This window comes from Labeo rohita, chromosome 11, assembly GCF_022985175.1.
Source record: "Labeo rohita strain BAU-BD-2019 chromosome 11, IGBB_LRoh.1.0, whole genome shotgun sequence".
Lineage (NCBI taxonomy): Eukaryota > Metazoa > Chordata > Actinopteri > Cypriniformes > Cyprinidae > Labeo > Labeo rohita.
Window position 1 is genome coordinate 14,160,718 of NC_066879.1, and position 72,089 is coordinate 14,232,806.

At 31.0% G+C, this 72,089-nt stretch overlaps 4 protein-coding genes across 6 annotated transcripts in view; 3 read left to right on the plus strand and 1 right to left on the minus strand.

Annotated features, from left to right (window-relative positions):
* Positions 1-6,282: 6,282 nt before the first annotated feature.
* Positions 6,283-8,904, minus strand: foxg1b (forkhead box G1b). The gene has a single exon (XM_051123112.1). It carries the CDS (start codon positions 8,239-8,241, stop codon positions 7,234-7,236), a length of 1,008 nt encoding a protein of 335 aa, XP_050979069.1. The 5' UTR covers positions 8,242-8,904; the 3' UTR covers positions 6,283-7,233.
* Positions 8,905-18,436: 9,532 nt separating this feature from the next.
* On the plus strand, positions 18,437-30,255 carry acyp2 (acylphosphatase 2, muscle type). Its single transcript, XM_051123116.1, has 4 exons — positions 18,437-18,649; positions 18,900-18,916; positions 19,354-19,463; positions 29,841-30,255. Exons 1-4 carry the CDS (start codon positions 18,517-18,519, stop codon positions 29,953-29,955), a joined length of 375 nt encoding a protein of 124 aa, XP_050979073.1. The 5' UTR covers positions 18,437-18,516; the 3' UTR covers positions 29,956-30,255.
* Positions 30,256-32,005: 1,750 nt separating this feature from the next.
* LOC127173313 (uncharacterized protein C2orf73 homolog) lies at positions 32,006-41,815 on the plus strand. Of its 2 annotated transcripts, none has more exons than XM_051123114.1 (6): positions 32,006-32,450; positions 35,256-35,960; positions 36,057-36,270; positions 37,536-37,683; positions 37,766-37,864; positions 40,712-41,815. In XM_051123114.1, the coding sequence occupies exons 2-5, from the start codon at positions 35,890-35,892 to the stop codon at positions 37,825-37,827; spliced, it is 495 nt and encodes a 164-aa protein (XP_050979071.1). In that variant the 5' UTR covers positions 32,006-32,450; positions 35,256-35,889; the 3' UTR covers positions 37,828-37,864; positions 40,712-41,815. The 2 variants fall into 2 exon arrangements, with proteins under 2 accessions (XP_050979071.1, XP_050979072.1); XM_051123115.1 differs by lacking the exon at positions 32,006-32,450 and having other exon boundaries at positions 34,271-35,330; positions 35,783-35,960.
* A 3,513-nt stretch (positions 41,816-45,328) lies between these two features.
* sptbn1 (spectrin, beta, non-erythrocytic 1) overlaps positions 45,329-72,089 on the plus strand; it is a 101,602-nt gene continuing 74,841 nt past the window's right edge. Inside the window, exon 1 of one of the 2 annotated variants that reach the window (XM_051123109.1) lies at positions 45,329-45,476. The gene's annotated coding sequence lies outside the window, so the exon portion shown is untranslated. The remainder of the gene's footprint in view (positions 45,477-72,089) is intronic. The other variant, XM_051123110.1, reaches the window with a different exon arrangement.

Sequence of the window (72,089 nt, forward strand, 5' to 3'; positions counted from 1 at the left end):
GGGTTCGGAGAGACGTGTTTATAGATTGACACAGAGTTCAGTTTCACTGGGATGCAAATGCATTTTCAATTATATAGAAGGTTTTGTGTTTTTAGTTTGTTCAATGAGAACATTTAGAGCTACACACAAACACTGCTGAATGTGATATTTGTTAGTAAACTCATAAGTGGGGATTAATTTGATCTTTTTGGTCATGTAAAATTAATTTGTATTTTTTATAAAAAATTTTATTTATTTATATTTTATTTTTTTATTTATGTTTTTTATTTTATTTATTTTTTATATTTTATTGTTATTTATTTATGTATTTAGTTATTTTTTGTTCATGTACATTTAGCATAATATCACATTAAAAGAGAAGGGTAATGAAATAAATTATATTGTAAAATTAGTAATTAATGATGGATATTATAAAATTTCTATTATTTTTGGACTATATTTGATCATTTAACATATATACAGTATATATAAAAATGATACATTATTTTTTAAATGCATTTAAAATTACTCCATTATATACGCTATTATTTGTATTATTTTTATAGTTTTTAACCATAAATATTAACTATATATATTTTTGTGAAGACATTAATGAATATTTAAAGTTCAAATTAATTTATACATTTATATTTAGACATTTTTATAGTTATATATCATTATACATATTTAACAGTGTGTATTGTATATAAGATATTAGGCCTTTTTTTATTTTATTTTATTTATTTATTTATTTATTTATTTTTGTTAGTGTACATTTAGCATAATATTACATTAAAAGAGAAGGGTAATGAAATAAATTATATTGTAAAATTTGTCATTATTGATGGATATCATAAAATTTCTAACTAATTAGTAATGGCATTGCTGGTTATTTTTGGACTATATTTGATCATTTAACATATATAAAGCATATATAAAAATGACATATTATTTTTAAATGCATTTTTATTTTATAAAATTACTTCATTATATACTCTATTAATTTGTATTATTTCTGTAGTTTTTAACTATAAATATTAACTATATATATTATTAACTATATATATTTTTGTGAAGACATTAATGAATATTTGAAGTTCAAAATAATTTAGAAATTTATATTTAAACATTTTTTTAGTTATATATTATTATATATATTTAACAGTATAAAAACATATTGTAAAATGTAAAATGGAAGTTTTTTTATGCAACAGCTGTAGTTTATGTGCAAATCTGAAGGCTTAAAAATATCCATCTTTAACTGAAAGGACAAATAGAAAATAACAAATGATTTTAGGCATTTTGCAAATATTAATAAATATATAATGACTTTGAAGCATGAATAAATACGTTTTTGTGATGCAGAGTTTAATAAGCATTTATGTTGAAACAGAGATTTTTTGTCACAAATTTGTTCAGTGGCTTCATCAATGTAATTTCTTGAATTAATTTATATTTATGTAAAAAAATACACATAGATTCTTCTGAAAAAAATGCACAAGATATTTAATGCAGACCTGACTGCTTGCAAATCTTTACAATGTGTTTAAACATTTTTCTTTACTCAGAAATCCTTCATTTTTATTTATTTATTTTATTATATATATATATATATATATATATATATATATTTGTTTGTGTATTTTTTTTTCTAAAGTGAATAAAATAAAATAAACTGCAAAAAAAAAAAAAAACCTCCAACCACCTGTATGTTCGATTGATGAAAGCGTATCTTTATACGCATTAAACTAAAGTTATCCTGATAATTTACAAAGCAAAACTAAATGTCTATAATCTAACAAATTAGTGGTGAAAATCTGATGTTTAAATTTGGAAAAGTATCATTTAGTAGTCATTTTAATAAAACTGAAACAAATAATGATTCATGAAAGTTGAATATTCCAATAAAATAAATTAAATCAATTATAACTTTATTACCCAAGCTGACTTTTTGCAAAAAAAAAGTAAATAAATAAAACATAAAATATTTTTAAAAAATAAAGAAAGAAAGAAATGAAACATTTAAATGGTACTTAAATAATTACTTGAAATTATTTTTACCTTTTCGTGAGTCAGCAGTGGTTAGTCCAGCATGGGTTAATTCTCAGCTCTTAGTGGCTGTTTTTAGTGTCCTGTAGATTTGAGGGGTTTCACATTTGGGGAGAAACACCCTATCATACCTCATTTCCATCTGGGATGATGCCAGGATGGAGCAACTGTGATTTGGTAGGAAACAAGTCAAATTTACACTGTACTGAACGCTTTATATATTTGCATTGTAATGCGTTGTAATATTTGAAGCATTGTTTGTCATACATTCTACTTTCTAAATGTGTAACAATAAATGAATAAGTACTAATTATAATTATTCATGAGATGCATTGTAAGGTGCATTACAATGTGTAATTAATGCATTTAAATATCATGAAAACTGCTTAGTGTAGCTGATAGATGGTATGTCTAGCTTGGAAGGATCTAAAACTTAAAAAAAAGCAGAAATGTGGTACATTTTTACTAACGTAATAGAGGATTTGCTAGCGTGCAGAGGGAGCTGAGTTGTTCAGGGGAACAGGGGGTTTTCATGCAGACCTGTGACCTGCGGGCCGCTTTTTAGCGGGTGGGTAACAGAGCGTGGCCTGAATGTGTTGGAGTTAAATCAACTGACATCCAGAAAGACAAGCTCTCCGTCCTTTTCACCGGAGCACAATGTCGGGAGTCTCCACACGTCATGCTTGAATGACACACAAAATGGCTTCCACCAGGACTGATGGGAACCGAGGCGCTTTATATAGTAAATGGCGACTGTTTACGCCGCTCGGGATTGTATGTACTGTACACGTCATGTCGTAATGCCGGAGCTCCCTGGAAATGTGATTTTTATGCCTTGTTGCTTTGGCTAAAAAAGAGAAATCTCTCCATTTTGCAATTAAATTTTGCATGCTTTCAAGCAGAGGTAAACTCCATTAAATCTTTAATAATTGGGGGGTTTTTTTGTGTGTGCTGTAGTTATATTTAGCTTTTTTGTTTTGTTTTTTGTTTTTGTTGTGCAAGTTTCCTGTGTTGGTATTGATACATTCAATCCAGGTTGTTGTTTTTTTTTCAAATACTTTTTGCACATTTTACAGTTTTTTTATGCAGACATTGTTAAAGTACAAATCAATCTAACCTACAAATGTAAAATGTTTGTTGTAAATGTCATGACATTATTAACATGAATATATATTGTTCATATAGAAGCACCAATTTTTAATGAAAGTTTTTTTTTATTTGTTTTTATTTTACATTTTATTTATTTTACATATTCTTGATTAGTTTATTAATTCATTGTATATTTTTTCTATTTGTCCAAATGCCGTTTTCATTGGTAGCAAATTGGTATTTTTGTGATTTTTTTTTTTAAATAAAACATTATACATTATTAACCTTTATATATATATATAAATATATATATAATTTATTTTTTACTTACTAATTAATTTAATTTACTTTTTTTAAATTATTAAATTACTTTTTTTTTTCTTAGTGGAAACTTCTTTTTGTTCCTAATTTGACACAATTAGCCCAGGAAAAAGTTGAGTGTTGTCTGTTACTTTTCATTTGTTATTAAAAAACATATTTTTGTTATATTTTTTTTTGTAATATTTGTCTTTTTATGTCAAATACTGTTACTTTAAGACTTTTCAAATGAGATTTTTATATATTTAATAATAATTACAGCTCGTATTTGATGTTTCTACAGAGATTCTTAGCTTCTTCTGTGTTGTCTTGTTTTTATCATTTACACTGATGTCTATAAAAGCGTTTTGAACCAAATAAACTGAGATTGAGCTGATGTATTCCATCGGACATGTTTAGACAGCTGTTGTCTGTTTTATGAATATCATTTCTGTCTTCATTTCACTCTGATGGGAAAATCAGTGAAACTTCAGCTTATAGTGGATTCTGATGTTTATTTTCATACAAACTCCAGAATCTCACAAACTTTGCAATTATTCTACTGACTATTTATCATTAATTCTGTCACATTTTTGTGAGTGTTACAGCTAGCTGACAGTGTTTAAGACATTCAGCAGGTGTATTGATCCCTAAACACACTAATGCTTTTCTCTGGTGCTGAAAGACTTTTGCAAATTAAGAGCCGTTTTGTCTCCAGTGACCTGAAAAGCAGCCCGTAAGACCCTGCTTTTGTCAAATGGGCTCTTAGAAGGTTCTTACCTTCATACAGAGACACAGAAATACACTTCCACTTGAGCAGAGACACTTACAGACACTTGACAAAAGAGCAGGAAGAGCAGCAGATTATGAGAATAAGGCAAAACTTACATCACAGTCTGTCCTGGACTTTCTATGATCAAATCTTTAGTTGAAATGGGTTATGGATTGGAAAGAAGTATGTTTTATGTGGCATAAACTGTTGAAGATAGTTTCACCAGGAGCCAAGAATTAATTAGACTTATTCTTTTCTTTTATTTCTTACATCTGTTGTATAAACATCTATTTTTATAGAATAGATGTATAAACATCTACAAAGCAAATGTCGTAGGAGTTGAGTTGAATCTTGTTAAATTGTGGCATATGACATTACGAACTTCTTCTTTTTCTTTTTTTTTTTTAATTTATTTATCTTTTTCGACGCTGAAGAGTTCAAAACACTGAATAAATCGCAAATTTATTTAAGTATTTATTTATTTCGGAGTACTTTGATTCTTTATGGAAAACGAATTGGATCTTGTTTTGTCTTAAAGTAGACATTAAGTTGCATGCTGTTTTTTTTTATTTTTTTTTTTTTTATTTATAGTCCTATATATTTGTATTTATATTTTTACGGTTTGTATTTGAAAATGAAAGGCTCTGTTGCATTTAAGACCTAAATTTCTAAATGCAACGGGGTTTTATGTTTCGTCCTTAGTAACTGCCGTATTTTGATGGTCAGTTATTAATTTTATTATTTTATTGTTAAATCCTTATGTTTCAGATTAATGTGAAATAAATAAATACGTAAAGTAAGTATAAACAGGGTTTTTTTTTACTAAGTAAAACAGCACAAACAATCATTTGGCTCTAAATCAGAAGATTCGTAAAACATTTAATAATTAGCCTAACATTATGTATTTTTTGACGTTGCAAAATTCATTTGTTATATATGATACTAGCCTCACTTGGTTTCATAATAATGTAAAATAAATGAATAAATACCCAAATAAATACATAAATAGATAAATGTACTATAAACTGGGCCTTGAATGAATTTGAACACAAAAATAAAATCGGTAAACATTGGCAAAGCCTGATTCGGCTCTAAATCGGAAGATTCGCAAATCAAATTATTAATTTTTAATTATTCATTTAACACTTTGTCGTGTTAAAATTGATGGAGTAACACGTTTCTTCCTTTTAGGGGCAGCTGGTATATTTATTAGCCTTCTTATGCTTTAGCTTAATGTATAATAAATAAATGTTTAAATAAATAAATACACATTTGCTCTTTTGCAAGTTGCTGTAGGCGATCAAAGCCTCCTTTGACTCTAAATCAGAAATTTCGTAAAACTTTTATTTTTAAAAAAAAATTATTGTTTTTTTTTTTCTATACATATTAATTTGCATAGCATATAAAATATAAAGAAGTGGCAGGCATGCTTTCTAATTACATTTTTTTATTGACCATCTTTCTCCGTGAGTCCCTCCCTCTGAACGTCTGTCCGAGCACATTAATGTCGCTCCTACTCTTCTGAAGGTGTCTTTGAGTTTTCTTAGACTTCATATTGTCTGTGCCTCACCGAGACTTTCAGTTCTGCTTGATCCGGGACACGTGGAGCTGAGGTTTCAGGAACATCTGGACAGTAAGTTCAGCATTATTTCTATTGGAAATGGGTCAGAATGACGCCGTGAACCGATTTAGCTCAATGTTTGCGTAAAGGCTCAGTTATGTCAATATTAAGTATTTGTTTATTTAATTTTTATTAATTGGGCACGTGAAGACAATGCATTAGTTCGTGAATATTGTGATTTCTCCATTTGTCTGGGTTGCGCTGTAAATGTGCGCAATTTATAAATTAATTGTTATTGCAATCAGTGGCGCAATAATAAAAATTATTGCATAATCACTTGTACGACGGAAATATTCCATCATTAGGCTATATTTATCAGTTAGCATGCATGACATAAATTCATACTGCATGCACGTAAATGCATCTAAAATTAATCTGCATGCGTGAAGCTAAATGCATTAAATCCCTCGAGCTCTTTGTTCACAAAAAAGCGGATTTGTGTTGCATGGCTAGAAAGGACTCGTTTGCATTCATACAGAAATATTCCAATACTTTATTTCTTTGTTCTGAACTGAAGTTCAGCAAATATATACAGGAAAAAAGACAAACTAGTACAAATCTGCACATGAAATCACCTAGACAACTAAAGGTGCAAAACTATAAATCACACGTTGGTTAAAAGGGTAATAAACAGCTCTAGAAATCACGTTTCCGATTTGCACAGAGTTAAAATAATGGCTTCAGAATGTTATAATAGCAAACGAATGTGCAGGGATGTTATTAATGATCTGTCTTTGGTGCTGAATCACCTCCACGCGTAAAAACTGTATTAAAATACTGTTATGCGTGTAAACAAAATCTCGTGTCGTCACAGAACAGCATTTTATGTGCCAGTATGTACATGTATGAACTCATCCCACACATAGTTTATTTAAACCAGTGCTTTAATTCAGTATCTTAGCTTTAGTAAGTCATTACATGACCTCTCTAAACACAGGCCCACAGGCAAATTCATAAAACATTGCATATAGATTTATATTTGACCCTATTTCAGGTTTACACGGCTAATAATAATGTTTCATTGTCAGAACGCACACCTGAGACAGTCCAAACGCTCAACCCTGATTTAAGATATTAAGGCGCATTCACAGTTTGGGACATAAATAAAAAAGGAATTAGTTATACTAAACGAATAATATGTGCCGAACATCTAATCATAACAGTATCCCACAGTAACAAGGGATAAAAAACATTTCGAATAAATACAAAACCATCATTCACAAAGAAATACGTCTATAAATAATCCTTTTTTTTTTAAAAAAAAAGAAAGAAAAACAAACACGTACGGTTATTGCCTTTGGCATACCATCTATTACAAAATAATCTTAAATAGACAACAAAAAATCCAAACGTACAGTCCTCACACAAAAGGAAAGCACGTTTCGTGGCGAGGTTTTCTAGGAAAGTTTGGATATTCCTATTACGCTCAGCTTAGGAACGAACTGGGCGCGACGCGTTTGTGTTGAGACAGGAGTCCGCTAGAAAGTGGTGTCGTGAAGGACGGCAAACTAGTTCTTAGGGAATCCGACAGGAGAGGGGACGGAGAGCTGGAGATGCCGTAACCCGGCGCGCTCGGAAGCGGCTGCGGCTGCTGCGCGCCCGGTACGAAGTATCCATTGTGCCCTGAAAGTAATCCGGCGGCGGACGGCGGAGACACGCCGTACCCGTTGATACTCCCGCTAGAGGCTCCCAAAATGGGGCGAGACATATCCCCGTTCCCAAGCGGCTCGACGCCCGGGAGTAACGATCCGTACGCGTGTCCTTGGTTTAGAAATCCGTGCGTGGAGCCGTTATAGTGCGAGTGGTGGAGGGGTAAAAACGGAGACAGCTGCCAGTAAAGCGGGTTGCTCGGGCGTTCGCCCAGTCCGAGTCCGAGGGGCGCGAAGCGGAGGCCCCTTTTCATCACCAGCTTGCCCCGCGAGGTCGCCGAGCGCCGGCGGAGCTTCCCAGTGGTTCCGCCAATAAACACATCATCGCTGGAGGGATCCAACATCCAGTAGTTCCCTTTCCCAGGATCGTCGTAATGCCGCGGGACCTTCACGAAGCACTTATTCAAGCTTAAATTGTGTCTGATTGAGTTCTGCCAGCCTTGCTTGTGCTCACGGTAATACGGGAAGTTCTTCATGATGAACTCGTAGATGCCGTTGAGCGTGAGCCGCTTCTCAGGACTCTGTCTGATGGCCATCATGATGAGCGCGTTGTAGCTGAACGGAGGCTTGTCGAATTTCTTTCCCTTTTTAGACGGCTGCTCCTCCGCGTCTCGCTGCGCGGGGTCCATCTCGGACGTTTCTGGGGGTTTGTCCAAGTCCTGTACGGGTGCCGGGCTTCCGCTGCGCTCCGCGCCCTCATCGTCAAACTTGGATGGGAGTAACAGACTCTTGATGCTGAACGATGTCGACTTCTGCACCATGGTCGGCTCGCTGTGATCTCCCATGCCGGGCGGTGAACAAACAAAAGCCGTGGTTGAAAACGCAGGAGGTCAGGCGCGCAACCGCGGGGACGTTGCATGCATGACAGGAGGACGGAGACGCGACGCGCAGACTCGAGAAATTGGTGATTAACCAGCGCTCGGTCTTACCAACTACCTCATCGCAGGGGAGGGAGGAGGAGCTCTTCTAGTGCTGGAAGCTGGACAGTAGTCTCGGCTCACTCCATCATAATGCGCGGAGAGCCCAGTGCGCGCTAGAGTCTGGAGAGAGTCTCCTGTGCGTCACTGATCACGTAGCCTGAATAGGAGGGACGAATAATTGTGCACACATTGCCTGAAAAGCACTGATATAAAGTTTAAATGAGCCAAAACGAAGTTTTAACTGATTCTGAGAAGGACAGTTTTGCTTAAGACACTCTGAAAGTGTCTTAATAATACTTCGAAAGGATTCAAATTAGGGTTTTAAATAATACGATTCTAAAGAATCATAATATCCTGTCATAATATCCTGTCTGATCCAATACAACGTTGTGTGTTATGACCCGTTCGGACCGATTGATTAGTAGGCTTTCCAAGAATAATAATGCATAATGCTGTGCGTAAAAGCGCACAGGCTAAGCCAAGGGCGCCTCTAGTGTCAGCGCGGGTCACAAATCCACTGAGATCCTGTCAGAGGAGTGCAAAAGTTATGTTGGCACTCTGAAGGTCTAATTTATGTCATTCTTTTAGTCAGTGAAATATGCAAACCAATGTGATTCCAGTGCGCTGCACTCAGTCATTTAAAACAGCTTGTTTGCGCATTGTGAAGTGACCGGCGAACATCCTAACAGCCTATTTGCACTGTTGTTTGTTGCTTTTTATCAGTCAGTTAGTCTGATATTTTGCTCAAGTTGCATTAGAATAATTTTAATGACGCGTCTAATAGCCTTTTTTTAAATGTCGCATTTTGCATTCTGAATGCAAAGCTGTTTTTCCATTCACGCTTAGCCACTCTCATTTGAGATTAAATAAATATAATTGTTAGAAATCATAAATATCTTTGTTAAATATCATTAATATCTTTGGTAAATAAATGCATGGTTTCGAAACCAATAAAAATGTTTTATTATTAATTGCTTTCTTGTCTGAAGGCGGTTTGCATCTTTTGCTGCATGCATTGTTGCTTTGCCGAGTGTGAAATGATTTTTATTTGATTTGTAATGCATAAACTGTGTATTTTAATGATGCACAGACCAGTACAACACTTTATTTTATTTTATTAAGCGTTGTGTGTTCAGGCTATGAAACAAAAAAAGGTTAAAATAATTAATTCGTTTTTAAGAAATTAGTGAAATGGCTAAAATATGCAAAGCAAAATAATACAATTTTAAATGTATTTTTATTCAACAATAACAATTCTTGTTACATTAATTAATGTTTTTTATATGTGTACGTATATTTTAATTTTCTAACTAATGAAAATCATCACTACTGCGTTAGACGGCATTGTTCTCGCATTGCCGTAGCAATTTTGTATTAATAAAAACATATATTTGTTGCATTTATTAAAACTCTTTTGCAGCAAAACAACAAATCCTTTGTGTTGTTCTATAAGTAGCTTCTTACTGCCTAGTTTTAATTAATTTCTTAATAATCAAGCTTTATCCAGCTATAAACAGCTCACGTATATTCACGTAAATGAATGTCTTGTTATTTATCATAAATGAATACTATGAAAAAGACGGTGTTTTTCAGTAATACGGTTTTATGAAATTAGTTTATTTTGATTTCTTCTGATATTATCAACATAACTGAAACATTACTAAGAGACAAAATGATTTCCAGTTAGTTGTCGAGCTGTTTATAATTGTTATGGTTTTATTTTTCAGCCTTTATTTATTAAAACCTTTCCTTTCCAATAAACACAGGAAATGCTTAGGAAAAATATAGAAATGTTATGAATAAGAAAAAAATAGGAGCTATATGCACGATCTTGTTTTGATTCTCCAGTCTCGTATGAATTTGTCTGTTTTTTAACCTTTAGCACCTCAGATGTCAAAAAAAAAAAAAAAAATCGAATAGAATCCAAGCTGAATAATTATATGTGGTAAATGTAAAAAAAAAAAATATATATATATATATATATATATCCCACCATGTTTTTGGAAAAAAAAATATTTTTAACAATCAATTTGCAGCAGGAACTTCTGTTTTAAAGAGGTGCGCCCAAAAAAACATGTTTTTAACATTATTTTAATATCTGTACTGCAATGCAAATTGACTTATCAAAATAATATTACGTATTCGTTATCATTTGGGGTCATACACAAATAGGTCAGTCGTGCCAAAATGAGTAATTTGCCGTGACCGTTAATCGTTTCGGAGAGTTATGACCGACATTGTTCACGTACATGAAGGACACACACACACACACACACACAGTATGTACATGTTTGTTTACATCCACACAAGCGCTGCATGGCTTACCACTGGCCTCAAGGCTTCATTTGAAACCATTTGCCAAAACATTTCATGCCAAACAGCAAACACACACACACAAGAGCACATGAAAATGACGTGCAAGGTTCAGTAAAAGGTCACACTACACTTAAAGCACGGTGATGCTGGGGTTTGTCTTCAGGGTGAAGGGTCTCCACGGGCCTGTCCTGGATTTGAGTCGCTTCTTACTGTGGTGAACCAGCATCCACCAACAGGAGCTTCATGATTATGACTGTACAAAACACACTGACATCTCTGCTCTGACCTGAGACTGACCTTTTAGCTTCCTCCTTATAAACAACAGACCGAAACTGCTACGGTGCATGTGCCAAATTCTGTACAGACGCAAAACGTAAAGATGTGGCTTCAGAACCTTTTGAAATTTCTGTTTAACATTTGACATTCGTAAGATTCGAAACCTTGAATCTTTTGTTTCGAATCAGTGTTTCGCAGCGCTTATCGACCTGCCAAATTCACGTGATTTAAATAAATGAAGCATCGCAATGTTATAAATGTTTCGAAATTTAAGTTGTTGCATCCTATACGTTTTGCAAGGATTTACGTTTATTTATGTTTTTGTTTTGTGTGTGTGTGTGTGTGTGTGTGTGTGTGTGTGTGTGTGTGTATTGTGCAATTGACTATATGTTGCATATATAAGGGAGGGAGGGAGGGATATAGCAAACCAAAAAAAAAAAAAAAAAAGATTTTTTGTCTGTCTTCTTTCTCAAATTTAATTTATTATATAATATAAATTATATATAATCTTTTTTCAAGGTTCTTTGTGTATTGTTTATAATTTGGTTTGAGCTGTAAATGTGTGTATCTACCTTTATATATGTTAATATAATTTTAAAAATTACATTTAAGTTGTTCGCACTGATTTCCGGTCAGTTTTATAATGTAGAGGTTTAATAAATAAATAAATAAATAAATGAAAAAGATTACATTTAACACACATAACAGGGCATGTTGTCACAAACACATCATGCCATCTGCCTTAAAATATCTTATTGGCTCTTTTGAAGATTCGAAACCTTTGTGAATCTTTTGTTTCGAACCAGTGAACCGCGTACTGAACTACCAAATTCACGTGATTTCAGTAAACGGTGCTTCATAAATGATTCAAGGATAAGAATTTTCAGTTGTTCGGACTAAACTCGGATCCGTTTTTTTAAATACAGACAGGCTCTTTTTAATATATAAGGCTCTTATTGTTGTGATTAGCTAGTAAACCTTCTGTAAAACACTCAAGCAAGGTCTAAAAACAATAACGTAGACATATTATACACGCACTTCATTTTCAAAAAAACAAATGCGTTTCTAAAAGTGGTGTTTTGTGCAACATTTAGTCTGTGATTTACACCGTTTTGACCAGCAGGTGTCGTGTTTAGAGCGAATCATTTTTCGAATCAATTGGACTTGGAGATTCGAACATCCCTATTTCTCCCAGCACCTGTTTAATTATATTAGAGGTTGTTTAAATACTTTTTAGACATATTAAAGGGACATTAATTAGCAGATATCGTATTTTAAAATACAGCGTTCAAAACACTTGACAATTCACCTCGATTTGATTGTTTTAGTAAAACACAGACAGACCTCAACAATGTCGGCAATTAACAAATACATAATGAGGGATAAAAATCCCTCTAAGCATAAATGACACATAACAAACAATAGCAACAATAAACAGCAGTAGCGTGAATAAACCTTGTAAACAATGAATGCATAATTTATTCATGCTGAAGTGCATGAAGGGAATTCACAAACACAATCAGCAACATTGTTCAATATAAAGCACTTTGTTGAGACGTCTCTCTGATTATTTGGGGTAATATTGCTGGTCTAATTCACATCTACTTACTCAAGTATGCTGAATTATTAAATTAAATTTTAGGACCTTGTACTGTACAACATTACAGTTTGTTTCATCTCTTTCTCTGTGTTTGTTGCTGTTCTCCCTTAGGACTGTTTACAGTTGCTGTTGAGAACCAGACAAATGCTTCTGATTTGTGTTTAACCATGTAAACGAAAGAGATAAACAGAAAAACTTTGTTTGAGACTGTGTAGTTTGCAAAAGAATAATTGTAGCATTTTTTAAAAGATTCTATTTTTTAAAAAAGTTTCACTGTTTCATATGCATTTTTAAAAATGTTTTAATATTTTTATTATTATTATTTTATATATTTTGTGATTATATATTCATCATTTTTTACTTTCCATTTGCCTTCAGTAGTGAATTTTTGATTATTATGAGCACATGCATACTCAATCATTATGAAACGAGCAAAATGTATATATTTTCTATAAAATATATTTATTTATATATTATTTATCTCTCTCTCTCTCTCTCTCTCTCTATATATATATATATATATATATATATATATTTTTAAGATAATGGTTTCAAATAAGCACGCAGTCAAGTCAAAATCTTGTACAGTAGCATGTGTCATTTATGTTAACTTTTAATTTTTTAGAGTTTTATCAAATTAAATGGATACAAGAAAAATGCTGTAATTGTTATATATATTTTAAAGTTGCTACTGCTTTTCCTCCCTTAAGCAGAGAAAATGACTACATTATATCACCATGTTTACACCTTGGCCTGGACTAAATCATTTAGAGCTGTAGTTTATTGCTCTTTTAAACATCATATCCTCATGATGCTTTGCTTTGATATTTCGTTATCTAACACAATGACATTTTAGTGTGACTTAAATGCCTAAATGCTTTTGTCGGTGCAGCTGTATCTTATGTAAAAGCAAAACGTTGCCAAATCAGACAGTCCTAATGGAGTTTGATGCTCAGCACCACTCAAAAAAACCTGCGAGGCACTTAAGCAGCGGATTTAATAAAGCCTTTAAATCACAGAGAGATTCAAACAAATATATTTACACAGGCTTAATTAGCCGTAGTGTGAGGGTGGTGGTTTAGCTGTGATTTGAGGTCAAAACTGTCCGTAGAATGTCGTTAAATCTGCATAAACCTCACTTTGAGGTTCATTCATACAGGAATTATTTTTATTCTAAAAATGCAAAACATTTTCTTTAATTGTTTAGTATTTGGATTAGGCTGTTGTCATTACAATTAGCTATATATGAAAACAATTGAGGTATATATGCACTGATTTAGACAGCTAAGTGTGTGTGTGTGTGTGTGTGTGTGTGTTTATGTGCCGTACTGTTGTCAGTCTGAGCTCTAGGATTATGGGTCTTCTCTCTGTTGGGCATTACTGGCTCAGAACAAATCAACAAATGGTGTGTGTGTACAGTTACTCCTCAATCAGCCGGCACAGCTGTGACGCTTGACAATCCAAAGATGAGCACAATGTTGTGGAATCTCTAAACTTGCCTGTTTTTGTGCCTGTTTTGGCTGTAGCCTTCAGATCAAAGATGGTTCCTTATGATTAGCAAAAGACCCTCATCTCATCAAGCACTGTTTGATCTGGTTTTGGATTGCTTTATGCATCTTTGAAGACTGAACAAATGATTAATATTTATCAGTGTTTTGGAGCTACACAGATTTGTTTATTTTATTTTATTTTTGCATGTTTAGTTGATATTGGATCCTGTGACGAAGGAGTCAGATATAATGCAGAAACTAAAATATGCCATGTTGTAATTTAGAATTTTGACATTTTTAAAATGTAAAATCCTAAACTTTTTTATACTTTCTATGGTTTATATGAGAAAAAGAGGACATATCGGTACTTTTTAATTGCTCTATTAGTCTATTAAGTTATAGAAATGTTTACTAAACATATTTAATACGACACATTTTTAAAATCTTTATATAAATTGCATTGCTTTTTCTTATTTTATATGAGTTTTAGATCAATTAATGCTGCAAAACTCTCAAGAATCAACATTCTTTACAAATTCTAAATCATAAAACTTTTTATTTATTTCCTGGTTTGAGAACAAGAGGAAATATCAGCACTCTTTAATTACACTATTGAATTATAAATAAGGTTACTTAAATATTTTAGTAATTAATATTTAACCTTATATTTATTGCACACTTTTTTCTGACATTTTACTTGATTTTTAGGTTTAGTATAAATTAAAAATGTCGAGCATCAGTGTTAATCTTTAAGATCTTTAAGATTTTAAATTCCAAATGTTTTTTCCCCCCTGGTTTACAAGAAAAAGAGGAGGAAATATTTTCTGTAAACTCTTTAATTGCTCTAATTAGATTTATAAATTAGAAATATTTAATAAGACATTGCATTGCGTTGCATATTTGTTGCATTGCATTTTACTGACATTTTACTCGATTTACTTGATGATTTTACTTTCACTTCAGTATGCAGTTCAGTAAATAAAAACATTCCCATTTCATGCTGAAAAACTCAGTGTTGATCTTTGAGGTTCTGATTTTTAAAGGCACAGAAAGTCTAATCCCATCTTTCTGTGATCATCAGACATGTTAAAACACGTTAAAAACATGCAACCTGTAATGTGCTGGGTCTAAGGTCTCCGTCAAATCCAAATATGATTTGTTTTTTTGAAAGGATTTGTCTGTGAAAAGAAACGTAAACCCTTGTTTGCAAATTACATCTCTAATAAAATATTTGTGCATTCACAAATCTAGATGTTTTTGAACACACTGTAATTCTGTAATCTCTGACGGCCAGGCTTGTGATTCAATCATAAACATACTAGATTACAGAGAACAACTGTGGCTGGGAATATGAAAATCTCATCAGGACGTGAGAGGAAAACCATGTTAGGTGAGTGTTGGCACATTTCTGAAGCTCATTATTTGTGGTTAGTGCAGTAATCTGGTCTGATTTTTAAAATTCAATCATTCTGGAAGGAGACAAATTAATTTGATGTATTTACATGCAAAAAAGTACTATGGTATTACCATATATTTACTTTGAAAATGCCTATGTTTAACTTTTATTGCTTACTAATTGTTTAATCAAAAATATGGGTTATTATTCTTAATTATGTGTAATAATATAATATAATTGTTAATTTATTAAAATCTCATTGGTCTATGTGTAATTAAGTTGGTTTGAGAAAGCCAACTTACTGATATGCTATTTTCTTCTGAGACTAAATCTGTCAACACTAACTCGTCCTAGAGCTTTAACTCTACAAACTCCAAACTCAGCCCAGATCTTCAGACTGATCTGAAGTTAGTTGCTGTATCTTTTCTAACTGATCGGACTTACGGTTTTCCTAAAAATGACGATTAAAATTGGGAAAAATCCCATAGACTTACATTGACGGAATGTTCAAATAAGCAACACTATTCAAATTCCAACTGTCAAAACTCCCAGAATCCTTTGAGACTCAATCAAACTTCCCTTCTATGTACTGTATTTCTAATCCATTTAAACTCATTCAAACTCATCTATCTATCTATGCCTAGCAACCAGAATCATGCTAGTAACTTGCTAATCATGCTAGCAAAATGCTAGTAACTTGTTAATCATGTTAACAACATGCTAGTAACTTGCTAGTCATGCTAGAAACATGCTAGTAACTTGCTAATCATCATGCTAGAAACATGCTAGCAACATGCTAGTAACTTGCTAATCATGCTAGAAACATGCTAGTAACATGCTAGTAACTTGCTAATCATGCTAGCAAAATGCTAGTAACTTGCTAATCATGCTAGAAACATGCTACTAACTTGCTAATCATGCTAGCAACATGCTAGTAACTTGCTAATCGTGCTAGAAACATGTTAGCAACATGTTAGTAACTTGCTAATAATGCTAGTAGCATGCTAGTAACTTGCTAGTCATGCTAGAAACATGCTAGTAACTTGCTAATCATGCTAACAACATGCTAGTAACTTGCTAAGCGTGCTAGAAACATGTTAGCAACATGTTAGTAACTTGCTAATCATGCTAGCAAAATGCTAGTAACTTGCTAATCATGCTAGAAACATGCTAGTAACTGGCTAATCATGCTAACAACATGCTAGTAACTTGCTAGTCATGCTAGAAACATGCTAGCAACATGTTAGTAACTTGCTGATCATGCTAGTAACATGCTAGTAACTTGTTAATCATGCTAATAACATGCTAACGACATGCTAATCATGCTACAATCATGCTAGCAAAATGCTACTAACTTGCTAATCTTGCTAGAAACATGCTAGCAACTTGTTAATCATGCTAGTAACTTGCTAATCATGCTAACAACATGCTAGTAGCTTGTTAATTATGTTAGCACTATGCTAGCAAAATGCTAGTAACTTGCTAATCATGCTAGTAACATGCTAACAACATGTTAGTAACTTGCTAATTATGCTAGCCCCATGCTAGTAAAATGCTAGTAACTTGTTAATAATCCTATAAGCATGCTAACAACATGCTAGTACCTTGCTAATCATTATAACATCATGCTAGTCACGTTTTCTAACTGATCCGGCTTACGGTTTTCATAAACCAAACTATCAACACCACCAAAAATCCCATAGATTTACATTGACGGAATGTTCAAATGAGCAACACTCTTCAAACTCCCAGAATCCCTTGAGGCTCAATCAAGCTTCACTTCTATGTACTATTTCTAATCCATTTACACTCATTTAAGCTTCCGCTCTAATATTTCTAATATTTCTAATCTAGCTAGCTAAATCATGCTAGCAATATGCTAGTAATTAGCTAATCATGCTAACAACATGCTAATCATATTAGAAACATGCTAACAATATGCTAATCAGCTTACAGCATGCTAGTAACTTGCTAATCATGTTAGCAACATGCTAGTAACATGCTAGTCATGCTAGCAACATGCTAGTAACATGCTAATCATGCTAACAACATGCTAGTAACTTGGTAATCATGTTAGCAATGTGCTAGTTACATGCTACTCATACTAGAAACATGCTAACAACATGCTAGTAATGTACTAATCATGCTAGCAATGTGCTAGTTACATGCTAATCATACTAGAAACGTGCTAACAACATGTTAGTAACTTCCTAATCATGTTAGAAACATGCTAGCAAAATGCTAGTAACATGCTAATCATAATAACATCATGCTAATAACTTGCTAATCATGCCAGAAACATGCTAGTGACATGCTAATTATGCTAGAAACATGCTATCAACCTTGCTAATCATGCTAGAAACATGTTAACAACAGGCTAGTAACATGTTAGCTATGTTAGAAACGTTACATGCTAATCATGTGCGAAACATGCTATCAACATGCTAATCAGGCTAATCATGCTAACAACATTCTAGTAACTTGCAAATTATGATAACAACATGCTAATCATGCTAACAACATTGTAATCAGCCTACAAAAATACAAGCAATAAGCTAATCATGCTAAAACATGTTAAATCATGCTAGCTGCTTCCATACTATTACAACCGCTTCAAACTTTCAGGGTAGGCTTTCTCAAGCCAACTTAAAGTTTGTTCTCAAACTTTACTCATCTAGTTTACATATGCAGTTCTATTTAAGAAAACTCTCGCGAGAATGAACGTTGCAAACGTTTTTTTCCTCCAGAGGGCGTTTCGCTTCTCAGAAAGCCGTTGAGAGCTCTGGCTTCTCACTAAGTAAATGTCAGAACTGTTTTTGTCTTTTTTATTTTTTACATCTGATGTTTTTTAAGGATCTGAGTGTAACAGAGAAACAGAAACACAGTCTAAACAATCTTTATAAAATAATGTTTCAGAACTCACCATCCTGTAATCACAACGACTGTGATTTGTCCATTGTGACAAGCGTTGAGAAAAGTAACAGCGGTCACGTGCATGAGTGTCGGGTCGCATTACTTCAGTAGCTTGCAAGTCGCGGCGGCGACGATATGCGCGTTTATTTATGATTATCTGTCATTTAAACGTTTCCTGGACTTCTGTTTTGGTCCTAGCCCTTGTAATATTGTTTGCAATGTCTTCAGACGCCGGTGACAAATATGTTTCTGTAGATTTTGAAGTGTTCGGGGATGTTCAGGGTGCGTATTTGACAGTGGTTTGCAAACTTGGCGACATTTATTCAACGCCACGCCTCCAAAAATAGACGCACATTTATTTATATTACAGCACCAAAACGTTTTACACCATTGTGCATTGATATTTATGAACATAATGTGTAAAATATTCTTTATTACTAAGTGTTTATTGCATACAAGTGTATATATAGACGAATTACGTTTGCATACAGTTGCACTAAACTCAGTTTCACAAATATTTGTCTCTTTTCAGGTGTTTGCTTCAGAATGGTGAGAAATCTATGCATAATATAAGCTTTTTGCTTGCATAACTAAGAAATGAGGGCAGGACCTACTAACACTAGTAAAAATGGCATGGTATTATTATGTTTTAGACATGTTTACATGGCAATACTATGGTATTCCAAGCAATCTGCTTGAAAATAAGTGATTCCTATGAAATACAAGCAAGTACTAGATCTCTAGATGCTAGTTTAGCCAAAGTAACTGAAATCAGTTTGATATCTGAGTATATTTTAGTAGAGGTTTGCACTAGCAATGTCAAAGTGGTGGGATTGATTCCTAGAGAATGCAAAAGTCACTCTGGATAAAAGTATTTTCTAAATGCATGCGTGTAAATGTAATTTCAAACCCCGAAACCCCTTGTTTCATCAGTGAGAAGTCATGTATACGTATCTTTATAGCATTTTTTATCTGTTTTGTTGCAGTATACAGAAGCAGAAGCGAGGAAACTCGGCGTGACGGGCTGGGTGAAGAACACTAGACAGGGCACGGTGGTGGGACAGGTGCAAGGAAATGCCGAAAAAGTTAAAGAAATGTAAGTAACTGTCTTTTAATTGTGTGCAATTACTTATGAAATAATTCATAGGTCTTCATTGGAATATGCAAATGTTTGCATATTACTCTGTTATGTAGACTGTGCACAGTATTTGATGCATGGAATATCTAAATGAAATACATGAATTATTGTTGATTAAAATAAAACAATTAAAACTATTGTTGTTTTAAATATAAATTGTAGTAAAATATAATATATTGAGTAAATATAATAAATAAATAAAATCTATAAAGAAATAAAATATAATAAGTAAATGTAAAATAAAATATGAATTTTAATATTAGATGAAAAACTAAAACGAGAAATGAGAAAAACGTTTAAATAGAAGCACAGAAATTACTAACTGTGAAATAAATAAAAACTAAAACTAATCTACAGGTAAAACTCAAATTTTAAATAAGTTGTAAATATTAATTAATTGTAAAAAAAAAAAAAAAAAATAAAGTAAATATAAATATGGGGAAAAATGGCAAAACCATACAACAAAACAAACCTGAAAAAAAGTAAAATAAATAAATAAATATAAACAGGAGGAAAAAAGTTTAAATATAAATATTATAAAAGTTATAAATATCAATAAAATAAATAAGTAAATAAGTGAATTATATCATAGGAATATATATATATATATATAAATATTAGAAAATACAACAAGATAAAATTAAATTGTAAATATTTGATGAAAACAAAAAAGAGAAATGTTGCTTTTACAGCTTATTGAAGCAAGTTTAATTTGAAGTTTAAACGTTTCTACCTGCAAATAAATAAAAGCTATTATAGCTATTATAATATTATATAATATTATTAAGTATAATATTAAAAAAATAAAAAGATTTTATGACAAAAGCACATAAAATGTCTAAAAGAAAAAAATCAGGAATGATTTCCTGACTGTTTTTGAGTAGAATTAAGGTTCTGAGTCTAAAATTTTCATGTGTATTTTTGTATTTGTCAAAATTTGTCAAAACACCTCTCAAAATGCTTGCTACGAAAGAGAAAATGAATGAAATGAATGAATGAAAATGAATGAAAATTTAACCCGATCTGAATTTTTCATCACGGATGAAAGTTTCGGAGGCAGTGTGTAAACATGGTTGACACAGAGTGAGGTTGTATTTATTTTTTCGGACGAGTGTGCAATGACCATTATAGATTTTCAAAGGTTTTTTATTTCAATACCAGCTCTAATCCACAGAACTAGTCACTTGTGCAGCGTCTCTTCTAACCAGCAGATGGCGTCATTGCTTCAGTGTTCATATCATGGAACAGTCTAGAAAGGCAGATCACAGTCACAGTGAGAGCGTGAACGTGGAAACTCACACTTCCCTTTGAGAGCATTGTGCTTTAACCTATAATCACCGGTGCGGTGAGAGACAGAGACACTGGAGTAGAAGGAGCTCCAGCTGAGCTGTTCATGTGTGGAAAGCTGTGGTTGTGTTGTTGGGAGTGTGTGTGTGTGTGTGTGTGTGTGTGTGTGTGCTGATGTTGTGCTGTATTGTGAGTGTGTGTGGGTGTGGGTCTGCAGTCCCGTGGGTGGGGCGGGTCGTAGAACGATGATGTCATGATGTCAGTCGAGGCGGGGCGGCACACAGGGGCGAGGGTCGTATGACATCACGGTCTCAAATGTGAACCAGACATTCATTTGTGTGAGAGCTTATATACTGTATTTCTGCAGTATGAATACTGTGTGCCGTATGCAGATTTATAGAATGCAAAAGAAACCCTAATGTTTGCTTACGAGTCTGTTTTGTAGTCTGTGCACAGTATTACTGTATAATTTACAGTATAATGTGGTAACACAGTATTACACACAAAAACTAAAAAGTAAAATTAATTGAAATAAAATTAAATTGAACGACTAAATTTAATGATGGGAAATAAATAAAAACTAAAAGTGAACTGAAACTAAAACTGAATTAAAAATAAATAAAAACTGAAACAACTAAAAGTTCAATTAAAAACAAATAGTAAAATAAAAAAACTAATAATCAAATATTTATATTTAATTTATTTACTTATTTTTACTAAAACATTTTTTTTTTAATTATAAGTAATGTAAATTATTTTATTAATATTGGCTCTTATCTTTGCATTCATATTTTTTCATTTTCATTTTAAATTAAGTTTAGAAATTAAATTAAATAAAATTAAATGAGCACAGAAGTTGAAGTACTAAAAGTAATGACTGGAAATAAGTAAAAACAAAACATGAACTAACACTAAAACTGAATTTAAAAAAAAATGAAAAAAATGAAAAAAAAAAAACTTTTTTAAATTATAAATATTACAAATTATATAAATAAATTAATCTTATCTTTGCTTTTTATTTTAAGTTTTAAATTGTAAAATTAAATTTAAAAATTAAAACTAAATTAAATTAAACGAAAACACTAAAATTAATGACTGGAAATAAATAATTGCTAAAACTGAACTAAAACTCAAACTGAAATAAAAATAAATTAAAACCAAATAGTAGAATAATAAGAAAAAAAAATACAATTTAAAATTAAAATGAAAACTGAAATTATAAAGATAAAAGCCAATGTTGATCAAACGAATTAATAATAAATATAAATAAATATTTATAAAATTAATACATTATAAATAGTACAAATAATAAAAGAAAAGACAAATATAGATGAATAACTTTAAAAACCAAAAATGTTGTTAAACGTAAAATAACTCTTAAGTTATATAATTGTGAATAACTGGAAATAAATAAAAAAATGAAATTAAAATGATTAAAACCATATAATAATATATATTTTAAAATTAAATTACAATTAAAAATGAAAACTAATATCAAAAGCTAATATTAATAAAATAATGAACTAATAAAAATTATAGCAGTATTTAAAGTATAAAATGATGTTTTGGCCAAAATTTGAATTATTTGAATTTCAATATATAAAATATATAAAACCAATGTGCAAATGTGTGTCAACTTTCTTTCCCTTATTATGTAGATTATCAGATCATTATAAGATTGATTATTTTATTGAAGTCGGTATCTAATGACATTCGTAAATTATTTTATTTTTGGAATGTGCCATATTTCTAAGTGAAAACGGATATTCAGTGAGGAAAAATATCAGAAAGTACTTGATTTTATTTGATTATATTATTGAAATAACAACAAAATCAGTGCATGTGACAACTAGCCGCGGTCTCTTCTATCAGGTCAGTTCCGCCTATTTTCATGTGAAGGTTATTATGTGCGGCCGTTGTCCTGTAAGACATTTTTAGCTGTGATTCTCTGGTGAAATGGTGTCCTATTTACTTACAACCCAGAAACTCATGTAGCTGTACATGCGATTGCCTGGATACAGTGACGAAGAGCTTTTCCTCCTCTCCCTCGTTCCAGTTGCTGAGCACGAGATGCGAGTGAACAGAAATGTGTTTGCTCATTAAATATTTAAGCAGGCGGCTGGCAGCCCTGCAGGCTCCGCCCCCTTTGCTTCTTTTCCTCCCATCCTAGTTTTCTCTTTCATTCCTTTCCATTGACATCTATCAGTCTGTTTGCAATGTAATTGTTTCGTTTGGCTCTCTGCAGTTGTTTGTTAGTCTTCGGGTTGGTTTGGTGAACTCTCAAGGGTTGAAAGTGATGATGATGAGACTGTAGATCCCAGAGGAGCGTCCCCAGACGGCCTCCACCCTCCCAAACGCTCCACCCGTGCTTGAATTATGGCTGGATGAGCTCTGAAGTCTAGAAATACTGCCAGAGAGCATTTCAGCTCCATCCAGATAATCACACAGAATCACTTTAAGAGCTGTTGACGTGACATTTTACAGCAGTCTCATCTGATGTGGCAGAATTCATTTATTTTAGAGCCTTTTGCAACAGAATCTCTATAATTATTGTGGGTTGCTTGCATCACTGTAACCACTGCTCATATTTAGGGTTCATTTGAATTTTTTGGGCATTTAAAGAAACCCCAAAATAAAATAAAAATATAATATAATATAATATTTAATTATAGTTTAAGAGGTAGATATTTTTTTTTATTTATTTTACATTTATTTATTATATAAAAATCATTAATTACATTAATTACTTACTAATAAATTAATAGGTTTGATTTGAATTTTTGGACATTTGAAATATTATATTTTTTTGAACCCCATAATAATATAATATAATATAATAATATGAAAAGTAAATAGTTTAATATATTTTACATGTATGTATTAATTAATAATAATATTTATTAAACGTGGAAAATATTTTGAGTGAGTTTGTAATAGTATTATTCTTGTTAATTTGTTTTATTTTTTAATTGATTATACACAATTGTAATATTTAATCCGGTGATACTTTGCAGGTTGTAATAATATAATATAATATACAACAAAATAATATAAAATAAAATATAGTAAATATTTTAATATAACTGAAATAGAATAGAATAGAATATGAATAGTAAATATTTTAATATATTTTACATTTATGTATTATTAAATTTTTTTTTTATTCATATACACAAGTGTAATATTTGATTCAGTGATACTTCTCATTTTGTTATAATAAATATAATATAATATAATATAATAAACAATAAAATGATATAATATAAAATAAAGTAAATACTTATATAATATATAATAATATTAAAAATACATATTTTCAATTATTTAAAATAATTATTAATATTATATTAATATTTATTATTAAGTAAGACTTGTTTATACTTTTTTTTTAAACCAGTGATATTTTTATCACAACGACAGTCACATGTTGTTATTACAATATAATCATATAATAATTTTTTATGCATTGATATTTCTAACACAATGGCAGTGACAGGTTGTAAATAGTCACTTGTGTTTTGATAAGAAACTAGTGCTGTTTTCCTGGTGTTGTACTAGAGCGTGTGGCGGATTGTTAGACGGAGGTTAATGGCAATGGCAATCCGTATGAGAAAGTTCCTTCCAATCACAGCGTGTCAATGTTATCTGACTTCCTCAACAGGGGCAGAAGGAAACTCCTTTCCTTCACAACACAATGAACACTACAAAGACTCAAGTGTTTATATATTGCAAGTACAGCTGTGCCGTGTTTGAGAGAGAGTGTTTAGGAAGAGCGGAGAAGTCATTCAGAGCGTGAGAATAATGGAAAGTTTATTGTCATCTGTGTTTAATGCAGGCTGTATCACCTATATGAAACACAGAAGAGGCCATTAAAGTATATTAGTCATTATAAATATATTAATCACTGCCCTGTGACCTTCATAAACCAATAAAATACCAAAACAATCTTACTGAAGATAAATATGCCAACAAAGCATATCATATATGGCACTTAAATATTATATGAGCTGTTATTTTATATGAGGTTTGCAAAAAAATTTGTCTGATTTATGTATTTTTTATTCTTATTTTCTAAAATATATATATAAAATACATTTTAAACCTCTATTTTTTATTATTATTTCCTACAAATGAATGTTTATGTTTATAAATATATATTAAATTAAATTAATTAAATAATACATGAAAAAGAAATGAGAAAAGAATTGAGTTTTTGGACACAGTTGGGTTTCGTTTCAAATGGTTTCGTATGGATGTGTTTCGTTTCAAACAAATTATTTTATATTTTAAATATTACTTTGTTAATTAATTGCTGGATATAGTTGAGAAAGAAAGCATCACATCTTGTGCGAAAAATCATAATTTTCATGAAAATTGTTTTCACGCCATTTTTTAAAGCAATTTATGGGGGGAAATGGTTTCAGAGCTGATTTTAATATAAATATAATACAAGTTATTATAAATATAAATTTGTAAATAAAAATTGTTTCAAAGCAATTTTTACTAGAAATTTCTGAGTAAAATTTTTTTTCAAAGTCATTTTTACTGTTCATTTCTGAGAGAAAATAGTTTCAAAGCCATTTTTACTAGACATTTATGTGATTTTTTTTTTCAAAATTATTTTTACTATTAATTTCTGAGTAAAATTAGTTTCAAAGCCATTTTTACTAGAAATTTATGACTGAAAATTGATAGTTTTCAGATTCAAAAACATTTTTCTAGAAATGTATGGGTTAAAATGGTTTCAAAGCCATTATTGCTAGCAATTTCTGAGGTTTTTTTTTTTCAAAGCCATTTCTACTATTAGTTTCTGAGTGAAAAATGTTTCAAAGCCATTTTTACTAGCAATTTATGGGAGAAAATTGTTTCAAAGCTATTTTTTGCTGCCAATTTATAGGTGAAATTTGGTTTAAAGCCACCATTTCTACTAGCAATTTCTGATTGAAAATAGTTTCAAGCTGTTTTTACTAGCAATTTCCCAGTAAAAAAAAAAAAGTAAATTTTACTGTGAATTTATGGACAAAAATAATTTCAAAGCCATTTTCACAAGCAATTTATGGGTTAAAATTGTTCAAAGCCATTTTTACTAGCAATTTCTGAGTTTTTTTTTTTTTTCAAAATCATTTTTACTAGCAATTTCTGAGTAATTTTCATTTCAAACTCATTTTTACTATTACTTTCTGAGTGAAAATTGTTTCGAAGCCATTTTTACTGACAATTTAGAAGTGTTTTTTTTTTTCATTTTTTACTACCAATTTCTGAGTAAAAATAGTTTTAAAGCCATTTTTCAAGCAATTTCTGAGTAAATAATTTTTTCAATGTTATTTCTACTATCAATTTCTGATTGAAAACAGTTTCAAGCTGTTTTTACTACCAATTTCTTAGTAAAAAACAATTCGAAGTCAGTTTTACTATTAATTTCTGAGTAAAAAAATGGTTTCAAAGCCATTTTTACTAGCAATCAATGGGTGAAATTTCTTTCAAAGCTATTTTTACTAGCAATTTCTGAGTTAAAAATGTGTTCAAAACAATTTTTACTAGCAATTTCTGAGGTTTTTTTCAGTCATTTTTACTATTAATTTTTGAGCAAAAACAGTTTCAAAGTGATTTCTACTAGCATTTTCTCAGTAAAAAACAATTTTCAAGTCAATTTTACTGTCAATTTATGGATAAAAAGAGTTTCAAGGCCATTTTTACTAGCAATTTCTGAGTTTTTTTTTCAAAATCATTTTTACTATTAATTTCTGAGTGAAAAAGAGTTTCAAGGCCATTTTTACTAGCAATTTCTCAGTAAAAAAAAAGTCAATTTTACTGTCAATTTCTGGATAAAAATTGTTTCGAAGACATTTTTACAGGCAATTTCTGAGGTTTTTTTCAAAGTCATTTTTACCATTAATTTCTGAGTGTAAATGGTTTCAAAGCCATTTTTACTAGCAATTTCTGGGTTTGTTTTTTTCAAAGTCATTTTTACTATTAATTTTTGAGTGAAAACTGTTTCAAAGTCATTTCTACTAGCAATTTTTACAAAAATTTCAGTAAAAAACAATTTTGAAGTCAATTTTACTGTCAATTTATAGGTGAAAACAATTTCAAGGCCGTTTTTACTAGCAATTGTGGAGTAATTTTTTGTTTCAAAGTCATTTTTACTATTAATTTCTGAGTGAAAATGGTTTCAAAGCCATTTTTACTAGCAATCAATGGGTGAAATTTCTTTCAAAGCCATTTTTACTAGCAATTTCTGAGTTTTTTTTTTTCTCAAAATCATTTTTACTATTAATTTTCGAGTGAAAGTAGTTTCAAAGTCATTTCTACTAGCAATTTCTCAGTAAAAAACAATTTTGAGGTCAATTTTACTGTCAATTTATAGGTGAAAACAGTTTCAAGGCCATTTTTACTAGCAATTTCATAGTAATTTTCATTTCAAAGTCATTTTTTCTATTACTTTCTAAATGAAAATAGTTTCAAAGCCCTTTTTTACTAGCAGTTTCTGAGTGAAAGTAGTTTTGAAGGCATTTTTCAATGTAGTTTCTCTACCATATAGTTTTTTCTTTAATCTAACCAACATGGGTTTTGTGCTTTTAAAACAATATGTAAAGTGTCTGTTCCTCTGTCAGGGTTGTATTTCGTCATTATTGAGTGAACCGCACCCTGATGAAACTGGAGGCTTTCACGTCCAAAACAAACCTCTGGATTTTGCCGTAACGGCCGATAACCCCAGAATAACCCGGATCCGTCTGTAATCCGTCATTCCCAGCGCTCAAAACACAATCTGCGCGGCTCTCTTTATCACGGGGGCCGTTCCTGCGCTGTTGCTGTAGAGATTGTAGCTGTTCTCTTTGACAGGGGCTCCTCCTCTTCCTGGCAGGCCCATTATGAGCTGAATATTGGGCAGCCATGCAGATGGTCTGACCGCACTCTCTCTTATCCGATATGAGATCAGCGCCGCGGCCCATAGGGAGAATAATGCATTTACAGCCTCCGAGGAGAACTGCATGAGAGATCCTGCATGTCTGTCCGGCTTCAGTCAAGAGTGTGTGTGTGTATGTGTGTGTGTGTTTATGCACCGCGCCCATGTTTTTGAAAAAGAGAAAGAAAATGGAGGCCGCTTGTCCTCCTGATGGCGTTTCTTTAGCATTTCTTATGCTCTTCAGTGAATGGAGATTCAAAATTGATACAAAAGTATCATAAAAGTATCCTACATTTTTAAATTTGAGATGGATCTTTATGTTCTTCCTTGCTTTAAAACTCTTGAACACCTTTTCACCTTTGCATTTTGGATGGATGTTTTTAAGTGGCTACAATATTCATCCTTTAGTTTTTGGACATATCACGTTTTTTAAGAATAATTGAAGCTTCAGGTTTCTTTTGGTGGGTAAATATCATATTCACATGTGTAAATGGAAAAATGTGAACCTTCATTTGTGAAAAAATTTCAAATATTAAAAAATAAAACAAAGTAGAAAGACAGAAACCAATAAATAAACAAATATATACTGTTTAATGTTACCCTGATTTGCATCTTTGTTAAAGTGAGTCAATCCCACTTAAATCTTGCTTTAAATTATTATTTTTTTAAAAAAGTTTTTAAAAAAAGTATTCATAACAACATTTGTATGCGAAACCTAAATTTAAAATAAAACAAAATATTTAATAATACTTTAAAAATAATATAGTTTCCAATGCAACATTTCTTATTTTCATTTAGTTCAAATTGATGTACTAAAATAACTAAAACTAGCACTAAAAATTAATCAAATCTGTAGAGACATGGCAAATGCACACAACAAAACTACTAAAATTTTAACAAAAATTCAAATTAAAAAAGAAAATTCAAAAATAATTTAATAAAAATAATTCAAAACAAATTCAAAATATTAATATAAACTACAATAGTATCTCAGTGATACTAAAAAAGCTAAACCAAAATGAAAAGAGAAAATACAAAAATAAAAACTAATTTAAAATATAAAAAAAGAATAATAGTATCTTCTAGCAAAAACACAACTAAATTACTAAAATGTTATCTAAAATCAAAAGAAAAAAATAAAATTAAAAATAAAAATTAATTCAAAATATTAGAACGAGACAATAATAGTATCTTATAGCAAAAACACACAACTAAATCTCTAACATTTTAGCTAAAATTAAAATGAAAAAAGAAAATACAAAAATAAAAATTAATTCAAAATATTAGAAAAAGGCAATAGTAGTACAATAGTAGTATCTTAGACAAAAATAAGACAATAATAGTACCTTATAGCAAAAGAAACCAACTAAATCCCTAAAATTTTAGCTAAAATTAAAGGGAAAAAATAAAATAAAAAATAATTCAAAATATTACAAAAAGACAATAGTAGTTTCTTATAGCAAAAACACACAACTAAATCACTAAAATTTTAGCTAAAATTAAAATAAAAAAAGAAAATACAAAAATAAAAACGAATTAAAAATAATAAAAAAGACAATAGTAGTATCTTATAGCGCAAAAACACAACTACATTTCTGAAATTTTCCTTAAAATTAAAATAAAAAAGAAAATTCAAAAATAAAAACTAATTCAAAATATTAAAAAAACAATAATAGTATCTTATAGCAAAAACACAACTAAGTCACTAAAATTTTAGCAGAAATTAAAATAAAAAAATACAAAAATAAAAAATGAATTTAAAATATGAAAAAAAAAACAATAATAGTATCTTATAGCAAAAACAACTAAATCACTACAATTTTAGCTAAAATTAAAGGGGAAATTTTTTTTTAAAATAATTCAAAATATTACAAAAAGACAATAATAGTATCTTATAGCAAAAACGCATAACTAAATTACTACAATTTTAGCTCAAAGTAAAATAAAAGAAAATACAAAAATAAAAACTAATTCAAAATATTCAAAAAACAATAATAGTGTTTCAATTAACCTGTCTTGCTTTGTAAATGTGCAAAATGTGTAAGAAAAAAGGGTCTAAAAAGGAATCCATTTGACTTGTGCATCATATTCTGTTATTTCCATTATTTACTGTGTTTTGTCTGTCTGTGTTTGATCTACAGGAAGTACTGGCTCAGTAAGGTGGGCAGTCCCAGCTCTCGAATCGACCGCACTCAGTTCTCCAATGAGAAACCGATCTCTAAACTGGAGATTCGTGGATTTGGCACTCGCTACTGAAACCCAGCCAGTCTAATCTGCACTGACAAACAACAAACACAGATACTTGGTAGATGTTTACCATGTAGTTTACAAGAAGACACTTTACAAAAAAAACTAAATATTTACCCCATTATAATTTGTTGTTTGTATTTGTTAGCATAGGGTTGTAAATATGAATAAATTATTTGATGTTATGTAAGCAAAACACAAACCAGAGTTGCCAATATGATTATATCTGATACTTTTATTCAAACTCAACAGGAAAGATAATAAAATATGAAAGGTTGTATTGTATTTGGATGTTTTTTTTTTGTTTTTTTATGTTTTATCAAGGGTGCATTTATTTGATCAAAAATATGGTAAAAATGTGAAATATTATTTATTTTTAAAATAAATGTTTTCGATATGAATATCTGTTAAAATCTAATTTATTTCTGTGATCAAAGCTGAATTTTCAGCATCATTACTCCAGTCTTCAGTGTCACATGATCCTTCAGAAATCATTCTAATATGGTGATTTGCTCTTCAAGCAACTTTTCTGATTATTAGGAATTTTGAAAACAGTCGTGATGCCCAATATTTTTGTGGAAACTGTGATACACTGTAGAAATTAGCCCTTTTATTCATCAAGCACACATTGAGTAATGATGCTGAAAATTCAGCTTTGATCACAGAAATAAACTACATTTTAACATATAGTCACGCAGAAAATATAAAAAAAGACAATTGTATTATCTTATAGCAAAAACACAACTACATTAATAAAATTTTAGCTAAAATGAAAAAACAGAAAATACTAAAATTAAAATTACAAAAAGAAAATACAAAAATAAAAACTAATTCAAAATATTAAAAAAAAACAATAATAGTATTTTATTGCAAAAACAAATACATTTGTAAAATGTTAGCTAAAATTAAAATAAAAATAAAGAAAATACAAAAATAAAAACGAATTCAAAATATTAAAAAAAACAATTATAGTATCTTATAGCAAAAACACAAAATAAATTACTAAAATTTAAGCTAAATTAAAAATAAATAAATAAATAAAAAAAAATTAGCACTTTTATTCATCACTTTTATTCTTTAAGCATATATTCACATATATTCACACAGAAAATATTTTAAAAAGACAATAATATTATCTTGTAGCAAAAACACAATTACATTAATTAATCAGCTAAAATGAAAATGTAAAAGAAAATAAAAAAATAATTCAAAATATTAAAAAATAACAGTAGTAGTATCCTACTGCAAAAACACATACATTTCTAAAATTAGAGCTAAAATTAAATAAAAAAAAAAAACAATAATAGTATTTTATTGCAAAAACATATATTTCTAAAATTTGATATAAATAAAGAAAATACAAAAATAAAAACTAATTCAAAATATTCAAAAAGTCAATAATAGTGTCTTATAGCAAAAACACATAACTAAATTACTCAAATTTAAGCTAAATTAAGAAAATATTAAAAAAATATTTTATTCATTAAGCACATTAAATCAAAAGTGACATTAAATGCATTTATAATATTACAAAGATTTCTGTTTCAAATAAATATTGCTTTTTTGAACTTTCTATTTATCAAACAATCCTGCACAACTGTTTTCAACAGTGATAATAATCAGAAATATTTCTTGAGCAGCAAATCAGCATATTAGAATGATTTCTGAAAGATCATGTGACACTGAAGACTGGAGTAATGATGCTGAAAATGCAGCTTTGATCACAGAAATAAATTACATTTTAACCTATATTCACACTGAAAAAAATCATTTGAAATTGTAAAAATATTTAACAATTTTTACTGTATTTTTAAACAAATAATTGCAGCCTTAGTGAGCAGAACAGACGTCTGTGTCCACAAATACGTTCACATCAAAAACAGCTATGTTGATGTAAAGCTTTATCAGTCTAATAAACCTCTATTAATACACAAAAACACTGAAGCCATTGTTTTATTGCAAATTATACATTTTAACTGCTTATTCAATGAGTATGGCTGTTGAATGAATATTAGACGTCCTCTGATCCTCTTTCAGGATCATCTTCACTTTACGCATAATCGACCAATCATGGTCTGCGTTACACTCATCACACTTCTGTTTCCATGGAAAACCTGGCCGCCCTCACAGAGTTCTATTAAGGTGGCGTCTGCGTCAGAAATCAATGCATTTTGCTTTCGTGCAACGTCGGCGTCTGCGTCCATCAAAACTGCATTTGGAATAATTGTTAGATAATAACGTTTTTAGAAATGAGCTCAAAGTTTTCCAGACTGTCCATGTTGACCTAGAGACACACATACAGCGTCCCCGGGGTGTCCTTTTTCTCCCAGCATGCTTCACTTCAGCAAATCTGCGTGTGCGCTGGTTCGGGAGGCTGGAATCCTCTTAGCTGACAGTTGCAAGATTAGATCAGAGGCTTATCGAGGGTTAGTGTGTCTGCGAATAGATGGACGGCTTTCAGACTGAACTAGGAACAGTTTGCTGTGTGCACGTCTGAGTCTGAGGTATTTTAAGAGAGGAGGAGAGGCTGATCTGAAATCAGTATTAAATTGGAATATCTAATAGATAAAGAGCCCAGATCTGGGCCTCTGATGGAATGTGACGGACTCTTTGTTTGGGATCCGTCTCTGTGTTTCCCACAGCCGAAATGAGACTAACAAGTATTTGGAAACTTAAAGAAATAGTTAAGTTAAAAATAAAAATTTGCTGAAGATGTGCTCACCCTAAGGCCATCTAATATGTAGATGAGTTTGTTTCTTCATCAGATTTGGAGAAATGTAGCATTACATCACTCGCTCACCAATGGATGTGAATGGGTGCCGTCAGAACGAGAGTCCAAACAGCTGATAAAAACATCACAAAGTAATCCACAACACTACAGTCCATCAATTAATGTTTTGTGAAGCAGAAATCTGTGTTTGGAAGAAACAAATCCATCATTAAGATGTCTTTAACTAAAATACATAGTTCATAGTCCATAATAATGCTTCCTCCAGTAAAAAAGTCAATCTCCTGTCATCTCTCACATCAAAATCTGTGTAATATATGATTTGTTTAGAGCTGTTTTGGACTGTAAACAACGCTTAGTCGGTGCAGATTTCTCTCCTGATTCAGACAGTTGTGAATGTGAATGGGTGCCGTCAGAATGAGAGTCTAAACAGCTGATTAAAAACATCACAAGTATCCACAAATCCATCGTTCATCGTTTTTATCAGCTGTTTGGACTCTCATTCTGACGGCACCCATTCACATCCATTGGTGAGCAAGAGATGCAATGCTACATTCCTCCAAATCTGATAAAGAAACAAACTCATCTACATCTTGGATGGCCTGAGGGTGAGGACATTTCATCAAATTGCAATTTTTGAGTGAACTATTCCTTTAAATGATACTAAAAGTGTTTGAATGTCATCACATTAGTTATTGAATCACTAGTAAAGCGTTCGATTGTGACGGACACTCAGTGTCCTAATGGACTCAGGGCTTGATTGATTGGATCAGGGTTTCCTGACTGTGTTTGTCTGGGGTCTTTTAACATATTTAAAGTTAACCTGCTAAACATTTAAGCTGACTTTCCTTTTTAAAATCCTTACAACGCTTCTGTATTGTTTGTAAATATACTACACTTATCAGTCAACAGTCTTTGAACAGTAAGATTTTTAATGTTTTTTAAAGAAGCCTCTTCTGCTCACCAAGCCTGTATTTTATTTGATCCAAAGTACAGTAAAAACGGTAAAATTTAGAAATATTTTTACTATTTAAAATAACTGTTTCTATTTGAATATATTGTAAAATATAATTTATTCCTGTGATCAAAGCTGAATTTTCAGCATCATTACTCCAGTCACATGATCCATCTGAAATCATTCTAATATTCTGATTTGCTGTTAAAAACACATTTATTATTTCACTGAAAATAGCTGAGTAGAATTTTTTTTTTATTATTTTCTTTGATGAGTAGAACATTCAGAAGAGCAGCATTTATCTGAAATAGAAATCTTTTATAACATTTTAAATGTCTTTACTGTCTCTTTTGGTCAATTTAAAGCATCCTAAATAAAGGAATTAATTTCTATAATTAGAAAATATAGATTTAGAAAAAAAGCTGCAAGCTTTTGAATGGTATAGTGTATAATTTTTTTTTATTAAAATAAAAATAAAAAGCGTTTAATTCAGATAAATGCTGATCTTTTGATCTTTGTATTCATCAAAGGAACCTTAAAAAATTTACTCAACTGCTTTAAATATTGATAATAATAATAATAATCATAAAGGTTTCTTGTCAGCATATTAGAATGATTTCTGAAGGATCATGTGACACTGAAGACTGGAGTAATGATGCTGAAAATTCAGCTTTGGTCACAGAAATAAATTACATTTTAAAATATATTCAAATAGAAAACAGTTATTTTAAAAAGTAAAAATATTTTTCAAATTTTACCGTTTTTGCTGGACTTTGGATCAAATAAACGCAGACTTGGTGAGCAGAAGACACCTCTTTAAAAGCATTAAAAATCTTACAGTTCAAAATCTTTTGACTGGTAGTGTATATATATATGTACATATAGTAATTTAACTCAAGGATAATTGTGCCTGTGTTTGTGTTTCTATTTATGTCTACATTTAATGAGTGTTTAACCACATTACTTGTCAGATTGAAGCAGGGAGCCAATAACAGACAGGAAACAGTGAAAGAACACAGGAAACCAGTTTGTTTTCAGTTTTCCACTGACGTTTTTTTTTTCTTAGTAGTGGAAAAACTGTAATTCTGGAACACACATGTTCTCACTTCGGGTCTGGTCACTGTAAGAACACACCAGCATTGCAAACATGCAATTTATTTTCTGACCTGTTCTGTTTAATAGATGCTTTTTCTGCATAGAAAACACTCCATAATGATTTTATGTTAGTAAAAAAAATTTAATATATTTTTATTGAGCCAGGATGCGTTTAATTGATAAGAAGTGACAGTAAAAACATTTAAAATGTTACAAAAGATTTTTATTTTAAATAAATGCAGTTCTTTTGAACTTTCTATTCATCAAAGAATCCTGACAAATGTCAGTTTTCACAAAAATACAAAACTTCAAGTTAAATTAAAACAAAAAAATACAAAAATTTGCACTTTTTTCATCACTTTTATTCATCAAGCACACATTAAATTGATCAAAAGTGACATTAAATACATTTATAATATTACAAAGATTTCTGTTTCAAATAAATACTGTTCTTTTGAACTTTCTATTTATCAAACAATCCTGCACAACTGTTTTCAACATTGATAATATTCAGAAATGTTTCTTGAGCAGCAAATCAGCATATTAGAATGATTTCTGAAGAATCATGTGACACTGAAGACTGGAGTAATGATGCTGAAAATTCAGGTTTGATCACAGAAATAAATTACATTTTACAATATACTGACATATAAAAAGGTATTTTATGTTGTAATAATATTTTACAATTTTTCAGTATTTTTAATGAAATAAAGATACTTATTTCTTTAATAAATACTTAAAAAAAATCATCTTTGATCACAGGAATAAATTACATTTTAACATATATTCACATACAAAACAGTTGTTTTAAATTGTAATAATATTTCATATTTTTAACTACATTTTTGATCAAATAAATGCAGCATTTTCCTAAAAACACACTGTGTTTTTCGGTAAAACACAATAGTCATGGCAACACTTCTAAGCAAATATGACATGCAGTGGTGCTTTTATGTTGCCAAAAAGTTGACCACAGATTTAACCTCTTATACAAACAGATTGCATAATCTCTATTCTGTTATGTTGTTTTTCTAATGCATTCTTGTGTTTAATAGTAGCAGCTCTCTTGAGTGGGTGTCAGATTTCGAATCGTCACTGTTGCATGGCAACCTTTAAAAACTCAAGCAGTCACCAGCAGCACTGAAGCCTCTTCATTCACTATTCAATGGAAAAGCAAGTGTACCATTATGCAGAAATATGTCTGCCTCGAAAAAAGAAGGTTTGGGAATCTTTCCAGTGAGTATTTGTGTAAATGCGTCCTGCTTTCCTCAAGAATCTCATTATAAACCTTCAATTTAGCATTTTAACTGTCTCTTTCTTCTACATCTGCAGTTCAAACACCTTCAGGATCTTTGATGAGACAGTGCCGGAGCGTCTCGATCCGGTCCGTGTCTATCAGAACCATAAACGCCATGCAAGAGACCCACGAGAGTCTGAGACCCGCAACGTCCCACATCCTCACAACGCCAGATTCATCACGACGAATGTCAGATTCCTTAATGAGCCCATCGCTCACATGAAGACGAGACATGCTGAGACAGACCAGGTGGAAATACTCTTTATATAGGCATATTAATGGGAAATATTAAGATTAGGGGAGACCAGGGAAAGTCGAAAGTCCAGTCATATGAATAAATTCATTTTATGTTTGCCAAAACAATTGTTTGGTATGTTTGAATGGTCGGACATTTCCCTGTCCGTAAGCTATTTTATTTCATTTTATTTTATTTTATTTTATTTTTTAAAAAGCCAATAATTATGGAGGACTAGGAGTGTTATGTTTTAATAATTAAAACATAAAAAAAATTAAAATACTTGATAAATAAATTATAAATCACATTTTAAATGGACATTTTAAAAAAACATTTTAAACTGTTTAATTCATGTTTTAAAAAGTAGTTAAATAAAACTATAAATTAATATATTAAAACAATAGACTAAATGCACATTTTAAATTGCATTTGCCAATTGCTTTTCTTTGTAAAATGTGCATTTAAAAAGTTTTAAATTAGTCTGTTTTTAAATTCAAAATGATATATTAATTAATTGTTAATTTCATTTTAATACTAAATTTACTAAAACTAAAAATAAATAAGTAAAACTGAAATGTAATTAAAAGTTAAGGCTAAATAGAAATATTGAAAAACTAATACAATGACAAAATCACAAAAAAAATATTGAACTAAGTTTTCTATGGTATTAACCAATAAAAATATGCCAGTGTCGTTATTGTTAACTAAAACTATTTTTGGTATTTGAAATAAAGTGAAATGAAAATGAGAAATGATGCCAATCTACAACTCAGCAGCTGACTAACAAAATATAAATAAAATAACTTGAAGTATTAAAATTAATGTGAAAATGAGAAATGATGCCTTGGAAATAAAATAAAATAAAAAAAAATAATAAAATAAAATAAAATAAAATAAAATAAAAAAATAAAAGTTTAAATGACTAAAAATAATATTGTTAATTTATCTACATTTATGTACATATATTACATTTAATTAAATGTAATAATAAATTAATTTAATTATTATTGTAATTTAAATAATATTTATTTATTTCCTGGGCAAACAGTGGAAATGTTAAACAACTTTTTTCGTAGGCAAGACTATATATAAAAATATATATATTTATGGGAATATAAATTCACACATGTAATCTATGTGAGATGAAGTAATCAAAAACTATCTATAGGAAATTTTATTAGTTCTTAGTGAAGTTAGGTGACTTTACACTGTGTATACTGTACATATATTTCTTTTAGAATTATCTCATCATTTTTGGTCATTTTGTGTTTTTTGCTAGTTTACCTGGTGGTCAAACAGCCCTAAAGAAGATGGACCCGTGAAAGCTCCTTACAGTAAAGGCAGCACTCAGAGAAGTGATTTCCAGCCGATCAGAGCCGCTCCGGTCAGAGAACGAGAGACAAACAGACCCGCAGCCACAGGAATCAGTACGTTTATGTATTTTTTGGCTTATATACATAATATGACATCAGCTTTTATGAAGAAACATGGCTTTTTAATTGTTTGCAGTCCCTGCTCTGAATTCCTTTGAGCAATCAGAAAAACCCCAGGATTTTCATAGATGTGAATGATTGTTGAAGATTTCATGATCAGCCCTACACAGGAAAGGTGAGACTATTTTCATTGTCAAAATATCAAAATCAACAGTCTGTCATCAGTTACTCACCCTCGTGTTGTTTCTGTCTGATGTAAAACACCAATGAAAAATGTTTGAAGAACCATTTTACATAATGACCAGTTCCAAAAAGCACTTTTTGGTACTTTTTGGTAATTGAAATGAAGTAACACATAAATATTAGATGAAAAACTTAAATGAAAGTGAGAAATGATGCCTTGGCTAACTAAAATAAAATAAGTTAAAGTACTAAAACTACTACATTTATTAAAAATAAATACATAAACCTGAAATGTAATTACAATAAATTAAGGCTAAATAAAAATACTAATACAACTAAAAAAAACTAATACAATGAAAACGACTACTACAAACAAAACTACTGAAACTTTCCAATTAAAATGTTAAACTAAGTTTTCTATGAAAGTAACCAATAAAATGTGCAAGTGTTGTTATTGTTAACTAAAAACTATTAAAAAATCATTTTTGATATTTGAAATAAAGTATTAGATGAAAATCTTAAAATGAAAATGAGAAATGATGCCAACTAACAACTTAGCAGCTAACTAAAAAAAACTGAAGTACTAAAATTACAAAAAACTAAAACTGTAATAAAAATAAATTGAGGGTACAATGACAGAATCACACCAAAATTGCTAAACCTTCAAAATTTTATAAGTTAAAACACAGTTTTATGTGATATTAAACAATAAAAACAAAGACTACATAAAATTATTTTGGGGAATTTAAATAAAGTGAAATATAAATATTAGATGAAAAACTAAATGAAAATGAGAAATGATGCCTTGACAATAAAATAAAATAAAATAAAATAATGTTTAAATGACTAAAATTACTAATAAAATTACTAAAAAAGTGAAAGAAAAATAAATTAAGGCTACACAGAAATATTTAAAAAACTAAGACAATGACACAATCACAAAAAATGCTACAATATAACAAATATAACAAAAACTAATTCAAAATGCAAATATATTCTGTAATAGTAAATAAATAATACTTAACTGAAAAGTGCATACAGGAGTAAATGAAAAACCTTTTTGTACATTATATATATTTGTACATTAAATATTAGACAAAAAACTTAAATGAGGCCTTGGCAACAAAACAAAACAAAATAAAATAAAATAAAATAAAATAAACAATAATAATAAAATAAAATAAAAAGTTTAAGTTTAAATGACTAAAATAACTAATAAAATAGAAATATTCAAAAAACTAATACAATGACAATCACAAAAAAATGCTAAAACTTTAAAAATTTAAATGTTAAACTAAAATAATTTGTAATAGTAAATAAATGATACTGAAATAACTCTGAAAAGTGCAAATAGGAGTAAATGAAAACATTTTTGTACATCAAATATTAGACAAAAAACTTAAATGATGCCTTGGCAACAAAACAAAACAAAACAAAATAAAATAAAATAAAATAAAAAAAAATAAATAAAAAAAAATAAAATAATAATAAAAAATATAAAAATAACAATTTTTTTTTTAAATCACAAAAAATAATCACAAAAAAATCAAATAAAATAAAAAATAAAATAAAATAAAATGAAATAATACAATGACAAAATCACAAAAAACTGCTAAAACTAAAATTAAAATGTTAAACTAAAATATAATAAAAGCTCATTCAAAATACAAATATATTCTATAATAGTAAATAAATAATACTGAAATAACTCTAAAAAGGGCTGATAGGAGTAAATTAAAAACATATTTTTTTTTTTTACATTTTACCTAACAGTAACATTGTGTCAGTTTTAGAACCAAGGTCTTTAAAAAGGATTGTGGGATACATCTGCATTCTGTTCATCTTTTTGTTTGTTACATTGTTTACTCATGTGGTCAGTGTTCCATGCCTTTAATATCACAGGATCTGAAATCAAACGCACGCATTGACGTACTTCATGCTGCTCTGGCTGATTTATCATCTGTTGATCTGACATTGCAGATGCATAAATCAACTTCCAAAGCCCCTTTTGAAAGTGACAATACTGTTAAAGTTTTTCACACTCAGGTTTATCCATAGTGTTAGGCAGCTAACATCCTCTTGCAAATGAACAGCAGTGAAACTGCAGCTGAGCTTCACTAATATGTGAAATGACTTCACGCTGTACAGGAATGAATCATTTTAGTGAACAGTCCGTCAGGACGCTGCATCTGCTAACTTTCACAGATGTACTGTACGCACCCCGCTTTTCTCTTAACTGTGAGTCTGACTCTTGGCTGGCCTTGAACTTCAAGTCAAACCGTTTGCTGCAGCTGCGTTTATTCTTCAACTCACATGTGCTGGACTTTTGTCTGACATGAAAGGAATATTTTAGCCAAAAATGAAAAAGTGCTGAAAATGTACTCACCTTCAGGTCATCCGAGATGTAGATGAGTTTGTTTCTTCATCAGATTTGAAGAAAATGTAGCATTGCATCACTTGCTCACCAATGGATGTGAATGGGTGCCGTCAGAATGAGAGTCCAAACAGCTTATAAAAACATCACAATAATCCACAAATCCATCATTCATCATTTTTATCAGTTGTTTGGACTCCGATTCTGACGGCACCCATTCACATCCATTGGTGAGAAAGTGATGTAAAGCTACATTTCTCTAAATCTGATGAAGAAACAAACTCAACTACATCTTAGATGGTCTGAGAGTGAGTGTACATTTTCATTTTTGGCTGAACTGTTTCTTTAAAGGAGAACTTCTGATGTCATTGTTGGTGCAAATCCTAGTAAACTGCAGCACTGTTTAGTGTACTATTGCTTTAAATCTTTTCCCCTGCTTTCGTTCGTTCTCTCTGTCTCTCTCAGCGTCACAGAGGGTTCGTGTGGAGAGACGGCGAGGCGACGGGGCCCGGCACATTCCAGAGCACAGAGGGGTCGCGTTTGCCCTCGGCGGGGACGACAAACCTGTTGAACTGCTCTCAGCTGGCCTCGCTCTCAGCTCAACAGATGTGGGAGAGAAAAGAGGCCCGTCCCAGCAGAGAGACCCCAGAGATCAACGTTCCCAAAGACGGAGGGGAATCCCTTTTGTTCGGGTGGGACAGCGAAATGAACTCATAAGAACATGTCTAGATCATATTTCACCTCAAAATAATAAAAAAAAAACATTTGCATAATGAAAGAAGATTATTTTCATGAAGCATGTACACCCCTAATTCTCATTACAGTTATGTAAAAATATTTTATATATTATTTCTAATAATACGTATTATTTATATATTACATATAGAATACACAAACTGAATGATGTGTCAAAATTATTATTCGTTTTTTTTTTGTATTATTTATATACTTTTATAGTATATATTCATATTTTGAATTAGATTTTACTTTATATTTTCAGTCTGTATTTAAATTTTAGATTATTTTTTAGTCATTTTGTATTTAGTATTTCTATTTAGATTTGGTTTATTTTAATTCAGTTTTAGTTTCAGTAATTTTGTTGTGGTTTTTCAATTTTTATTATTACTTTAATATTTCTATTTAGCTTTAGTTTACTTTAATTTTCAGTTTTAATAATTTTGTCGTGGTTTTCTCATTTTATTACATACTGTTATAGTATATATTAAGAGTTTACATTTTATTTATATAGTTTTATTACTTTTATTTTAATATTTTTAGTTTTAATTTGGTTAAATCGTTAGTAATTTTGTTTTGACTGTCATTTTATTTGTTTTGTTTTTTTATTTTATTTGGCTTTATTGTTATTTTATTTCAGTTTAGAGTTATTATGTTGTGATTTTCTCATTTTTTTACATACTGTTATAGTATATATTAATATTTTAAATTAGCTTTTATTTTTACATTTTCATTTACATTTTAGTTAAAATTCTTAGTAATTTTATTCATTTTTTAAAATTCCATTTAGCTTTATTTTATGTTTTATTTTATTTCTGTTTTAGAGTAAATTTGTTGTGATTTTTTTGTTATATTTACATTTAACTTTTTAATTTAATTTCAGTTTTAGTAATATTGTTGTGATTTCTTTCATTTTATTAGTATTTTTATATTTCGCTTTCATTTTAATATTTTTTGTAATTTTCAGATTTTATATTTTATATTAAATATATATTTATTATTTATTTTTTATTTGTATTTTATTTCTATACTATTATAGTATATATTAAAATTTTCAGTTAGATTTTATTTTATATTTTCAGTCTGCATTTCCATTTTAGATCATTTTTAGTCTTTTTTTCATTTTTTATTATTTCTATTTAGATTTGGTTTATTTTATTTCAATTTTAGTCTGTGATTTTCTTATTTTATTGAAAAATTATAAATTACTACTACAATTACTATTATTATTATACATTTTAGTTAAAGTTTTAGTAATATTGTTTTGATTTTCTCATTTTATTTTTGTTATATTTAGCTTTAGTTTATTTTATTTCAGTTTTAGTTTTAATTGTGTTGTGATTTTCTCATTATATATATGGGTTTTTATTTTATTTTATTTATTTATTTATTTTTGCCAAGACAGAATGTCTAATTTTTGTTTAATTCTTTAGGTTTAAGCTGTTCGTCAAATATTTGTATTTAATTTATATATTATTTGTAATAGTATATATTATTTATATATGCATATTACATCATGGTAGTCGCATTACATTAGGAAAGGAATTAAACTCCCAAAAAGTCTTAAACTGTCATGAAAATAATGTCAGAATACAAACAATCTTGATGGTTCTACACTCAGTCTTTATGGCACAAATATAATTTCCTTTAGAGGTGAAATATGACCCAGACAGCCATTAACTGAGGTCTGTGCATAAATCCAGTCTAACTGTCCCTGTTTTGGTGCAAACACGTTCTGTAATCCAGCAGTGAAGGGTCTCATGTGTCCCGTCACTCACAGCTGCCGTTCCTTTAGGGTTGAATCATGACATTTCTATCTCCAGCTGTTGATACTGTAGCTCAATGTTCTGTTGAATTAAAAAAAAAAAAGCATTTTATGAAATAAAGTAGTGTGAATCATGAAATCTCTGCTTATGATTACTAATAAAGACTAGTACAATAATAACCAGGATGACATGAAGGCTAAACAAAACATGAAAACCAATGATGTGCATGAGCTTGTTGTCCTTGTTGGTTGGACAGACAATTTCCAGACCCACCCAACAGGAAGTCCATTCCAGTTCTTTATGTATGAAAGGCCTTTTCTCTAAATTATGAATGTGGCTGAAGCCATGTGTATAACACTGCATGCTCTTCATCTGATTGGAGAAGAAACATGTGCTGATGTAAATACTTAATGAAAGTAGTCGCATATTTGGACTGACCACTTTAACAGCAGTACAGTAAATGCTTTACTTGACTCACAAGGTTATTATTTCATTCAGGAAGATCCCTAATATCAAAAACAACCGCAAGAATGAAAACAATTGCTCATAGCGTATAGTTTACTTTATTTGACAGCCTGTATACACTATACAGCTGCATAGATGATACATTTACACATAAGCTAACCAAACATTAAAAAAAAAATTAGGCTGGAGAAAAAGGTTTTGACATTTTAAAGTGCATCATATTTCCAAATTGCATCAAAACACAGATCCATAAGCATCACAGATGTCTGGCCTAAATGCTGTATATCCACTGACCTTAGAACATCCCTGTAGTGAGTCAATGGTTCTTCTGAGTCGATTCATTTGAACTGATTCACAGAGCTTTTGCAAATCACAGACTAAAACAAACGTTGAGCGAGGATTCAAAAGGATCAGCAGATCTTTTTGAACCGGTTCAAACATGAATCGGACTTTTTCAATGCTTTGTAAACATATATGGCAATTATTGTTTCGTGGCATAGTAGTGCATTAAGATTATTTTTTAATAAGCAGAAACAGAACTATCTAACTAAATATTTGGCAGCGACAAAAAGCGATCACGCTAGACTTGATTCATACGAATCAGTGAGTCGGCTTAAGCAAACGTTCTAATTGATTCATTTAAAAGAATCAAACTATTCCACGCTAGCCTACTGTGATGGAGGGACTTTCAAAACAAAACGAAACACGATTACTAGACTTCGTTGCATCTGAACGCAGAAAATGAAGTGAGTCGATTTATTCAAATGATCGAATCAATTTACTAAAACGAATCAATCTTCTCCACGCTATATGACGAAGGCCACAATTTAAAAACAGAGACGCCGGGATCACGCTAGACTTCATTATTTCGTACGATTCAGTGAGTCGGTTCACTCAAAACATCAAGTTGATTCACTAAAACGAACCAAGCCCCTTCATGCTTCTATGGTAAAAATGTCAAAATCAAAAGAAACGCTGCTATCACTACTGTTCATTCATGAGCACATGAATGCAAGAAAGAAATGAGTCGATTCATTCAAATAATCGAATCATTTTACTAAAACGAAACAAATTTGACGGAGGCCGCAATCACGCTAGGCTTCATTCATTCGTACTAATCAGTGAGTCGGTTCACTCAAAACATCAAACTGATTCACTAAAAACTAAAAAGTTAAACCAATCCACTCCAGGAGGCCGCAATTTCAAAACGAAAAGAAAAGTCATGATGACACATATGACCCATTTGAACGCAAGAAATTAATCAGCGAGTCGGTTCATTGAATCGATTGATGCGATTGAATCGATTTGCTCAAATTAAAGCCTGCATCCCATTGTGCATACTATCCACCCTATCTGCCCTAAAGAGTACTGAAATTTACTAGCATCACATAGAATTGAGGGTGGATATTATGCACATTGGGACGCAGGACAGATTTCAAAATAAAAAGAAATGCCGACAGACTTCATTCATTCGTACTAATCGGTGAGTCGGTTCAATCGAAACATCAAACTGATTCACTAAAAACAAGTCAAACCAATCCATGCCAGAAGACCGCGATTTCAAAACCAAAAGAAAAGGCGCCATGAATTCATGCGCATTTGAACGCAAGAAATGAATCAGCGAGTCGGTTCATTTAAACGATTGAATCGATTTGCTAAAACGAAAAAAAAAAACTTTTTTGCGAAGGCCTTGATTTTTAAATAAAGAAACGCCATGAGCACGTATGAATCAGTGAGTCGGTTCACTCAAAACATAAAGACTGATTCATTTAAAGAGCTCAAACCTTTCCACGCAACAAAAAGAAACGCTAGACTTAATTTGTACGCGCCTAAAAGCAGGAGACAAATCAGTGAGTCGGTTCACACAAACAAGCGAACCGATTCGATAAAACGAATCAAACTTCTCCCTGTTACTATGGTGAAGGTCACAATTTCAAAACCAAAAGAAACACGGCGACCACGCTGCACTTTATTAGCCCCAACCCATCCAAACGCGAGAAACGAATCAGTGAGTCGGTTCATACAAACGAGCGAATCGACTCACTAAAACGAATCAAACTTCCCCAAGCTACTATGACGAAGTCCGCACTCTCTCGCCGTAGTAGGGTGAGCAAATTCCCCGCCCCGTGTCTCAGTGCAGCAGCTGACGGGGAGGGAGGCAGTGCGCATCGGTCACTCCCAGCGCAGTGTGTCCAGCCTCTCTCTCGCTCATTGCGCGCTGCGGACTCCAAAGGCGGTGAAGTTTATCACGTATTCTTTTATCGGTAAGTACAAACAAACCCTTTATTTTGCCCTCAGATGTGTTAATGAGAACATACAGGTTGAGATGCGCTCGCTTAAACCGCGTTTGCCGCAATAATAACAGTGATTTTCTCATAAATACGTGGGTGGTGATGGAGTCCAAATGAGAGGAGTTTGCGTCAATGATATAAATCCAGGTGTATTTAATGCTGGTTCAGATTTGGAGGCCTTATCGTATTTAAATAATCCTCATTATTTAATATCTATAGTGTATGTTACATACAATCCAGGATTTAGATGCGCTTATATGATAGTGGGAATCATGAGCTGTGGAATAACGGTACAGTAGAATATGGATGCAAACAGGCGTGGTCAGATCCTGAGGTTGGAGTTTTGCCTTATTCAAAGCGCAGACGTGCATTTGCATAACCAGAGGTTACTGTAATCACTAATCTTACTGTATGGATGTGATTTACCAGTCTGCGATGCGGCAACTCGTACTCTAATGGTATAAATGTGTAAATCTGGCGCTTGACCTGAAATGGATGTTGATCCGGTGCCCATCATCTCACTGCGGTACTCCAAAGAGAATTTCACACGTTACTGTTGCACGACAGAACCGCAGCGGGTTACTAACATCCTTCAATCGTTCCCACGGGTTTGTGTTTTCACACTTGAGGCGACGCGTCGCGTCCTTTTGCGTCTGTTTACGAATGATAATCAAAGGCTATTCGTCACATTTCCGACAGTCGTCGATTTTAATTGTGGTAATCGCTTCAGAGGTTGTTTTATAAGGACGCAGAGGGTGTTTGTCATGCTGCAGCACTAATGCGGCCTTTGCGTGCTTATTCTGGGCAAGTGCGCCAAATCGCACTAAATAAATAACGTGCGTTTGCGCTGTTACGCACTTGCCACATTAGCGCCTAATGCAAAACATGAGACTCTAGTGCAGCAAAACAGTCGGACGTGATGTCATAGTGGCACGCATGTAACGCACCGTGAGTGTTTGTGATGTCATAGAGTCACGCGCATGACGCATAACATCGGAACGCAATACTTCTTTAATAGTATGAACGAAGATAAATGTTTCATACGCGTTGTTGCATGACCTCACTGCATTGCATGACTCAACAAGTGGCTTCCAGTGCTCACTGCAGATATTAAAACGGCTATTTTACACTGTAATCCAATTTTTAGTCCATAAATGTTGAGAGAAAATGGACAGTTATGACTAGTGCATTGGATTTTGGCTCTATTTTGATGAGTACTTGCTTTCACATGTTATTTGCATTTATGCTTTTAGCTGATGCTTTTATCCAAAGTGACTTGCAAAAACAATTTGTCAAAGAGCCAACAATGCTCAGCCGTTTTATTGGACAACTAGATTAGGAAGCGAATTATAAAAGAGGGATGCATTTGGATTTTTAAAAAAGTATTAAATGTAATGTGCATATGAAGTAATGCGATAGCGATTGCAAACACATGCCCTGCCGAGCGCCACGCAGTCCCCATAGTGTTTCTGTCTCTCCAAGCAACGCTCACCAGAGATGGCGAGGAGTGCATTGTGTGTTCTGACAGCAGGATATTTCATTGGTTTAATGGTGGGAGGCGTGAGGGGATTTGGAGGTGCTAAAGAAGACCCGAAATTTGCAAATTCGCTGGAATTTAAAGCAGCTCCAGATGGTTTTGTTGGACACCCTGGAGTGACGCTGCTCACATATTCCATTTGTTTTTACACTAGAGCCACACCTACTATATATTATGGCCACATTTAGTCTCTTAGTGACATTTGCATGTGGATATTGAATTGTGAGGACTTTCTGAGGAGTTTATGCATATGCATACTTAAAAATAAAGGTTTCAAGAGAGTGTTTTGTAGTGATGCCACAGAAGAACCAGCTTTGGTTACCCAAAGATCCTTACAGCGAAAGGTCCTTCAAAGAACCGTTTTAAAAACAACAGTGTAGCAACATGCGTTATTCAAGGCATGCCGTTTCTTTAAATAACCTTTTGTCTTATGCATGTTGTTTGAATCCAGCCATTAGTGTGAATGAGATCTGGTGTGAAACTATTTCACATTGCACTCTGAAAACTCATGAAACATTCTTCACATTGGTGTGAAATAGGCTTTCATTTGATGCCTCAGGCAACGCCATGTTGCTTTTTGCCCTTTGGAAGACGAATTTCATTTCATTTCTTCTCTAATTAATATTTACCCCTTCCCTTTCAAAGTTTCAATCAAGATTTGGCATATGATTGAGTCGGATTTATTAGTAAAAGCTTGAGTTCTGGTCGGGCTCTTGGCAGGTTTTCCAAGTGTAGTGGCATTTAAGAGCTTGGCACAGAAAATGCACTCTGCATTCATTTTTTTTTCCCCCTCTTGATGCATCAGCTTTATGCACAGACCTATTTGCTCAAGAAGACGTCCTCAGCTTGCTTTACAACTATAGCATTGCAGTTTGGCCTTAAACAAACTCTACACAAATACAGGTGCTTTGGATCTCGATTTCATGCATCGCTTTTCTGAAATATGCAACAGGAATATGCATTGCCGCAAGGAGTGTTATTGTAGGCGTTTTCATCTGCAGTCAATTTTCTTGGCTAGTTTCTCTCAGCATGGCAGAGCAACAGCTATTTGTTAAAAATAGCTTAAACAGAACTGTTGACATCTTTTTAGTGACCAACTTGATTCCTGGATGTTTTCACCGCAAGAATGCATGTTAAAGGAATAGTTCACCCCAAAAAGGAAAATGTGCTGAATATATCCTCACCCTCGGGCCATCAGGCCAAGATGTAAATGAGTTTGTTTCTTCATCAGATTTGGAGAAATGAAGCATTACATCACTTGCTCACCAATGGATCCTCTGCGGTGAATGGGTGCCGTCAGAATGAGAGTCCAAACAGCTGAAAAAAACATCACTGTAATCCACAAGTCCATCAGTTAACATCTTTTAACATCAATTAAGATGTTTTTAACTTCAAACCATTGCTTCTGGATAAAATATAATTCCATAATATTGCTTTCTCCAGTGAAAAAGTGGTCTGGTGTGATTCAGGAGAGAAATCTGCACAGATTAAGCAGCGTTTACAAAGTCCAAAACAGCTCCAAACAAATATGTTGGTTGATTTTGATGTGAGAGACAACAAGAGATGGATTTTTTTCACTGGAGGAAGCGTTATTATAGATTTAAGAAGTAATGGTTTGAAGTTATAAACATCTTAATGATGGATTTGTTTCTTACAAACATGCAACTTTTGGTTTCACAAGATGTTAATTGATGAATTGGAGTGGTGTGGATTACTTGTGGGTTATTGTGATGTTTTTATCAGCTGTTTGGACTCTTATTCTGACGGCACCCATTCACTCCATTGATCCATTGGTGAGCAAGTGATGAAATGCTACATTTCTCCAAATGTTATGAAGAAACAAACTCATCTACATCTCGGACGACCTGAAAATGAGTGCATTTTCAGCTAATTTTCATTTCTGGCAGGACTATAATTTAAACGTTTGCATGGCTGTTAATGTTTCTGGCCTATTTGAATAATAAAACCTTGATTTGCACCCCATTGAACTGTTGGTTTAAATTGGCTCCAGCTTATTTTAGTTTGATTGATTGTTTAGCATCAGTTTGATCTTATCATTAAACATGTTCGTATGTTCTTCCATTAATCAAATCCCAAGCTCTTTCCTGCACTTTTGTGAATTGCTCGATTCTCTTTATCGCAGCCAAAACAAGCAGTCGAATTCACAGACTCTCCTGTCGATATTTCCATCGTGTGGATGGTTTTTGGTACGCCCGTCCAATAACAACAGCACGGTTTCCCTCCGACACTTCCGAACAAAATGGTGCTCCCACTCAAGAGCAGCGATGCGTGCCGCGACACAATATCCCCGTGGAGTTTTTTTATAAAGGGATACCTGTTGTACCACGAGGGTGAATTAATCTCGCAGCACAGACCGTGTTACAGTAGGACAGGTGGTGGGGGGTTCGATGTTTACCGCCAGGGACGTTCTGTGTTAAAGAGGGGAGGAGCTCTCGAGGTTTGGAGGTTGTAAGCGACTGGGGACCAGCTGTCATGACGGTGGACAACAGGTGAGGGACACATGGTCCCTATGGGTGGCCCTTAGAAAGAGAGCACTGTTTGTGTTAGGACTAGATGATATAGCTAGAAAAAATATATTTAATTTTATTTTAAATTTAAATGAAATTATATTAAATTATATATATATATATATATATATATATATATATATGTGTGTGTGTGTGTGTGTGTTTTATTTTTTATTTTTTTAGAAAACACATTTACAAAACAAATTTTCAGACTATTTGATATACATTTTAGATTTTATATTTGCTCTAAAATTCTTATTTTAATTTTTGAAGTTTGCATTTTTGTGAGTTTTCTTTTCAATCAAAATAACCATAAGTGTTGCAAAATAAAATAAAAATAAATTTAAATGTTAAATGTAAAAACAAACAAACAAAAAAAAAACATAACGGGAAATAATCAAAACATGATTTTTCCATGCTGTTTTTCACAAATCGAACATAAGAAAAAAAATAATAATGTATTGTTTTATTAATAAAGCACTTTAAAAAAAAAAATTATAAAACCATTGCAGGATGCTAATTTTGAACATGTAAAAAAAAAAACACTATTTAAAATAATTTAAAAGGTTGAAGTTTATTTTATTTTATTTTATTTTATTTTGTCAAACTAACCATTTTGAATTTAAAATGTTAAATGACAGAAAAAAATTGTTGGAAATAATCAAAGCATGATTTCCCATGCTGTTTTTCCCAAATTTATCACAAGGATTCAATTATGTTTTTATTAATAAAATATTTTTCATATGCATCACTGAGCAAATGCTTTAAAGCAATCAGTAAATTAAATTTTTGAACTGGTTTGAACATAAATCAGACTTCTCAACTTTATGTAAAAATCACGATTTAAAATGATTGAAAAGTATGAATTTGATAATCAAAATAAATTCAAAATTTTAAATGCAAAATGGTTTCCCATGCTGTTTTTACAAAGGAAAATATTTTATTATATATTTTTATTAATAACGCACATTGCATTATTCATCATGTTGATTCATTTTAATAAACAAAATAAACAATATAGTACATTTTACCCAAGTGCAGGGCATATTTTGGCTAAAATCATGATAAAACTGATACAGCAACAGATCTTTTCTTTTTCATTTAACTGATTATCAAAACAGAAAAAATGCTGGGCGGGGACTTGCTTTTGTGCATCAGTTGTTGATTGGACATTGAAATATGGGCGTGGCACTCAAAAGCAGAGGCGGGTCTAAATACATGCTTAAAGGGGCATGGTTAAAACACTCTAAATGATTGGAGAACTCTGTTTCACTGGAAAAAACATAGTCCATAGTCCAAACTATCTCCAGTATGCATTTAGAAAACGCATAGGGTGAAATTTCATTTCATTCTGAATGAGTACATGCCTGAAACACCCCCTCCATTGGGAACAGCTCACGTCTTCTCTGTGTTTCTACAGCTGCCGCTCCTCGGGCTGCCTGGAATTTAATTTACGCTCTTATTTTTGGGTCTGAGAGCGGCTAACCCAATGGAGGCAGAGGAACTGAAAGCCATTTGTCTGCCAGGTTGCTTTGATACTAACTGCTTTGAGCCCCTTTGCGACCTCAAAGGAAGCAAAACTAATTGCAATGTCCAGTTTTGTCTCTCTGAACGTTGCATTATTGAAGATCAAACATCATTTTCACAAGTGTTTTGTAGTTTTGAAAACACGCCCTGCACAGTTTGACAAAGGCGTGTGTCAGAACATTCTGTACAGGCTTAGATCATGTCTTTATTTAGGTTAATTTCTGTGTTATTCTGTCTAATGATATCGATGGCTCTAACAAATCAAACAAAGTAGTTGCATCAGATCAGTGGAGCAATTAAAAGGCACAGGATGACGAATTGTTTCCTGTATGAGCGAATATGTTGGTGTGGATCGCAGGCGATGGCTGATGTGCTTGGAGCAAACAGAGATTGAATTAGAGGAAATGAGGAAAGTCCTGAGGGACTGGGTGAGGTCTGCAGTGCTGGACGTCTCCTCTTTTCTCCTGCTTTCTGCTCCTCCTCTCCCTGTCATTTGATCCCTTCGCTTTCTGCGTCTGAAGTGTGTCGGCTGATGTGTTGCAGGATCATGAGGTGATTAGAGAAGTATGAAGCATCTCCATCTCCAAGCTTTTAGAAGCCATTAGAAGAAGCCTCTTGAAAGTACTTCTTCCTAGCGGAAACTTTTTTTTTATTATTATTTCTTAAGTCTTAAGTATGCCAAAATGATGTGTTATGCCAAAAATCATTAGGGTATTAAGTAAAGGTCATGTTCCATGAAGATATTTTGTAAATTTCCCACCATAAATATATCAAAAATTAAATTTTGATTAGTAATATGCATTGCTGAGAACTTTAAAGGTGATTTTTCTCAATATTTAGATTTTTTTGAACCCTCAGATTCCAGATTTTCAAATAGTTGTATGTTGCCAAATATTGTCCTATCTTAACAAACCATACCACGTATTCATTCAGCTTTCAGATGTTGTGTAAATCTCGTTTTTTTTTTTTTTTTTTTTTTTTTAATTTTCCTCTTATGACTGGTTTTGTGGTCCAGGGTCAAATATTATATTTTATATGTACAATTTTTTTTATTAATAGTATTTTTATAGTATATTTTATTTATATTTCATTTTTTAAAGTAAAAGTATAGAGCAATAAAAATTAATAAGTTGGGTTTTTGGGAAAATTTAACAATAAATATTTAAAATTTTTATTTTTGCTTAGAGAAAGTGAATTATTAAATTTCATCTATATTTTCCATTTATATATTATTTTATTTCAATGGGTGTTTGCATTAATCAGTCATTAATTAATTTATATAATGATTATTTATTTTTGTAATTATGCACAACTCTATTTATTGCCTAAATATTGATATTGGATGAAGTAAAACTTCCATGCATTTTATGAATTTATACAATCTCAGTTTTTCTCTAAAAATCATATGTTTTCGTCAAATCAAATCATACAAATACATACAAAATCAGCAACTTGTTAAACAGTTTTTTTGTGAGATCGGATTGGTAAATCTTGTTTAAAAGTTTTGATTTGTGAGTGAATTGTTATTTTGATTCAGTGAAACCTTTTAATCACTTCACTGATTCATTTGAATTTGAATCATTCCGCATTCAAAAACAATAAATGGATGTTCAAAAGTTTAGGGATGAACCTTAATGCTTAGTTTTCTTTAAAAATCATGTTTTCGTACAAATCAAATCATACAACTTCATAAGAAATCACAAACTTAGTTACATTTTTTTCATGAGATCGACTATGGGCTGAAAATCATTCTGATTCGATGAAACTGTTGAATCAGTTCACTAAGTCAACTGGTCTGATTTTGAATCATTCAGCAATCAAAAACAAGAAATGGACATTTAAAAGTTTAAGTATGAACCTTTTAAGCTTTTCTCTAAAAATCATATGTTTTTGTACAAACCAAATCTTACAGCTTCATAAGAATTATGCTAAGAATTATTCTGATTTGATAAAATCGTTACAACAGTTCACTAAGTTCATGAGTCATTTGGTCTAAATTTGAATCTTTCAGCAATCAAAAACAAAAATAAATAGACAAATTCATTAGTCAACGAGACCTGAAATCCTAATTAACTCTAATCATCAAACCGACTATGTTTTTTCCTGTGAATTCTCTGGCTGAAGCTTTTACCAGTTTGTCTCTGACAGTTTCCAGCTGTACATTTCAGGCCAGCGTCCAGTTATTGATCGGTCCGCTGTTTTTCCATGATCCGTTCTCCCATCCGGCTACACGTTCAAGCTCAAGGTTGAACAGCTGTGCCGTTGTGGGTCACGACCCCGACCTGCACCTTATTCAAATCCCGATCCTGAGCCTCGAGCTCAGGGATAAAGAACGGCTGGAGAGAAGAGGGTGAAACTACAGTACAGCATGTTCCTGATTTAGCCAGGGCCGTGCCCTAATCCATATGGCACAGAGCTGTCAGTCGGGTCTGTGAATTAGGCTGGTCGATATCGATGGGAGTGTTTGCATGCCAGGAACTTACATATGATTGCACGCAGTCTTGAGTTGTTCTTGATGCTTTTTAAATGCACCTTTAGCTCTTTGCCAAAGTGCCAAATGCAATTATTCATTCAGTTTAGCTTCTGAAAAGCTTGACATGTTGACTTGATTCCTAAAGTATGTAATGTTGGATGTTTTATGCTGGCATCTTTGGGTTCTGACATGATTATTATTGAGATATTAAGTACATACTTGTTCCAAAAGGGAGTTTACATACTGATGTCATAGAAGAAACATTTTTGGTTACGTAAAGAACATTTCAGTCATCCGTTCTGAAAAGAACTATTTTTCTTAGTTTGAAGAACATTTTAAAAATCTGAAGAAAATCTGATTTAAAAAAAAAAAGATTTTTTTTTATAATTATCCTATTATTTTTATCAATATAATATAATACTGACATGTATCAAAATATTAACTTACCATCGATGGGGAAGGAAATGCTTTCTACACGTTTGTTTGCTTTCTTTGTTCACAACTAAACCACTTTTTAATTTAGGGCCATACGAAATCAGTTTCCTAAATTTTGTGTTTTTCATTTAATTTTTTCTGGATTCAGTGATTTATGATTTAATACAAAGTTATCATCAAAAATGAATGTCTAATTAAATGAATTAATGAAACAATTTAATAAATGTTTTAAAAATGTAACCAATTGAAAATATTACAATTAATTTACAACAAAATGTAGCATTTTTATTTTTTGTCCAAGAAGATCAGAAACGAAGCAATTAAAACATGGATGAAAAAAGATCTTGGCTGCATGATATTCCTTAAAATAACAACAACAACAATGATATTTTAGTATACAGTATTACTGTCTTAATTTCTTCAAGTCAAACCCGAGCTTTTATTTTGGCGGGTTGTCGCAAAGATCTTCCCGTTTCAGTTTTAATACAAAGTTATCATCAAAAATGAATGTATGATTAAATGAATTAATAAAACTAACAATTTAATCAATCTATTAAAAATGTAATAATTTGAAAATATAACAATTTACAATAAAATGTATTTTATTTTTTTGTTCAAAATAATAAGAACTGTACCAGTTAAAACATGAATGAAAAAATACCTTGGTTGTATGGTATTTATTAAAATAACAGTAATATTACTAATGTTTTAGTATACAATATTACAGTCTTAATTTCTTCAAGTCAAACCGGACTTTTATTTTGGCGGGTTGTCGCGAAGATCTTTCGGTTTCAGTTTGAATTTGGCGGTAGTTTTTCTCAAATTAAACGGTAAAAGCTTGTGAAGTGACTCTCAGAGCAGCTAACAAGATGACGTTTATGTCTTTGTCTTCATATATTGAGACGGAAGATGCTGAAAAAGCCGTGAGTATCATGTTTGTATTAATTTATGTGGTAAACAAAAGCGCGCCAAGATGCTGATTATTAGCCACATGCTAAAGCTAACGGTCGCGTTTATTTCTGCTGTGTGCTCGACTGTTGAATCCATATCGAGTAAAATGTCCAGAGCGTATTATTATTGACGTATGTTTGATGTCAATACCATATTGTTTGTCGGCCAGCCCTAGAAATGATAAAGTAATCCCTTCAGTGTTGTGATAAGGAGTTTTTGTCGCTTTGCTAAGTCCATCTGCGTTTCTCAGAGGTTTCTTATCACACAGAAACCAGTGATAAAAAGCAGACCGAACGCAGCTGTCCTCATCCGCCTCACAGGCACGTAATCCATTTGTGATTCCTTTTCTCCTCCTCCTTCTCTCGGTCGGTTCTTTCAGTTCTGGCTCAGTCCCAGCACACATTGCGGCTCCTCCCTGGGCGGCCGCTCTCTGCTGGCTGAACCCGACGCGTGATCGTGATCTCATCGGTGCGATTCCAGCACAGATGTGCGGAAACATCAGGACATCAAGTTTCGATTAGATTGGTTGGTAACACTTTACAATAAGGTTCATTTGTTAACATGAACCAAGAATGAACAATACGTTTAGAGCATTTATTATTAGTTAATGTTAACTTCAGCATCTACTACTGCTTTATTGAAATCACAAGTTGTGTTTGTTGACATTAGTTAATGCACTGAACTGACATGAACAGACAATGAACAACTGTATTTTTACAATTTTTCATTGTTTGTTCATGTTAGTTAATACATTAACTAATGTTAACAACTGACACCTTATTGTAAAGTGTTACGTTACATTAGATTTGATAGATTTTATTTTTTAAAAGATCATAATATGCATGTTTGAAAGTGAAGCGTTAATTACAGATAACTTTTTTTTTTTTAATTTTTCAAAAATCATGTTTTTGTGTTATCATGTTTTGTATTTTATTGTGTTAGTTAGCTGTATTTTTTTTTGTTATTTTTATTTAATCAAAATAACCTAACTGCAGTTTGATTGAGATTAACTGGAAAAAACTGAATTATCTGTTTTTGCAAATGAACTCTTCAGATATTATGTTGTAATAAAATTAAGCAGTACAATTAAGTAAAACTGAGCATCTCAGATCGTTTTATTTTGTAGTTTCCTGTGAGAAAATGGAAAAATATATATTTTTTACATTATTATATTTTATAATATTTTTTTTTAAATTCAGTTATATTTAATGTTTTTACATTTTTTAAGCTTATAAGTGTGTTATATTATAAAAAAAAAATAGATATATAAGAGATATATAAAATATATAATAGGAAATAATCATTTTATTTCTCTGTGCTTACTCAATGTCAACATAAAACATAAATAAAATATTTATAAATAAATATATAAATATACCCATCTATAAATATAAATTATATATATATATATATATATATATATATATATATATTAATTTATTTATATTTATTTATTCCTGCAAAGAAATTAATGTCATATTTTGTGATTCCACACAGATGTGCAAAAACATCATGACAAAAAAATGTTTATTTATTAAATTATTTTTTGTATTTTTTATTTTTAAATAACATTTTATATTTATAGTTCTTAGATATATTTATATATTTATTTATAAATATTTTATTTGTTTTATGCTTATATAGAGAAAGAAAATTAAATTGAATCGCAGTTCAGGTTTTGTTTTTTTGTTTTTTTTGGCCAATATAAAAAGTAATGAATCCGTTTATGTTAAAATCTTGCCATTTTATCAGCCAAAATAAAAAAAACAGAGCAGAATGTAATCACTGTTAGGTTCCATCTAGTACAAATACAAATATTAAAGTTTATATATGACACAGATGTGCAGACACTGAAAAGATGCATAAGTGCGTCAATATCATAAACTGGATGATTTGAACGTTTGCAAAACCTGTCTTTTACACGTTAAGGTGCTTGTTCTGTTTATTGCATTCTGAAGCTCATCTTGTGAACACCATGTTAACATAAACACAACTATCAGTTGTTCTTGTTAATTTTATTAAGTCCATGTAGAATGCAAAGCAATTAAAGCGCATTTTCATCTGCCTCCGTCTGGAGGTTTATATCCTTCAAAATGAGACGTAAAGGAGCAGACAGAGCAGAGTGTTAGACAGAGGCTTTCAAGGTCATGATGCTAATCTGTAATACAGAGTTTCTCTCTCTCTCTGCGTCTCAGTCACTTTCCCTGCTGTTTTTCTCATTAGTGCATCCTCTCTGCGGCTCTTCGTTTCGGCTGTTTTTTCACAGCTCACAGTATCGCAGCAGAACATGTTCTACCGTGAATGAATTACAGGTGTTTAGTGGAGCATGAATGACGTGAACGACTCCTCAAATCATGTTGAGATACTTAGCAACCAAAACGCCCTAGCAACTTGCTAAAACTCTTGAGATCTGCTGTACTGCATCTTCACATCTGTCTGAATGAACGCTTGAGTCGAGGTCCTGGAAAACATGAGGTCATCTGAAACACTGGACACTCGCTGGCCGTGCTCCATTTATCTCATGCTTTTCCCATAGTCCCTGTGCATGACTGAAACAGGAAGTGCTTTTGCGTGTCTCTCATGAGTCTCTGAATGCTGCTGATTAAAGTGTCCTGTACATTTCCATGGCTGATTGGACTGATGTTTAAAAAGAATCAACAGGATAGTGAGTTACAGTCGTCGGAAAAAACTTATTATATTTTGGCCTAAACGTAAGATTTATGCATGAATTGCATGTAAAATGTCCATGCATTTAGGTTATTCGTAATAGTAATATTAATTTTTTTTGAAAGGATATTTTTACATTTTATAATATACAATTCTGTGTTTAGAGTTTCTGAAGAAAACTCCGCAATGTCTCATACAATGTTGAGATCTGTGAAGTAATTTTCTCATTAGATTGACCTGTAGTTGGTGTGTTAGTTTATGTGAATCTCTTGAGTCATGGCTGTGTTTTGGGAGGGTTTCCAGCATGGTTTCTATCGATTCTGAAGCCACATCAGATGGACGGTTCACGTTGTTCTAGAAACGCAAGAAACAAATCAATATGATGTACAATCTTAATTTAATCTTAGAGTCATTGTGTCGTCAGATAGTCCATCCATAGCTGAAAATACTGCAGCATCATCATCATCATCATCATCAGTCGTCAGTGCAGTAACTCTCTGTCTCTGTTTCTCATTTGACCGTTTAATGATTTATTGGCACAATGCAGTATGCATTCGTTTTACTAAAGCATTTGGGCTGCGTACAGAATCTAATAGAAAATAACACTGTAACAATGGGGTAAACATGTAATATTAACAAATAAAATAAAATGTCAGTAGTGCAAGAAAAAAAAATTTTTTGAAAGATATATGTAGATGAATATTAATTTATATGATCAATTTATGACATATATATGATGTAAATTTAATGTTTGTTTACCAGTGATAATTTATTTTATATTTATTTAGCATTTTTTATAATCTATTTTTTAAATTATTATTATAATAATAATAATTATTATTATTATTATTTTACTTTTATGTTTTAGTTTATAATAATATAAAAAAATATACTTTTTTGTTTTTAGTTTAGTGATGTAAGTATTTCAGAAATATATATTTAAATTTTATATCATCTAAAATATAAATAAGAAAAAATGGTAATGTTTGATATTTAATTTTATTCATAATTTAGATATTTTATTTTGTTTTTAAAATATATAATCACATTTTTATAATATAAATTAAATTTTAAAATATAAAAATATTAGCTTGAGAAAAAAAAAAGTTTGATATTTTATTTTATTTTATGAATAAAATATATAATCTAAATTTTTTGATAATATAAAAATAATGTATTAGTTAGCTTTGGTCTTGCGTTTTTCTGTATTTCACATATTGTACAGTGCATTCATGTGTGGTTCATGTACCGTCCCATCACTGGCCAGCACTGAACCAAACTCCCTTCAGCTAAACCCTGTGTGTGATAAACACAGATTTGGAGGAAAGTTAGTGTAGGTGCTGTGTGTGTGATAAACACACACAGGCATGTGGGAGTATAATGACATCCAGAGCTCCACACACAGAACACACGTCCAAACGGGATGTGTTCAATTCCCGCTGTCTGCCTGCCAAAGCCCAGGGTGTGGTGAGATGGGACGAGACTGCAAATGGACATGTAGAATATTATATTGCAGGTTATGTAAGACTAATCAACATTTGAATATGATATGATTTTAATGCACTTTTTATTTGCCCATAAAGTTTCCAAATCCATGTCATTATATAAGTTTTGCGAGCACTGTGATGTTTTATAACATCTCTGATATAAATTTAAGTAGCAAAAAAAGATGTTTCTAATGCGTCTAATGGTTCAAAATGTGAATTAATTAATAATATTGTAATTGATAATTAATGATATTGTATTAATAATATTGATATTTAATTTTTATTAACATTTTTTTCTAATTTATATTATCTTATATATAACGTTTATATATATATATATATATATATATATATATATATTTATTATTATTATTATTAAATGTATATTTTATAATTAAGTATACATTTTTTGCCATTTAAAATAGTATAAATTAAAAATGTATGTTTGATATTGTATTAATAATATTGATATTTAATTTTTTATTAACATTTATTATTAACATTTTTTCTCATTTATATTAATATCTTAATATGTTCATTTAAAAAAAAAAAAATCTAAAAAATGTTGTAATATTTTCTAAAATATAGATTACATGTTGAATTATGTTGAGCTAAAAAAATGTCTATATCACCAGCATATAAAAATAACATACAGAGTATAGCTTCATAGATGTTTAATGAAGCACTTTGAAGCGTCCGAGCGGGTGGAAGCACTTTACTATGTCATATAAACATCTGGCACTTTACTGTGACACTCTGACTGTAAATGTTTAGACGTTTGCTGTTAATTGTTGGTTCCAGTGAAGGTGCAGAACTGGAGAACAGTCTTCATCTTATAATGTCTTTGCCCTCAGTGAAAGTGAGATTGGAAATGCGCATGTGAGTCTGGAAAAGCCAAGGTAATGAGAGCTGTGGTTCAGCCGTCTGCTTTTAAAAGCATTTGGTTTGTCTTTATGAGTCTAGCTGGTTTGGGAAATCAGCTTTTGGAGATGTGCTGAAGGGTGCAGTTGTTAGAAAGTCAATAAATTCTTTTCTTTGTTGACATATTTCCAATTGGAAAAACAAAGGCGGTCTAAAATACTATTTCCCATATAGTTTTGTATTACATTTCCGTACAGTACCGAAAATGCCATGCATGCCAACAGAATAGTGTAATATTTTACTAAAAGCTCATTTTGCCTGTGTTTTGATTACGGCAGTTTATGCATGAGCTTCTTTATTGACTTTAAAGGCTACTAATGGAAGTATTTAAGCATTCAGTGAGATAGCGGCTGTAGGTCTGTTTGTTAGCGGCTTGTCTCTTGTATATGGTTTATCTGTGACTATCAGCATGACTCTGGGTTCAGAGAGAGCTAGTTATTCCCACACTCACAAGGACCAATGAGGGTCAGAGTGCTCAAACAGACCTGAAGAGACTCCAATCACACCGCATTCCAGAGCTGGACTCGACATCAGTGTGTTTACAGAGTTCTGACGTCTGTAGGATGAGTCTCACAAAACACTCAACAACATCAATACAGGGCAAATTTAACCCCAAAATCAAAAGAAATAAATAAGTACACAAAAATATGTACATTTTAATACTCCTAAATTCGAATTGCTCTAAAGCAAGCAAGCAAGCAAGCAAGCAAACAAACAAACAAATAAATAAATAAATAAATGAATAAATGAATAAATAAATAAAATAAAAAAGAAAATACTGTGTAATGTTAAAATAAAATTTATAATAAAAATAATATTTTAAAAAAAAAATTAAGTATATATTTTAAAAAGTTTCTTATCATTTTATTTCTAAATTTCTTATCACTTTATTTCTTTTGATATATGAATATGAATATAAATATAAACATACATATATAATATATGTAAATATATAGAAATATACAGAAAATATAATTTCTTTAATTTGATAAAATAAATAAAAAAATAACTTTTTATATTATAAAATAATAACATGTAAATAAATGTTTTTATTTGTTAAATGTCTTTATTTTTTTATACAATAAATTATGCAAAAATTATTTATATTTAAATTTATTTCTTTATTAATTTCTTACATTTTATTTCTTTTGATATATATGCAAAATATAAATATATGCAAATATATAAAACATATATGCAAAATAATTTCTTTTAATTTTGACTTGAAAATGACCTTAATGAATAAATAAATAAATAAATAATATAAAAATAAATAAATAATAATAAATAATATAATAAATAAAAAAAATGTATATAATATAACAAATAGTAAAATGTAAAAGAAAATTAGAAATTAAACCAAAAATGTGTAAATATATTCAAAATATAATTTATTTTAATTTTGACATGAAAGTGAATGAATGAAATGGGGGGGAAGAAATGTAAACATTTTATAATATAAAGAAACTAGTAAAGCTGGGGTCGACCGATATGTGTTTTTCAAGGCTGATTGTGGTAACCGATTATTACAGATCGAGTAAACCGATAACTGATATTTTGAACTGATACGTCTGGTGTAAAAATGAAAATTAATGTCAAAATTAAGATCAACAAGGGCTCTGACAAACACTTCCATTAAATGCTTTTAATTAATTTATCGACAAATCGGTTTTGAAAATGGCCAGTATCGATAACCATAAAAATACTCGCGCCAATAATGGGTCGACCCCTATAATAAAGTGTATAAATAAAAATAACATTTCAGAACTGAAGCATAAAAAATGTGCATATGCTTAATTTCCTAAATGCTATTTTTAGTTTTTAAATGACATCACAAATATGTAATTTATTTTAATAAAATGAATGAATTATGCGAATAAATAAATATTTATTTTTAATTTTTATTCATTTCTTATCATATTTTCCTTTTGATATATGTGCAAAATATATGTAAATATTTAAAATATTTTTTAAATATAATACATATAATAAATATTGGTGTAAAACATATTCTTACAGGGTTTCGTGAGATTTACCCCATAACATCTCTGAGAGCAGCAGCTCGATTCACAGAGCTATTTTAGGTTTGATGGGAAACCTTTGGTCTCTGGTTTAGATCGAAGTCACAATGAACTCCTATTCTGGCAAGACATTTTGTCTAGCGAAGCGTCTCTTTGCAAACACTTTCCAGAGTGCGCGGGCCTCAGGAAGTGATGTCATAATGGAGCTCATTCTCTGGCCTGTGTGACATTCAAAGCTGATGGCGTCTCCAGAGATCTGACAAAAGACAGACGAGTCGCTGGATCACTGACCCTGTGTGTCTGACACACTAAAAGTTGAGCCATTGTTGAGATCTCTTCTGGAGAAACATGCTGAGATGATGAGCTTGAGATGTGTTCTCTTTACCCTCTTATAAGAACAGTTGTGCTTTGTGCTTCCTGTGAGAGTACTAAGTAAACTCTTCCTGTGCTTGTTAGCGTCTGTATATGGTTAACAGCGGTGTGGCTGTAAATTGGCAGATTCAAGGTTCTTCTGCTTATCTTTGGGCCTGGATAGAGCACAGGGGGATTTCTTCACTTTCTACTGACGCCTCACATCTGTTGGCCATACATCATTCTAGCTGCATGCGTTTCGGATGCTCGTCTCTATTTCTCGAAGAACTAAACAATGCATAATAATAAGATCTTTTGGCGCGGTGCCTCTGTAAACTGAATTCTGGCAAAGTGAATTTGTCCTGAAACTCAAGCAGCTGTGACCATCAGGACGACCGGACTTGTGCTCGCATTTGGTCTGATGAGTGTAGTAATTAACATGATTTATGTTTATTATTAGTTAAATGGACATTTATTTATAGCAGTGATACATGGGAGATCTGGTCTGAATGTGAAAAGAACAACATATGACTGGCTGCTGTTAAAATAAGGGAAATATTAGCACACATATTGTTATTTGTTACCATAAAACGTCTTTTCTTATTTATTCCTTACACTTATCAGAGATAAGTTTTTCTTTTTCAGACACTTTTTTTATGGTTAAATGTGGTTTATTTAGTTATTTTTTTTCATTCATTTATTCATGTATTTGCTTTATAGCAAATGTTGGTGATAAACTGTGAGCTTCGAAGTTATAAAAGTTACAATTTGCACAAAAATAGATTCTAAGAAATTATATTTTCCATATTTTAATAACTCAGAGCTATTGAGAAAAATTAAAATAATAAAATAAAAAATAAAGAAAAAATAGAAAAAATAATAAAAACACAGAAACAAAGAAAGAAATTAAAATATTAAAAGAAAAATTAAAATATAAATGAATGAATAAATTAATAAAGTTAAAAATAAAATAAAAAATGGAATAAATTAATAAATAAATAATAGAAAAAATTAAGAAAGAAGATTATAAATAAATATAATAAAAACAAATGGATGAAGTAAAATATAAACAAATAAATAAATGAAAAATAAATAACGTGTGGAAAAACTGTAAATAATCTTAAAAATGATTATATTAAAATAAGTACATTTATTTAAAAATCATATTTTTATTAAGAGATAATATTTGGATTGCACAATGAGAATTTTGGGGTGCATTAATGTCTGAAAAATATATTTCTTATGATTTTATTTATTCTGATATTTGCAAAATGATATTTGCAAATTGTAACTTTTGTAACATTTTACAACAACAGGTGATGTATATAGTAGACCCATGCAACACAGTTTAGACAGTTTGTTTTCCACTGATGAAGTGATGTGCATGCATATTTTAAAATGTCTCTTTTTTATGCAAACATGAAAACAGCATGCACAAATAGTTAATTCTTAGTAAATTCTCCCTCCTCGTCCAGATGTACAACTCTTCATATTTACAGTTGTTGCTGAACCATGTTGTCTTATGTTGCTGTAGCACTGAAGTTCACTTTCCTCTCAATGTTTTATGGTTGTTTAACTCTCCTCACAAGCCCTAGTGATGTTTTCCCATAAGCAGTAACAGTCCGGTCTGCAATGTCAGTCATGGGAACTTACTAACCCTTGCCAAATTGCCCAGCTTCCCCCTTGATCTTCAGGGACACGTCCTTATTTTCCTCCAGCGTTTCCTCCGGCTGGCCTCCATAGGGAAAGATGAGGACTGTACTCGTGTTATCTCACAAGAATAATACTTTGGGTTTATTTTTTGCCTCATAAATCATCAAAAATACCTGGTTTCATCAGTGTGGGAATGTCTGGATCTGGCAGAGCGATGGCATAATGAGGGAACGGCTACAAACACTTGGCCAGGATGTAATTGTCTTTTTTGCATTCGGCGAAAGGTTTAACATCTGTTTCATATTCCTGTCTTTGACGTCACACGCTCAGCTAATGGATTGTGGTTTTACAGGTGTGTGATGTGTGTCCTGACATCATGTTGAGGTAATGGGTTTGATCTGCCACTGTGACGTTTCTGATAGCTCGTGTTCTTCATAATGCAATCATGCGCAGTTTAGCTTTGCTTCAGTGTCTCTATAAAGAAATGTTTGCAACTCTTGCGTTTAACCCAACCCAACCCGTTATGGATGTCGAAGTACTTCTTTACCAGGTTTATATATATATATATATATATATATATATATAATTTTTAAAAAAAATATAATTCATTGAAGTTTTTGAAATATATAAAAATAATTTAAATAAGTTTTTCATTGCTATGAAGTAAAATAATTAATTAAAAAAAAAGTAATCATCAAGTCTAACAAGGCGGACTTTTCTACTTGTTTTATTTTTATTTTATCTAATTCAATAATTTAAGTTAATTATAATTTTGTATCACTTATATATATTTATAAAATAATCAAAAAAATAATTACAATAATATAAGAAAAACTAAACAAGTAATGTCAAGTGAGGCGTACGTTTTCCATTTGCTGTTTTTTTTTTATTTTTTTTTCTTCCCTAAATGTATATAATTAAAAAATTTGGGTTATTGGTAATTCAATAAAACTAATAATTACACACATACACACACATATATATACATATACTTTTTTAAATTATTCAAAATTATGAAAATTAAAAAATATTAAAATATAAAAAATAATAACTGATAAATAAATATAAATAAAATAATAACATTCTCATTGCTATAAAGCAAAATAATAAATAAATTGTTTAAAAAAATACATTTTTTTTAATGAGAATCAATTTTCATTGTTATAACACTAAATAAATAAATAGATGTTATTTAATTTTTTAAAAATAAATATAGTATTTATTATTAATATATTACAATGGTGGACAGATGTAGTGTCACAGGTGTTAATATAAACTTGTGATGTTTTGGTGTCATGAGAACCTGTTTTGTGGTTCTGGCTGCTGATCAGACCCAGTTTCTTCAGTCTCGTATCCAGAATCTTCTGTGCGGCACAGATACAGACCAGATGGAGCTTCGCATTTGCTCTCAGCGTTTTCTGTTCAGTGTTGGCCACGTTGTTACTTAGCAACCTTATAATTTACAGAAGAAGCATAGCCTTAGGCTTTAACTACAGTATTAACACTCAGTTACGGCTATTGATATACTATTTGAGGTGTTTTTTTGATATTCTGAATTTTATCTATCTATCTATCTATCTATCTATCTATCTATCTATCTATCTATCTGTCTATCTGTCTATCTATCTATCTATCTATCTATCTATCTAGTTTTTTTAATTTATTTTTTTATTTTAAATTTGAATGAAAATAATGCCACAATCCAAAACAAGTAGTTAAAATCTATTTAAACTCGTTTAATTAATTAATTTATTTTTTAAAATTTATTTGTGGCATTTTTATGCCTTTATTTGAGTAGGACAGGGTAGATGGACAGGAAACGAAGATCCTTATTTTTATTTTATTTTATTTTGGAATGAAAGTAATGCCAAAAAAGTCCTGAAGTATGTTTTGTCTTATATTTGAATTTATTTTTATTTTAATTTTGATAATTATTTTAATGAATGAAAATAATATGAAATCCCAAAAAAAAATTTAAAAAATAATTCAACAAATAAACAAACAAACAAATAAAATAGTTTAGATCTTAAATATATATTTAATTATTTAATTAACTAGATTTTTTTTTTATTAAAATAGTATCACAATCCAAAAAAAAGAGTGTAGGTCCTAATATTTTAATTTTATTTAATTTTATTTTATTATTTTATTTATTTTATTATTTTTTTTTATTTTGAAATGAAAGTAATGAAATGAAAAAATCTCCCCAAAAAGGCCCTGAAGTGTATTTTATTTTATATTTGAATTTATTTTAATTTTACAAATTATATTAATGAATGAAAATATTATGAAATTCCATAATTAAATAAATAAATAAGTAAAATAGTTTAGGTATTATAATTATTAAAATATATTTAATTATTTAATTTAACTTAACTTGATTTTTAATGAAAATAGTATCACATTCCAAAAAAAAAGAGTGTAGGTCCCAATATTTTATTTTATTTTATTTTATTTTATTAGGAGTGAAAATAACATCACAATCTAAAAATACAAGAAAGTTAAAAAATATGCCTAAAAATATGCAAAAATGTATTTTATTTTGTTAGATTTTGTAGGATTATAGTAAATTAATATAGGATCTTTTTCAGCCACATTAATTTAGTGTGTTTTTTGGAAAGGTTTGACCAGCTGCATTCTGATCATCCAGTCCAGTCAGGCATCCGAACACACCCAGACTATCACAGCTGGCCGTTGACCGGTGTGTCGGTGCTACAGAAGTACAGATATTTCAGCTTTACCAGTGCCAGACTGCATGCCACACATAGCAGCATATCAGCCATTTGACGAGCGTTTGGCTCCTGGTGGTTTTGCGGTGAGGTGCTGCAGCGTGTGTGTGTGAGCGTGTGTGTGCGTGGGCTGTATCGGGGTGGAGGGCTTCAGCAGAATGAAAGATTCGTCCCACTCGTCCATCAACGGGGCAGCGTAATGTCAGCGTAACCCAGGCAACGCATTGTGAAGCAGATCTCAGTACTGTCCCACGCACACGGGCCTACAGTCTGTGAGAGCAGCTCCCGTACTAATATCACCATGGTAACCACAGTTTCTGCCAAAATACCATAGTTACTATAATTATTAGTGCTTTAGACGAAGAAAGCATAGCATCACTGTTACTGTTGCTCATGCTAATACTTTCTTCAGAACATGTACAAATCTAACTGTTATTCATGTAAAATCATAATAAATGTACATGCAGGTTTTTGAAAACATTTTTAATGTTTTTAACTCATAATAAGCTGTAGGAATAATTATTTTATTTTATTTTATTTTATTTTATTATAATGGTAATGAAATTGTTACAATAAAAAAAAAAATCCCCAAATATAATTGTGTATTTTATTTTATAATATATGTGCATTTTTTTTTATTTCATTTTATTATATTTTATTTATAAAATATGTATTTCATTATATCCAAAAAACATTAAGCTTCTTTATTTTATTGTATTTTATTTGGAATGAAAATAAATTCTCAATCTAAAAAAACATTAAGGTTCTTTTTTATTTTATTTTATTTTATTTTATTTGGAATGAAAATAATGCCACAATCTAAAAAACATTAAGGTTCTGTATAAAATATAAAAATCTAAATCCAAAAAAGGCTGAGGTCCTAAAAATATGCAAAAATATGTTTGTTTTTTTCAAATAAAATTTTAAAAATGTATTTATCATCAGTCATACCATTTTTTTTTTCTCTTATATACTGTTTACAAAGCTGCAAAATCATGTTTTAGATGGTAATATCATGGTACTTTACCATGATTCTGAAAGTTTACTATATATTTTTTTTTTTTTGCATTTTACAATTCCAAAGTACACTTACGAATTTTTTTTTTTTTTATTTTTTTTTTAGAAATGTACCTTGGTATTCTTACAAGTACCATCAATTTCAGTTCCATCTGATACCATAGTACTACTACTACTTTTTTTTATTTTTTATTTAATACTACATTAAAAGTGTGGTAAATTTGTATTTACCGCCATTGGCAAAAGGCACTTAACTGACAGATTTTGGAAACTTCTTTGAGTGATTAATTTACAGTCATATTTTGATTCATTTACAGTCTTCTCACTGTGTTAAATATGGTGTTTTGTTGGAAACTATTGACTTGTAAAAAGAAATGTGTTATTTTGGCTTTATGGACATTTATGTTCATAACACAGTAGCGGAAACTGTGATGCTTTGAAAGTTTCAGTGTTCTGTGAAAGAATTTCCCTTCTCGTGTAGTAAATAATGTATGTGAGTTTGAAATATTCAGATTCTGCGTGACATTCAGAGAGGACGAACTCACAGAACTGAGCTGTTATAAAACACTCATGCTTTCAGAGAGCCGCGTACTCTGTTTTATACAGAGAAACACATTAACATGGTCCAGACAGCTTTATGTGACAATGAGAAAAAGCTGCATTGTGCTGGAGTTTGATGGCTTTCCACACAATGAGGCTCTTTCACTCATTTGGAAACTCTGAGGTTTCCAAGGACGCTGGCTGCCATGGAGATTCACACATCAGTGTTTAGAAATGAAGCTCCGCTCGTGTGAAGAAATCAAAGGAAACACGTCTGGCTCACAGTTTAGCCTAAAATCAAAGAAAAATTATATTTTGCATTATTTATTATTTTGCATTAAGAGCCATTACGATTCATGCACAATGCATTATTATTTTTGTGCATTTGTTTGTGCATTGCATTATTTTCTCACAATTATGCACATTTTATTCCCAAAAATACTTATTCCTGTAATGCAATTATACATAGTACACAATATGTACATCATGGTAGTATTTGTAGTACTGAGCTCAAAGTATACTTATTTTTATTTAAAAAAGGGATGATATTTATTTTAGGTTAATGGGAATTAAAACAACATCACTGTCAAAAAAAAAAAAAAATCATAATAATAATAATAACATAAATAAATAAAGTCCTAAAATATTTTATTTTATTTTATATTTTGTTTTTATTTTATTTTATTATATTTTTTATTTCAATGGGAATGAATATGTCACAATCCAATATTTTATTATTTTATTTTATTTTATTTTATTTTATTTTTATTCTGAATAAAAAAAATAATGTTACAGTCCAAAAAAGGTCCTAAAATATATAGGTCCCAAATTTGTTTTATTTTATTTTATTTTATTTCATTCTAAATTTAAATATTACAATCCCAAAAAAGGTTCTAAAATATATTTTATTTTTTGAAAATGTCTCAATCCAAAAAATTCAAGAAAGGTCAAGAAATTCAAGAAACACTGTAATTTGCAAATATATCGTTTTTATTTTATATTCTTTTATTCTGAATGAAAATAATGTAACAATCCAAAAAAAGGTCCTAAAATATTTAGCTCCTAATTTTATTCTATTTTATTTTATTTTCATGGGAATGAAAATGTCACAATCCAAAAAAATCCCAAAAAGTGTGAAATTGAAGTACGATTTTTATTTTATTTTATTTTGAATGAAAATAATGTTACAATCCAAAAAATATTAAAGGTTAAGGTCCTAAAAATATGTAAAAAGTATCATTTCTTATTTTTCCTATTGATTTGCGATGTGATTATGACTTGAACATCGCCCTGTCAAACCACGTGCTGAATCTTAGCGTGATGGTAAATCCAAATTGACGTATTTATCAGATACTAGTGCTTTTATAGCAGCCATCTGGGTCACACAAGCCTAAGTCCTTTATTACATCTCTTCAGATGTTCACCCTGCAGATCCGGTCTGTTGAAAATCTGTATGAAACACACATTCATTAGTTTGAGGCCAGTCTTTGTTTTCATGCGACGCTGCCCCCTGCTGGAGGTCACGTGCGTCGGCCTCTTGCGACCAACCGGCGTGAATTTCCAAGACTTTCCAACTGTATCTGAATCCGATGGGCAGCACAAGCTTTTATGCATCTCCCGTCATGATTCTTGGCTCGAGTCGGTCACTAAAACACAAAGCTGTCATAACGAAGGCCCCGTTTATTGGCCGCGATCTTGATACTTCTCTCGCTTCGCTAAGCAGTGGTTGTTTAGCCCTGAGAACCGCTTACATGAAACACTTTGGCCCGGGATGAAGTTTCCGGATTCATACTCATTCATAATAGCCGCTTTGCTGTGTTTCTCAGAGGGGTTTTGGTCGTTTCCACCTCATGGGAAGCAAAAGGGGGGCAAAAAATAAATGAAAGCGCAACAGAGGGTATTTGTGAGGGCCGCAGTGTTCATCCGTATCCCAGTGTTCATTTCCTGCAGATGATGGGGTGGGCGGAAACACTGACGGGCTAAATGGAGCCGTAACTAATGAGTTCACTGCTGATCGTCACAATCGCTTTGATGGCATCCATTTTGGTTTTAACGCAGGATCGATCGGGGATATTATGAATCTTTAAAAGCTTTTAAAGCTTTTCTAAATTTGTATACAAAACTCATCCATTAATAGGCAAGAAACAAATGTAAGGCGTCCAACCTTGTAGACGAGATGGACTAGAAAAATGTCAAGGCTTGCTATTTTTTGTGAGAAATGATCTTGATTAAATTACACATCGTACAAAATCACTAAGCCATGTTTGAGTCATTAAGCTTTAACCCTTACAGCAGTGTAGTTTTCTAATAGAAAATAACAATAAATTATTATAATAATAATCTATCATTATTATATAGCATTATCTTATAATAAATATTTTCTAATTAATTATAATCAAAATAACTGTTGTAATTATTATAAAAATAATAATTATAGACAATAAAATAATTCTTTTATCTATTTATTAATTACTATATGAAATAACTTTATTGCTTAGAAATTATTTGTTAGCAAAATAAAACTAATAAATGAGAGGTAGTTCATTGAGAGTCACATTATTATTATTTTTAAAGAAATAACAATGAAGTAACGAGGCTGAAAATTCAGCTTTGATGACAGGAATAAATTATATTTTACTATATAATACAATAGAAAGCTGTCATTTTGAATTGTAATAATATTTCACCATTTTACTGTATTTTTTATTAATTAAACGCAGCCTTGGTGAGCAGAAAGATTTTAAAAACTATTTTTACTATATTAAAACTATATTTATTTTATTTTATTTTATTTGGAATGATAATAATATTACAATGCAAAAAAAAAAAAAAAAAAAAAAAAAAAAAAAATCCCATAAAATCTATAGGTCCTAAAATACATTTTTTTAATTATTATTTTATTTTATTTTCATGGGAATGAAAATGTCACAGTCCATTTAAAAAAGGTTAAAATGCTAAAATTTGTGAAAGTATAGTTTTATTTTATTTTACTTTGAATTAAAATAATCTTACAATCCAAAAAAGATTAAGGTCCTAAAAATATGCCAAAAAATCTTTATTTTTCTTATTTATCTAACACTAAAGACTGGAGTAATGATGCTGAAAATTCAGATTTGATCACAGGAATAAATTACATTTGACTATATATTAGAATCGAAACCTGCCATTTTGAATTGTAATAATATTTCAAATTTTCTTCTGTATTTTTAATTAAATAAATGCAGTTTTAGTGAGCAGAAAGATTTCAAAAACATTAAAAAGCAATGTTAACAGTAAGATAAAGGAGGCTATGCCTCAGACTAGGTCACGTGACATGCTACAACCAATCAGCTTGTAAACTGCTGCAACAGTTATGCGTTTTTTTTTTTTTTTTTTTTTTTTTAACGATAGCATCTGATCTCATTAGCTCAGCAGTTTGTGCAGATTGTACAGTGGTGTAACGTCAAAGCAATCTGATATAAGATCCTCATACTGTTGTTCACCAGCTAATTGAATCAGTGGAGAGAAATGGAGGGAGAAATAGACTGTAATGGTCTTTCAGAGGAAGAGGGCAGCGATGATAACAGCTGAGCGGTACATCAGAAAGATAATGATTATGACTGACTAAAAAAACCTATAAGTTGCCTTCTAAGGGAACATCTTAACTGAAATGGAACCTCTCAGCCTCGTAACTAAGATTTATTCTTAAAGATCTATTACAGCTGTCGGCTACATTTACAGTAGTTTGCTTACGTTGTGTCATGTTTCTT

Excerpts from the sequence above, each read along its gene's own strand:
- foxg1b (XM_051123112.1), bottom strand. The coding sequence starts at position 8,241 with ATGGGAGATCACAGCGAGCCGACCATGGTGCAGAAGTCGACATCGTTC.
- acyp2 (XM_051123116.1), top strand. The coding sequence starts at position 18,517 with ATGATTATCTGTCATTTAAACGTTTCCTGGACTTCTGTTTTGGTCCTA. Across the intron at positions 19,464-29,840 it reads GCCGAAAAAGTTAAAGAAAT|GAAGTACTGGCTCAGTAAGG; the intron begins GTAAGTAACTGT and ends TTTGATCTACAG.
- LOC127173313 (XM_051123114.1), top strand. The coding sequence starts at position 35,890 with ATGGAAAAGCAAGTGTACCATTATGCAGAAATATGTCTGCCTCGAAAA. Across the intron at positions 36,271-37,535 it reads GACATGCTGAGACAGACCAG|TTTACCTGGTGGTCAAACAG; the intron begins GTGGAAATACTC and ends GTTTTTTGCTAG. Across the intron at positions 37,684-37,765 it reads ACCCGCAGCCACAGGAATCA|TCCCTGCTCTGAATTCCTTT; the intron begins GTACGTTTATGT and ends AATTGTTTGCAG.